Source organism: Talpa europaea (genome assembly GCF_964194135.1).
Source record: "Talpa europaea genome assembly, chromosome: 4".
Lineage (NCBI taxonomy): Eukaryota > Metazoa > Chordata > Mammalia > Eulipotyphla > Talpidae > Talpa > Talpa europaea.
This window is the reverse complement of record NC_140070.1, coordinates 58,073,923-58,145,817: the sequence shown is the minus strand read 5'-3', so window position 1 is coordinate 58,145,817 and position 71,895 is coordinate 58,073,923. Positions and strand designations below refer to the sequence as shown.

The 71,895-nt window shown below is 44.4% G+C and overlaps 2 protein-coding genes across 3 annotated transcripts; one reads left to right on the top strand and one right to left on the bottom strand.

Annotated features, from left to right (window-relative positions):
* Positions 1 to 21,319: 21,319 nt before the first annotated feature.
* Positions 21,320 to 24,858, bottom strand: ZIC1 (Zic family member 1; the record flags this gene model as incomplete). The annotated part of the gene is made up of 3 exons (XM_084231892.1): positions 23,799 to 24,858; positions 22,200 to 22,363; positions 21,320 to 21,517 (listed from the first exon to the last, which is right to left on the bottom strand). The coding sequence occupies exons 1-3, from the start codon at positions 24,778 to 24,780 to the stop codon at positions 21,320 to 21,322; spliced, it is 1,344 nt and encodes a 447-aa protein (XP_084088018.1). The 5' UTR covers positions 24,781 to 24,858.
* A 5,990-nt stretch (positions 24,859 to 30,848) lies between these two features.
* Positions 30,849 to 43,647, top strand: ZIC4 (Zic family member 4; the record flags this gene model as incomplete). Of its 2 annotated transcripts, XM_084231179.1 has the most annotated exons (4): positions 30,849 to 30,984; positions 32,147 to 32,231; positions 38,113 to 38,730; positions 43,334 to 43,647. In XM_084231179.1, 3 exons carry the CDS (start codon positions 32,162 to 32,164, stop codon positions 43,645 to 43,647), a joined length of 1,002 nt encoding a protein of 333 aa, XP_084087305.1. The 2 variants fall into 2 exon arrangements, with proteins under 2 accessions (XP_084087305.1, XP_084087306.1); XM_084231180.1 differs by lacking the exons at positions 30,849 to 30,984; positions 38,113 to 38,730 and having other exon boundaries at positions 32,162 to 32,231.
* Positions 43,648 to 71,895: the final 28,248 nt, after the last annotated feature.

The following is a 71,895-nucleotide window of genomic DNA, read 5'->3' as shown; positions in this document are numbered from 1 at the left end:
ACCTGTCCGGTGTTATTTGTTTGCTTGTTTTTGATTTCTGGATTCCTACAAAATTACAGGTATTGAGCAGTTTAAAATCACAGCATTAGTATAGAAAGAAAAGAAAACATAGGTCCAGGGAAAAACTCAAATCCAAAGGCATAGTCTAAGCTTTAGTCAATTTTTAAGTTTCACTTTTTAAAATTCAGGCTAATGACCAGCCCACTAAGACATTCTGAGACATTAGACCTGAAGTGAAGCCCAGGAATATGGGTTTTTACAAAGATCTCTCAGATGATTCTTGTACGAGTCCTCTGAAAAATACTGTCCCAGAGAGAGTTTACCTCACTGAAAAGGTTGAACTAGGGCAGGTGAGTCAGTTCAATGCATGACTTTTAAAGATTTGCATGTTTAGATGTGGTTTGGTATAGAGGTCTGTTATAGCAGACATAACAGTGAGGTAAGAAAAGCGATTGTTTCTGAGTGTTTTCAGAAAAATTGCTGCCACCAGAGTTATATGGGCCAGTATTAGGCCCAGGGAAGAAAGAATTATAATATTTCCAATATCCTAGTCTCATGGTGTGTTCTAAGACTAGTGTTTACCCTGTCAAGATTTGGTCCTCAGGTAGGAAAATCTGGCATAGTTAAAACATGAAAGATAGCCAAAACAGAATTCTAATCTGGGCAGGAAAGGCTGAGAGGAAGATTTTTTACCACTTTGAAGGGCTTATTTTTTCTCAACCTTAATAATCCAAATCTGATAAGGAAATAGGGAAGAACAACATAAGCTAAAAATAGAAACCTACTATGAAAACCCAAGTCAGGGCCTCCCTGGTGGTGCAAGGGGTTAAGCACCGGACTAGGAAGCAACCCGCAGCCTCTGCAGCACGAATTCCATCCCCAGCCTGCCAGGGAGAAACGCACATGGCACAGCAGACCTCTCCTGTCTCGCCCCCTGCTCTCCTCAGCAGTATATTTCAGTCAGTCTGCCTGTTCTGTTCACCATTCTGTCTCTGGTGAATCCTCTCACCTCCCCGCATCTCTGGCCTGTACCCCAGCTCTTGTGTGCATAAATAAATAAACCTTCAAAAAAAGAAAAAAAAAAGAAAACTCAAGTCAAAAATATCATGATTCAATCCATAATTCCATGAAGAATTACAGCTGAGAATGTTAATGTGATTTCTACCTTCAGTAGGACTGTCCCAGAAATAAAATCTGAAGGAATTATGTCTTAAGTGTTTTGGAAGAAGAAACAATGAGGCAACCAAGATTGTAGAATTTCAAGAATCCACATTTTTCCTAGGAAAGTGGACAGTTCAGCATAATGCTACAGAAATAGTCTCATTTTCAAATCATAACTCTCATCATGTTTTCATATACCAAAGGTTTCATCATAATCAATGCACAAAGCAACTGCAAATGGAATGTAATTACACATGGAATGGAGATATTTTTGGAGATGTCAGAATAATTACATGGCAAACAATTAAAAAACAACAAGTTTAAATTATTAAGCAACATTTTTACCTGATAGGTGTTAGGGATTGATTTCTAATATAAAAGGATATCTGAAAAAGGGCCTCCCCTGGTGGCGCAGCAGTTGAGCGCTGGACTGCGAGGCTGCCCACAGCCTCTGCAGTGCCACTTGGTTCCCCAGCCGCCGGCGAGGGTCCCCCCCCAAAAAAAAAAAAAAGGATATCTGAAAAAGATATTCATGTTTATTTAAATTACAGGGAAAATTTTTCACGTGAAAACCAAAACTGGAGCGATTCATTGGTTTTTCCAAGGACATACTTAGGTTTTCCAGACAAAAGAAATTAATTTCTATTTTTCTTTAATTTTTTTAAATCTTTTTTTTTTAAATGCTCATTGTTTTTTTGTTTTGTTTTGTTTTTTTAAAGATTATTTATTTATACAAGCACTGGGTACAGTCAGAAGCGCCGGAGGGTGGGAGAATTCACCAGAGCCAGAGCGGGGAGCAGAGCAGGCAGAAGGACCCAAGTACACTGCAGAGGGGAGAAGCAGCGGGCGGCAGGAGAGGTCTGCGCCATGTGGGACCCTCCTCCGGTGGCTGGGAGCAGCCGGGGATGAAACGGGCGCTGCAGAGCCTGCGGGCAGCTTCGCAGCCCAGCGCTCAACCTCTGCACCACCGGGGAGGCCCTTTTTTTTTTTAATTTTTAAAGTGCAAACACACTCATCCTACTTTTTGACTTTTCAGTGGATAGACAAGTAGGCAGATACAAGCTTTCATGGACTTTTTCCTGACTTTGACTTTTTTTTTACGATCTGATAAAGAAAAAAAATTTATACAGAAGAAGAGAGAATATTATGACCCCTTCAAGTTCCCATAACTGAGCATTGAAATTATTGGTGCTTCTTATACACCCACATGCAAAGTTATATGGAGCAAATTCCAGACATCATATTTCATCCACAAATAGTTGTCTGGCAAAGATTTCTAAAAGATCAGTACTTTCTTTTTTCAAAATTGCCACAACACATGGATTCATGTAATTTAATGAAACAAGAAAACATTACATTTAAATCATAGTGAATTCACTTATAAGAACAGTTAATTTATGACAAACATGTCATGTATATACATTCAAGAAAGGAAATTAGAAAAACTGGGCAGCCCTGTGAAAAAGAATGAAACTACACCACCATCTTACATCATACACAAAAATAACTCAAAATGCATAAAAGGAGCCTCCCTGGTGGCGCAAGGGGTTAAGACGCAACCTATGAAGCTGTCTGCAGCCTCTGAAGCACAGCACGAGTTCGATCCCCAGCCAGGGAGCTACCCACATGGTGCAGCAGACTCTCCTGACTCACCTGCTGCTCCCCTCAGCAGTGTTCTTCGGTCAATCTGCCTGTTCTGTTCCCCATTCTGTCTCTGGTGAATCCTCTCACACCCCCATACCTCTGACCTGTACCCCAGTTCTTGTATGTGTAAATAAATAAATCTCTTTTAAAAATGCATAAAAGACTGATATAAAACATGAAACCATAAAATACATAGAAGAAAATTTTGGCAAAACCCTCCATGACATAAGCTTCAGGATATTATTGTGGATTCTTCTCCAGTGGCAAGAGAAACAAAAGAAAATACAAACAATTGATATAACCCAATTAAAAAAAAATGCGCAGAAGAGCTGAATAGGCTCTTTCCCGAAGAAGATATATATATGGTCAACAGGCACATGAAAAAATGGTCATCATCACTTATCCTCATGGATAATGCAGATCAAAACCACTATAAAGAAATAAAAAGGGTTGGTGAAGATGGGGAGGAAAATGAATCCCTGGGCATTGGTAGGAATATATGTACACTGGTCTAAACTCTAAGGAAAAAGTATAGAGGGAGGTTTCAAAAAATATTAAAATTAAATCTATCATATGATCCAGCAATTTCACTCCTATGTGTGTACAGAAAGAATCAAAAACAAAAAAACATTAATTCGAAGGAACATTGATTGAATTGTGTATGCAGTACTATTTACAACAACCAAGTTATGAAGGGCCTCCCCAATGGTGCAGAGCTTGAGCGCTGGGTTGCCGGGCTGCCCGCAGCCTCTGCAGTGCCGGTTTGATCCCTGGCCGCTGGGCAAGGGTCCCACATGGTATGCAGACCTCTCCTGCCACCCGCCAGTCCCCTCAGCAGTGTACTTCGTTGGTCTGCCTGTTTTGCTCTCCACTCTGGCTCTGGTGAATTCTCTCACCCTCCTGTACTTCTGACTGTATCCAGTGCTTGTATAAATAAATTAATTAATTTTAAAAAAAGTTTTGGAAACAATCTAAGTGTCCATCAGCAGATCAGTGTATTAAGTAGATGTGGCATCTATCCACAATGGAATAATATTCAGCTATTTATTAAAAAAGAAAAAAAGATAAACTCTTACCATTTGCAACAACATGGATGGAAATGAAGAAGATGAAACTAAGCAAAATAAGAAAGAGAAAGACAAATACTGAATTGTTTCACTTATATATGGAATATAGAGAAACAAAACAGAGTCAGATAAAACCAAAACAATAACAAACTCTGGAAATTTGACTATATAGTTAAGGATAACAAAGGTACTGTTGGTACCTTTGTTGTGAGTGAGTTTGGTGTATTTTTTTTAAAGATTTATTTATTTATTTATTTATACAAGCAATGGATACAGTCAGAAGCACAGGAGGGTGAGAGAATTCACCAGAGCCAGAGCAGAGAGCAGAACAGGCAGAGTAACAAAGTACACTGCTGAGGGGAGCAGCGGGCTTCAGGAGAGGTCTGCGCCATGTGGGACCCTGGCCCAGGGACCAGGGATCGAACCGGTGCTGCAGAGGCTGCGGGCAGCTTCGCAGCCCAGCACTCAACCACTGGGCCACCAGGGTGGGGCCTAAGTTTGGTGTATTGACATACATCTGAAGGGTGTAATACCATACTTCCAAATTATATATGGTGTTATAAACCAATACTACCTCAATAAAAAAATAAAATATAGCAAATATAGTGAATAAATTCACATTTATTAATTTATTGCTAAATAGGGTATTGCCTTGGATGGTATGAAGGTGAAATACACTGAATTTTATTTATTTTTTTACAATTATCATTTTTTTATATTTATTTATTTATGCATACAAGAACTGGGGTACAGACCAGAAGTGCGGGGGTGTGAGAGGATTCACCAGAGACAGAGTGGGGAACAGAACAGGCAGGCAGGTTGACTGAAATACACTGCTGAAGGGAGCAGCAAGCGAGACAGGAGAGGTCTGCTGTGCCATGTGGGTAGCTCCCTGGCTGCCCGGGGATCAAATTCGTGCTGCAGGGGCTGCGGACAGCTTCATAGAGCTGTGCTCAAGCCATCCGTTGTGCCAGCAGGGAGACCCTCCACTGAATTTTAGTGATAGTCTTTCAAAAACAATGGTTTTTCCATACTAGTAAAAGTTCATTTGATTTTTTTTTCATAAAAGAAATGCCTAGTCATCACTTTTTCCAAACTCAGAAACTTTTGAGTGTATTATTCTGATTTAATTATGACCACTGACCCTGGGAATTGTGACATTTCCCCTTGAAGCTTCATAGTCATTGATTATAATAATAATCAACTGAATTATGTTTTTCCCTCTTGGGAATCTTAGTGCTCCTTGATTCCAGTGGCTAATCAAGACTCTAGTACTGTTAAATGGACACAACATTGTTAAATGAATAGAAAACAGGTCCTCCCTGGTGACACAAGGGGTTAAGACGTAACCTATGGGGCCTCCCTGGTGGCGCAGCAGTTGAGTGCTGGGTTGCGAAGCTGCCCGCAGCCTCTGCAGCGCCGGTTCAATCCCCGGCTGCTTCCCCGACACCGGAGGAGGGTCCCACATGGCGCGCAGACCTCTCCTGCCGCCTGCTGCTCCCCTCAGCAGTGCACTTTGGTCCTTCTGCCTGTTCTGCTCCCCGCTCTGGCTCTGGTGAATTATCTCGTCCTCCCACACTTCTGACTGTACCCAGTGTTTGTATAAATAAATAAAAATAAATCTTAAAAAAAAAAAAAAAAGACGTAACCTATGAAGCGATCCGAAGCCACTGCAGCACGAGTTGGATCCCCAGCCAGGGAGCAAACCACATACAGCAGCAGACCTCTCCTGACTTTCCTGCTGCTCCCCTCAGCAGTGTATTTCAGTCAGTCTGCCTGTTCTGTTCCCCACTCTGTCTCTGGTGAATCCTTTCACCCCCACACCTCTGGTCTGTACCCCAGTTCTTGTATGTATAAATAAATAAATCTTTAAAAAAAGAGAGAATAGAAAACAGCAACCCAAAAGCTGGAATCGGGTAGTATTTTAGAAAAACACACAAGTTACCTTGTAACAAACAGTGACTGTATATTATTTAAACATATTTTATATAGTAAATTGTATGATATCTAGGATGTGCTTCAAAATAACTTGGGAGAGAATAGTGAATGGGAGTACAGAAAAATCTAAGCTGACTATGAGTTGACAAATGTTGAAGTTGGGTAATGGAGTTTTAGTATATTATTCTCTCTAGTTATGTCTATGTTTGGAATTCTTCATAATGAAAATTTTTCATTAGAAGGATAGGAATCACATGAAAATGAAAAAAGAGTCCTCAGATATATGTTTTAATCTCTTCCTGTCTGAATCCACTCATGCAAACAGTAAGCAAACACTAATCAGACTTGTCTGGGTTGCACCACTTTCTAGTTGACATAAGAGTAGCAAAAGACTGAAAGAAAATGCAAGAATCTGAATAATCTATAAACTGACCAGTTATTTCTATTTCTTTGATTGGGTACAGGTTTGTCCTACTTAGAGCTTCTAAAGAACCTGAATATAACCCATCTTGGAGATCATGAATTATTTCCTGGTTTTGTGGGAAGACTATCAAATGTTATAAGGAGGACATAAATTTTCTTGGAAAATAGTACCAGGAAAAAAGTCAGCCTCAGAAAAAGGGAAAATGTCATTTAATATTTCAGAACAGATAGAAAATTCATGAAAAATTGGTTGATAAGTTGATACTTTTATAGTAAATATTTTTAAACTGCACAAAAATTAAAAGTGAATAATAGAATAATCAATAAAATGCTTATTTATTAGTAGCAAAGGAATCTGTATTTAGTTTTTAAAAATAATAGAAGAGAAATCCTGTATAAGTCTGAGAAGTCTAGCTATTCAGGTGACTTATCAGTGTCCTCTTTTCAAATATATGCCTAGAATTCTCAAAAGTATGTATCTGCTCAGTCTGACCCAATCTAACCATAAAAGTCGACATCCTGGTTGCCGAAAAACTCTCACCAGGACTGGCATTCACAGATCCTCAGCCCATCCATCTGAGCCCAGTCAGGCTAACTATAGATGGGCACTCAAATGACAAAGGTCCAGAGAGGATTCAGGCAGCAAGCTCACAAGGCCACTACCACCACCCTGAGAAAGGGCTTTTCAAATTTTCATATTGCCTTCATTTTCAAAGCAAAATGATAGGAGAAGAAAAGAGAGTAGTGAGAGGAAGGGAAAGAATGAAAGAAAACATGGCGAGGAAAGGAAAAGTTTATGACACAATAATTTTTGCTGATTTCCTAAATCAGCAAGTAACATCTGATATCTTCTAGTAAATCAGAAAGTTAAATAGTACTCAATCAAATTTTGTTTATACCTGTCATGAAAAACAGCATATTTAGTTATCTACCTTATTTAACTCTGTGTGTCTTTACTATTATATTTCTGGTGGGAAGAAAGCATGTGGAATTTATTTTTGAAATGCCACAGTTCCCATAACAATGCCCATACATGTCCTTAATGTTTGTTGCATTAATTAATTAATTAATCAATTAATTAATAGGTCTAGTCAAGTGCAGTATGCTGATAGGTAAGTAACAAACAGCAGCTGCAGAACCTGAATAATATACCTAATATATTTAGCCCTTCACAGTGATCCAGTGACGAGAGTGTGCAGGATAATTGGTGTTTCTTCTTATTTTTGTTACTTTACATAGTGGGATTTCAGAAAATTTACACACATAGCAAACATATTTTGCATCTATATATGTATGACCAGAACTTAATTTTCACATGCCCCAAGTGTGTATTCATAAACAACTGAATTTAAGTACTCTCTCCCTCTAAATGCTCTTTTCTCCTGTTTACAAAAGCGTTCTTTATAATTCACATGAAATAATAATACTAGAAATGTATTTTTATATATTTTACAAACTAACAAAGAGAAAAAGATAGGTTTCTTGTATCCTTCCTTGTTTAATAGAGTGCACATTTCCGAAATAGGACTCAGAAAAGAAAACCTTAGCAATGAGGATTTACAAAAGGAATTGCTATAAATTGCAAGTATATCCAAATCATTTAAGTAGATTGCCTTCATTTAATTTTTGACAAATGAAACTCTAACTTTATAAGGTTTTTTTTTTTATTCATAAGCAAGAGTAAGCTAAATCACTATTCTGAGAACTATATAAAAATTTAGTGAACATCTTTTCTAGGGCACTGAATTTCATAAGTGAAACAGTCAATGATATCAACTGATTTCACCAGGTCAACAAGTGAACTCATGATTTAGGCATCACTAAAAATCACATAACCCTATAGAATATCTCCTAAATTGTGCAAATCACTTATTTAAAGATATAAACATTACATATAATGACCTAAACATTGCTACTTCAAGTATTGCTTTAAATGTGTAAATATTTTTTGATTCAAAAACTATAATATTAGCTGACCTTTTAAATCTGATGAATATCTTAGGTTTTTCTCAGTAAGAATATTGTAAGAATACTGTATATGTAATCCGGAATATCTCTTAGACCTATAAAGTTTAACCTGCTATGCCAAAAATACCAGAGTCTCTGGAAAGTTAAAAAAAAGTAGTATATTAAAGAACTGGTACATAAATAAAAACACAGCACTGAAATTGCCCATGCTGATTAATTTTCCTCAGCTTCAAAATTTTTATTCATTTAAGAACACATTTTTAGAATTTTAAATAGTCTAGTTATTACAAGCCATACAAATATTTTATAATTGTTAAAGAAAAAGCAACATGGACCCTGGACTTTTGTTTTTATTTACACTAAATGAGGTTCCTTTCCTTTTGTGTGTGTAGGCAGGTATCTCTAATACATTTAGTGCTCAACTCCTAGAATTTTTTATTGGTGCATGTTTATTGTGAAATTTTTGTACATTTAATTATATGACCTTTTAAGTTTTTTGAAATTTTCCTTCATTGAGATTTTAATACTACATACATACCTATACTTTGTATAAGAATGGGTTCAATTTTTATGCATATTTAGCAAAATAATTATTGTACACTTATCAATAATAGTAAATGCAAATATTGACCATATAATTATTGGTTTAAAATAAGTTATTAATTTCAGAATAAAATGGTCATCATCATGATGTCAAATCAAATACTGCCCATAGCACTCTAGAAATTTTAGAAAAGAAAATTAGAATTCACTGTTGTTTTTGTTTGTGAAACTCTAAACAAATTACCTGCCTTTCAGAGTACTTTTCAGGATATCTCTAAATCCTGTAGCTATTACTAGGGAGACTTTTTATTTTAACCCTGCAACTACTGACAAACACATTTCATATTCATATGTATGGGGAGATAGCATACTATCTCTATGTAGTGATACAAGTGTTTTATTTTTATATACAGGGCCTTCAAAATAGAAAATTTCAGTAGTAAATTTCGAGGAAATTATGTAAGACAAATAAGATAATATTCAAAATCTATAATTGTGGATTATTGCTTCCACTTATGTAAAACTGCCATAATTTGGTGGGGTTTTCATTTAATTATAATTTCATTTTCTTCTTTTTCCAGAAAATCACTTCACCGTCACCTGTGGGGTTTGTCATATATGGCATGATTTTCTTTTCCTTCTGCAAGGAAGAGCCCAAAAGAGAATTCACTTCACAATGACCCTGCTGTGCCCTGTGTTTACTGGGCAGTGATCCTCAGAGAAAGGATTGTGAAAATGTAATAGAGCTGGAATCATGAACTGGTGTGATTTTTGAAAAGTTACTGCTTCTTGAAAATGTTATTTTATGCCAGCTATGTATAAGCATAATTCATTTTAAAACAAAAGCTAAAAGGCTGCTTTTGATGCTACAAGTAAAAGGTTTCATTCCTGATACCAAATTGCACTTTTCATATTACCTTGGTTCTATTCCTGTATTTGGGTGTTCCCCTCTCCTTTTTAGTCAGCAACAAAGATAATGACATCAGATCTGCGGTTTAGGATCTCACCAAATGGAAAGGTTGATATGATTCAGTTTTATGGAGTAAATGCCCACAACCCCCACGCACTTCCTCCCTTGATGAAAATTACTAAGCTCCTCAAGTTTGAATCTACAGGGACTTTATAGCGATGTTCCTGCAAAAACAAGTATTGGGGCTTCCACTACGATGTCCCCAAAACAGGTAAACAGTGGGCCCAGGGGCAAACCTGGAGAGAGGAGGGTATGGAGTTAGTAATTATGAGAAAATGAATTCCTGTTTCTCATCCCATTTCTTTTCCTTTCCCACTCGTGTGTGTATGTATATAAGTTTACACACATATACACATGTATGTATGTATTTATTTGTGTGTTTGTGTGTGTGTGTGTGTGAATCAGGCACTAAATGTTGCAAAGAAAACTCAAGGTATTCAGGCTTATATAAATTATACATAAGCTCCCGCCTGAATAGCTTGAGATTTCTTTGCAACATTTCGTGACTTAAAATTAATGATGTCCGAGCTGGGCGCCTCATGGCAGGGGATGGGGTTCCAGTCACCCGGATCCCCTGACGTCAGCGGCAGTGCTGCCAGCGTTGTCTCCCCTCACACACACACACCATCAGCCCGGGGCGGCCAAGACTAAAGATGTGGGGGCTAAGGGGAGGAGAACCTGCACCCCGCTGGATGAAACTTCACAAGGGGCGATAAGCACTTCCTCCGCGCCAGCGAGAAAGTCCTGTCGCAGTTAGAACCGCAGTTTCGCGGCTGCAAGTGACTTGAAGACACCCCGGATATGCGACCACGTCCCAAAGCGGGTTTAGGCCCTTGAGTCTAAAGAAGGGTGGAGGTTCTAGAGAAGGCGACCAACGAAACTCAGGGCAAATCTGTGAACATCGAGGGCTTCCTTTCTTCTGCCAAGTCAATTATCTCATTTCAGCTGACTCACTCAAAAAAAAAAAGTGGATATTTTTAAAAACTAGACACAACCTTTCTACCCCAAATGGACAGAAGTTGGGAATTGTTGATCCCTGGGAGTTTGTCTTCCATTCACCCTTAGCACCACTACTACGATCGCAACGGAGTAGGGGGTGCTAGAGCCCGTCTATCTGGAAAAATGAGCTCGACCTCTCAGTTAACTGGCCAATACCTTTCCTCTCTTTTTTCTTTCCACACCTTTTCCCCCTGTCCCCAGTTCTCCTTTGGCAAGTCCTGTAACCCTCAAGATTTTGAAGAGGATGGTTCTTCCAAAGGGAGCTTGGGTCTTTTGTCATTCCAAAAGTGTTCAACACCCGCAATTGCCCTTGTTCTATGGGATGGGGATGCAAGTTTGGTGAGCTGGTGTCCTGTGGATGCTACAAAGTCTACAGAACTCTGTCTGGAACAAATCCTGTTGCTCTCGTGGGCCCAATTTGTATTTCCTCAACTTAAGCTCTTAGAGAATTTCTTTTCCCTAGAATCTTATTTTCAAACTGTCATATATCCATTATAATAGGTGGTTTCCCATTTAATTTTCCTTTTTTTTTAAATCTACACTCAGAGAACAGAGGGGAGTGGAGGCAGGGACTCTCTGAGCAAAGAGCTGAAGCTGAAAACTGCTTCGAGTATGTTTTCCCGCTGAAACAAATTCCGGTTGCAGAAACCGATCCTGCCCATCCCCAAGAAAACCTGGAGACAGAAGCAAACACTCAGATGCAGAAAATGGCCACTGCTTCTGCTATCTTTCTCTCCAGGACAGCAGCAGAAGGACGACAACCCCGAGAGGGCTGCGGGCACCTAGATAGACCAGGATTTTGCTTCGACCGACCTCTCCCTTAGACTTTAAGAATAACTGAGAGGAGCAGATTTCCCTCTCCAGCCGAGAACAGTTAAAGGATTCTATGATTGGAGAAAAGAGAAAAAAAGTGTTTTCTGGGTTGTGTGTGTGTGTTGTTGTTGTTGTGGTTTTTAATTTAGAGCTTCACTGTCAACTTAAACAAAATGACACCTCTCCTCCGTCAGTCAATAAATACTGCGGGAGCCACCGCGTTTTCCAGTGGCCTCCCTGTCTGCCTCCTCAGCGAAGTCCCCAACTTCAGTCTCCTCAGGAAGGTCTGCCGGCCTTGGAGGTGTAGGTTAACCACCGCACACCAGGCCAGGATGGTTGCAGCAAGTCTGCCTTCCTTTGCAGCAAGTCTGCCGCAAAGTGTGAGGATGTGTCGAACCTAATTAAATCCGGAAGCGTCAACTTTTAAGCGACTAAAATCTGTGACTCTTGCCTCTGCCTGGTGGATATATATTGTCAAACGATAGTTTCCCCAGCAGTAAAATAGAATATCTAATCTATCTATCTATCTATCTATCTATCTATCTATCTATCTATCTATCTATGTCTGAGAGAGAGAGATTGAATTTCAATTTAAAAAGAAAAAAAAATTGCCCTTACTGTGCCACTGTCTTCTCAGTATTGGCTGGTGTTAGGATTTAACATAACAGAATTCATTAAAACAAGACGATTAATCTTATTTATCAGCTATTGCCTCAAATTAGCTACTAGAAGGATTTCAAGAATTATTTAAAGGTTTTTTGGTTTTATTTTGTTCGCTTTTTAAGGGACTAGGAAGTGCCCTTCGCTACCCTTTTTAGGCAGCAATCGGCTCTCCTGACACTTGGTTAAGCCTCGGGACTTAAAAAGATCATTTCCTCCTACACTAATTTGAGCGAAATCTGGATTCAGAGTGTAGGTTTACACGCCCAGCTCGAATGTCTAATGTATCAAATCCTCGTTAACGAACGGCCTGCTCTGTGGCCGTGTCAGCCAAAGGTCAGCCCGGTGCAACAGGGCAGCGCGGTTCAAAAGCACTCTTCCAGAGCCTTGCTTCCCCCCTCCCCCCAAAATCCATCTTTCACATTTCAATAATAGAGCACAAGGAGTTCCAAAGAGAAACGCCAAGGTTGTTTTTCTTTCTTTCCTTCTTTCTTCACGTTAGTGACACAAAAAACGACGTGTCCTAAGGCAACTGCTGAAAAATTAAGTTTATTTTTTTCTTGTGCGGGGGGGGGGGGGTGGAGTTAGTGGCAAGGTAACTGTCGAAATATCCTCAATGAGCACATATATTTGAGAAGTTGTGACTCTTGGGAAAAAAAATGTACTTCAAATACTAGTTGTAGTAATAGAAGCAGTAGTAGTAACAATAATAATTTTACGGCATTCAAATGGAAACCGAGTGAAACTTAGTTGGAGACCTTAGGGATTATAAACTGCTTAGGGAAAGGCGCAATTATCATCCCCGCTACCTCCACCACCACCACACACACACACACACACACACACACACACTTTAGTGACCAGCAGAATGCTTATTCTTAAAAGACATTTTGGTGTCCACAGGGACAAAGAGGATCAGGAGAGTGAGGTTCAATTATTTTCCCTCCTTGCCTCCCTGAGAAACCCGCAACATTTCTGACTACTTTGTGGTCCTGGGCATTTATGCACCCCAGCCACAGAGACTGGATTCGCGCGGGGCAGCCCCCAATCAGCCCAACTTCTCCTCGCGCGCCTAGAGCCACGCTCGCGCGCGCGCAGTCGCAAGCCGAGTCCGCAGGGAAGGTGGCCGGGCGGGGTAGGGGAAGAACGCCACTTACCAGGTTTGGGGGTCTAGATTTCGGGCAAGGTTGGCAGAAGAGAGAGGCCGGGAGCAGAAAGAGAAAGTCTTACCGGAGCCGGGCAATTGGGGCAGGGGGCTAAGGCGAGAGTGGGGGGTAGGAATGCGCTGCTTGGTTTGGGGTCCCTCTTCCCCTGGCCCCCGCCCGTCCCCCACGCAGCAGCCTCCGTAGACTAAACTCGGCCTAGTCTTCACAAGGCCCCTGAGACCGCTGAGCCGCCACCAAGCCAGAGCCTTAGGAGCTCCGGGGGCTCTGGCGCCGTCCCCAGGGGCACGGGGGTAGTGGGGGCGAGGGGAAAGGGCGTCTCCACTCTCTGGCCCTGGAGTGGGCAACTGCGTCGCCGGCAAAGAAGCTAGCAGCCAAACTGAGCAACATGGCAAGTCCTCCGCGCCGGTCTGCTGGCTCGCGGAAACCGGCCGGCTCGCACCCCCCGCCCCTCCTTTCCCTCAATCCCTCGCCAAATGAAAAGGGTTCTTTGGGTCTTGGCCTTTGGAGGGAAGACCGCATGAACCCACGCTGGGTTTGAGCTTTTCTCTCAAAGCTAGCGCCTTCATCATTACCATGGAGTCGGTGGAGTCTAGATCATGCCCACCCCACCCCCAACATATTCAAACAAAAGAACCCAAATCATGAAGGGGGGTTCTTGGGGGGTGGTCCTTGTGGAGGGGTTTCGGTGGATCGAGGGATTCTGTGTCCCAGACTAGATGCCCGGTGCTCTGGCTTCCCAGAGCCTGGGACGTGGGAGCCCTCTAGTTTTGTCACTTTTCACCCAGTTCTGGGAAGTGGGGGTGAAGGACTTTTGCCAGGCCTCCTTGGACCCAGGGCAGGGAGGCTGTTCTCGCGCCATCCTCAAATGACTGAGCTCGGAGACTCAGAGGCTGGTAAAGTAAAGGCCTTCTGTTAGCAGGGTTCGTTTCCAAAACCCCTCTGCCACACCCTCAGTGGAAAGCTGAAGGCTTGGCAAGTGATGGCTGTCAGGTGAAATGATGCTATGACCCCCAGATCGTGGAACTCTCAGGGGTGAAACTAGTCCTGGGTTAGACAATTATGTGAACCGGGGAGTGACTGGAGGGATCTGTTATAAGCGATGGGGAAGGGGAGAAGGGTGGACGCCATGAAATGTTTAGTTGAAAGCAAAATCCAGAAAGGGATTGGAACTTGTCAGCAGCTATTTCAAATACCACGGGACCTAGAATTTTGACTTAAACACCCAAAGACACAACTCTATAGACATCAATCGAGCGACCCAGGGAAATCTGCTACACACTCCTCTCTCTTGCTTACAGGTGTTGGTCCCTCAACGAGGCAGGTTATGCACTAGCTCTGGAAATGCCAGTAGTAGCATTTTGTCTAAAAAGTGTCATGCAACGTGCAGAACCCCAAAAATGTCATCAGGAGAGGATAGCAATGGACCAGTGCCTGAACTCCGTATTCTCCCACCAAATCTTCACTTCCCAGGCCTTTCCGCCAAAGCAGACCCTCCCTCCACCATTCACGGTTACACCACGTCTAGAGCGTTTGACTTTAAATGGACGACACCAGCTTGTGGACTTTCCAGCTGACGAGGTTACTTGGAAAGAGTTAGAAAACAGGTTCAAACAAGTGGCTGCAGGTCAGTAAAAGAAAATGTAGAAGATAGAAAAGAGGAAAGGAAAGCAGGAGGGAGAAGAGGAAGAGGAGGGGGGCAAAGATATTCGAGCCAGGTTCTGGGCAAAGACAGGCTGGGCGCTGGGGAAAACCTGGGTGCTCCTCCATCACCACCCCGTCACCCACGCTCCTGGTTAGGGCTCTGTAGTGTAGAGGCCACGTGGACGGTGAGTGCAAATCTTCAAGGAGAGAAAAGATAAAAGTACAACCAGGCTGCCTACAGGAAGACAAGGACTCCTCGCTGGACGAAGCTCGTGGTCCACGGGGACTCGGGGACCTTGGAAGGAAAGACCCTAGGGAAGGGGGAAACCCTGCCGGGGCCCTCCACTCGCAGTCCGGGTGGCTGTGGCCGCTGTTTGCTAGTGTCTACGCTGGCTGGCTGGCTGAGGGAACGTATTCAAACCAGCACGGTTTAAAAACAAACACGTGTAGCTTCCTCGCCCCACTATTTTGTCAGCAGGACCGGAGGCTTTCAGAGATTTGAGACTCTGAGCTGCTCCCTCGGCAGCCCGAGTGGGCGGGGGTAGGGAGGGTGTCATGCATATTCAGCCGTGCTCGGAACCGCGGCCCAGACCCGCGCATGCGCACTTCCCCCCTACGCCTAGCTCAGGTCCGCGGCTGCAACACTGAAAGCGCCCAGCCGGACCACTACTGGGTGGCGCTGGGACCTTTCAAATGCTGATCACGGGGGGCCTACTGTAGAGGTGCTGTGGGGTAGCCTGACTGTTCTCCACTGCACAAGTGCCCCCCAAGCCTGTGTTTATATATTTTCAAGAAAGTCACCAGGACAAAACACTCCCTTGACACACACCACCTCCCACCCCTAGCCTTTCTCGCCGTTTTTCCTTATTTCACAACTTTCAGTTTTCTTTGCCAGAGGCTAGGGTTTTCCCGGATAGAGAGAAAAAATAAATGAATCAGAATGTGAGTTTCTCTCACCCTGCTTATGATCTCATGTTTTATGTAGATTAATGGGAATTGTTACACGAAAGACAGATGCAATTTTTTTTTTTTTTAAGTTTGCTAAGGACGGTCTCCTTTTAACTCTGGGATTTTAATTTTTTTTTTAAAGATGTGATTCCCATGTTTATATATCCACTTAATACTTAGTGCTTGTGTGTGTTGTAAATTAAAATATCAGTGTGTAAGTTTCACAACCCGTGATTTCTCCTGCATACACTTATAGATGCCACTGAATCATCAGAGGCATTTGACAAACAGTTGTCTTTGGCATACTCACTGCCAAGCAATATCATTTTCAGACTAGATAGATAAATCTTTTTTCTTCTTGAAAAAAACCACCACCAATATGACATTGATTGGAAACTTCATATTGTTTATCTCCTCCCAATTTAAAGGGGAAATAAACATTAGGAAATAATGCCAGAATTCAACTTTCATGGTTAAAGAAGAAGAAGAAGAAGAAGAAGAAGAAGAAGAAGAAGAAGAAGAAGAAGAAGAAGAAGAAGCAGCTCCTGGTATGGCCTGATCCTATTTCCTCTATTCAAAGAGAAATTCTAAAGTGAACCAGCCTTGCATAGAATAATGGAGAGCATGGCCCCTATTTTGCGCACATGGTACATAATATTTGCAATAAACCTGGGGTAAAAGCCAAATGTTACATATTAACATTAATATTTTCTTAAATGTTGCCTTATATTAGTGATTATCACTGAAAAAATACATATAACTGCATATTTACCCCCTAAAGTCTAACTTTCTATACCTAACCAGTATAAAAGGGTACATATTACTGAAGATAGAAAAGAGAGAGCACCATGGGTAATATGAACTTTTAGTGACTTAACTGACATAGATGGGATAACTCCTACTATTACCACCCTGTTTTCAAGAATTCTGGAGAGTGACATCTTTATGAAAACACTTGTTTCCTTTACATCAACACAAAGTTCTAAGAACTGCACTAGATGTTAGAAGGAGGCAAGAACTGTGTACCTAGAGAGGGGAAAATAAATGTCTAATCAATATATTGAGACAGCAAAAAAAAAGGAAAGGAAAGAAAGGAAAAGAAAGGTAAGTTAGGAATGTCTAAGATCTGATCTCTTCACATTTAGTTCACAAATAATCAGAGGCACATACTCAGCCTTCATTTTGAGTTTTCCAGCCCACATATAGCCACAACTCATTATAAACTGATTCTGCTCCTTAGAGACAAGGGCCTTCTTCAAGTTGCTTCCTAAAAGCAGTGTACTCAGGCACCAATTCCAGGCACCAGTTCCACCAGCACTGATTCACAAAGGGTCAGAACACTGATTACAGGTTCACCTCAAAAAAGAGATATTCTGGAAGGTTTTGGAGCCGGATAAGGTATTTGGGAAGTGAGGTCCCATTGCCAGCCCTTTAAAAGTTCTGAGAAAACTTCACAATCAAAAAATAAAAACATCTAAATGCCAGAGCCATCAGCAAAGAAGGTTAGTGCTATTTTCATTGTCAGCTAAGCAAAAAAAAAAAAAAAAAAAAAAAAAAAAATGATAAGCTTATGGGGCAATTGAAAGGTTACATCTTTCTTTTGGAGGTGCTTTGCTTCTTAAAGGTTAACTTGAATGCTTGACTTTAAAAAATCAAAATCATCAGCTGCAAATGCTTAAAGCAGTTGGGGGTAGCTTTTGAAGAAGAAAACAAAGGATCTGAAATGTTTGAAAATTACTTAACCCCCATATAAATGGTGCTTGTATATTTATATGCTTACTCTATAAATGTACACACACATACCACAACTCATTTCTCTTCATTTCTCAAATATGATTGCTGTACTCAGACATATTTTGTTGACACAATATAACTTTTTAATAACTTGTTAGCTATTCTAATCATTTGAATACAATACTGTAGAAATATGAACCAGGACCTTTCTGCCTAAATCAAAATCTACAGCTACACAGAGAAACCAGTCATTTGCAGCATCTTCAGCTCCTGCTAAATAGGGTCTAACAATATATCTCGCTGTTCACATTCATGTATTTCAAAACCTAATAGCCCATGAAGAAAAGTATGAAGAATATGTATCAAGAAACAAACATTAAAGGTACCAGCAAAATAATAGACTACATTTAAGTTTGAAGTATTATTTTAGGTGACCCACAACATTTATGACTTTTCCTTTGTGGTGGGTGTTGCAAAAGGACGGATAAGGAGACTGGCATAAATGTTGGTTTCTATTATAAAAATTCCTTTCTTGGAAGTGAGATTATTCACAAATAGCAATAATACTATTCAAATGTTTTTTTAATTACTTTCAAAGTCCAAGTAAAATATTTTAAATTTGAGTAAATATTTAATTCTAAAAGCCATTTTTAAAATATCCTACTTAAAAGTAATACTTAAATATTATGTGATATTACAGTTAAAACTGCACCAGATATATAACAAATAAGGAGACAATTATATTGCCAAATTTGAAGTAAACTCATTTTAGGAGTGGTCAAAGAAAAATATATTCATTTACTATCTTCTTTAACACACTAAGAAATTTACAAAAGTATCATTGTTATTCATTTTATGATATTATTATCATTATACTCATATCAAGTTCCTAGACAATCTGATATCTAATGGAAAAATGAAGGATTATTAGTTAAGGTATTTATCTTTCCTAGAGAGAGGACTTATTTTTATCCTTCTTTCAATTTTACTCATTATTGGGGTTAATGTCTGGAGTCACATCAATTTCAAATCTCCAAAGCCAATAGAGATCAACTTTTGGAGTCACAAATTTTTGAAGCAATTTCAACTTTCTTAAATCTTGACAAAACTTGCAAGGTGGCGCTCTTCTTGTGAAAGGTGGTATTTACCCTGACCACAATTAACATTTTTAAAAATTAAATAACCACCATCAACAACTTTGTCTAATGCACTACTGAAAGTACAGAAAATCCCTCTTCAGTAAATAATACTTTGTTGACTAAAAGTGACAAATATAAATAGAAAGTGATGAAAAGACAAGTCACCAAAGGATTTTTAAAGAGAATTTAACGTTTTTTGAATTGACTAATTTTGCCAGTTGATCAATTGTACATTTTGAAAAATTAATGTTACTTTAAAACAGATATGAGAACCTTAAGGGGTTCTCAAACTTTTAATGTATTTTTTTTTTCTCTTGTTTTCCTTCTCAGGGACAATGTGGCCTATGAATCCCTAAAGATCCATATTATAAAAGTAGATCTTTTATAAAATACTGGGTTTCTCTTTGCCCACAGAGAGGTCAGTTTCTGATTCCTGCTCTGGCACATCCACACCCTTGCAGCTACAGCTAAGGCCTGATTTGTGATCTTTGGCTATGTTGTCTGCTTAATGGGGCGATCATGCAAGCTACAACCAGAGACAAAGAAGCTTGCGTTCCTACCAGCGCAGCTAACTTCGAGGGTGCAGCATAGCTTGCAAATCTATCAAACTAAACTGCAAGAAAGACAATCTGATTTAGAGAAAAGGCGTTCTGCTACAGTCATTAAGCACAAGTAATTTAGATTTTTTGTATTGTCTCCTCATTTACAAATTTACTGTATCAACGCCAGCCAATGGAACGAATTTCTTAAGTAAATGAGAAATAAATAAAAGAGAAAGATAATCAAATTACATAAAATAATTCTCTTCTATAGATTATTTTTGAGAGAACTAATAGCAGTGGTAAAATTATAGGAATAATAGCATATCATAGGAAGTAATTAATTTAAATTAGCATCATGTTTGAAGAAATATAAGTAAAACGCTTTATGGACATTTACTTTTGTACAAAGGAGGAAGGCCTGGAAAAGCATGCATCGACATTCTGAAAATTAGTTATAGCCATAAATGGTTTAATTGAAGACAGCAATTTAAAATATGATATTGTAAATCTGTAAGTCGGTTTCAGCCCGGGGAATTTAATTTGGGGGACAGCAGAACCCTTGCTGCAAGTTCATTTGCAAAGCTGCAGAGCAAGCCCCTGAGCTTCTGACAATCCGCCCACATTAATATTGATGTCGCCTATGCAATCTATTTCTGTTATTTTTATGGTTGTTATTCTATGTCTGCAAAGGTCATTTAAATTATACTGCGGCCGAAAATTTGTTTCATAAATTTTTATATAAATACTAATTACACCCTCTCGGAGAGCCAGCAGGGTAGCGTTCATTTATCACGTTTATACGACCTGCGATGACAGAAAGAGAAGGCGAGGGAGACTGGTGAGCTTTTCCCGAGACCCACTAGGCTGGCAGAAGAGGCAGCAGGTTGCTGGGGGGTGAAGAAGAAATTCCTACTACAATCACTGAGATTTAAGAATCTTTAATAAGATACGAAAAGTTACCAAACAGTTCTGGAAACTAAAGTGTACATACGAGTTCTAGCCATAAATATTGAATAGCTGTAACATGGATAAACCAACCGGCCCTTTACATGCGGGTAAATATGGAAACTAGGAATTATATACATTATGTGGTTGTATCTTTTGCCAAAAGCAACGGACAGGTATAGTTTATATCTTTTTTAATATCACTTTACATAAACAAATGAAACAGTTTGACACGCAGATCCAGGCTCCTACTATACGTATTCTTGACAGGACGTGAAACAACATTTTACTGCACTAAAGTACTTAGACTTTGGGACGAATGTTTGCACTTTATACAAAAAAAAAAGCACATTTATACCAATAATATTTTGTTAGGTCGACGTGGAGACTGTAATCGTACAAAGTGATTCACATTTTGGTACACATTTACTAGAACATTCTTGCCATTCAGTACAAACAGTTGGCTTTTGGCCGTCCACCCTTCCCCCTCCCCCTCCCCCGCCCCTTCCCCTCCCCTAATGCAAAGACCACAACGCCAAGATCCCACCCGCCCGCTCCAACCGAGATACAACTATTTACAGAATCCAACAGTACAGTTTTAAGCTAATAATTCTGTATTTACAAAAATGCAAAGCCAAAAAAAGAAAAATGCCAAAGCCCAGAGAGCCTGTTCCGAGTCCGAATAGAAACTGGCCCTGGGGGTTGGCGGCATTTGGTCAAGAAGCCGCCTTTTCCTCAACCCCCTCCCGCCCTTTGGCTACCAAGCCTTTGCAAAAAAAAAGAAAAAGAAAAAAAAGGGGGTGGGGGTGGGGGAAGAAAATTAAAATGAACAAAATTAAGAGATTTGGTGCTTCCTCTCTCTTACTGGGTCCTGGGTCTATTGGCAGCTTTTTAAAAAATAGTATCGTGGGGAGGGGGCTGTTTGGATTCACAGGGATCTTTCAGTAATACTCTGTGTACGTGTGTGTTTGTGTTCAGTCTCTTAAATAGGGTTTTGTTCGGTGTTTTGTTTCTGCTTTTAAACGTACCATTCGTTAAAATTGGAAGAGAGCGCGCTGTGGCCGGCTGTGTGGTGGACTGCGGAGGACGAGGGCGACAGGGAGCTGGTGGTAGGGTTGTCTGTGGAGGGAGACACGATGGTGGGCGGAGTGGAGGACTCGTAGCCAGAGCTGGCTGCCGGCGAAGGCTGCGAGCCCTGCGAGGAGGATTCGTGGACCTGCGGGAATAAAGTCGCGTTTTTACGGAGATAAAGAGCCTGCGGGGCTACAGCTTAGGGTCCTGAAGGCCGCGCGCCGCCTTCCCGGGAGACCTGGATACCCTTGAACTCCAAGGAGGTTCGACGAGTGGGATTTGGACTTGATTGTCCCATCTTGGCCCTGCAGAAGCAGTGCGTCAGGAAGGGACAGCGCCCCCGGGACTCACAAAAGAAAAAGAGAGCTGGGGAAAAGGGACGCTGGATTTGAGGCCAGAGTCAGAGATGGTCCCTCCAGCAGCCGCTGAACTTTGCTCGCTCGGGTTTAGGAAAGCAAGTGCTCAGGCAAGGGAGCAAGACCCCAAGTCTTCTGCCCAAGGCTTCTAGCCACAATGGCGGCAGCTTCTGCAGCGTCAAACAGCTAGCACAGCTCTAGCGTCCTATCTGAGCCAAATTCAGTCGCAGTTACTTCTCGAATGCTCACTTCTTTTTTACTTTTCTTATTATCAGTAAATTTAGAACCTTCTCGGGTGCCCCATCACCTTTTCCAACCCCTACCGTCCCTGAGCAACCCCACTCAGCGGGGTGGAACCACTGCCTTTCCGCCTCGGCCGGCTCCTACCACCGCCGGGCTGCCACCAGTCGCCCGGCCCAAAAGCAGAACGGGCTTCTAGCTCTAAGGCGGCCGCGTGAGCTCGGCGATTACCTTCATATGTTTCCGCAGAGAACTGGGGTGCGTGTAGGACTTGTCACACATCTTGCAAAGATAGGGCTTGTCGCTCGTGTGCACGTGCATGTGCTTCTTTCGGTCGCTGCTGTTGGCAAAGCGTCGGTCGCAGCCCTCGAACTCGCACTTGAAGGGCTTCTCCCCTGGTGCGAAAGGCGAGAAAGAGAGAAATCTGATTAGAACAAATTCCGCGGCTGTTTTTTTGTAAATTTAGACACATGGGAGGAAAACGTTAAAAGTCAGTGACCCGGGGCTAGCACTTTGCAAGTTCAAAAACCCAGATCTTCCATAAGGTCATACATCTGCAGTTGAATTATATATGAATATGAACTACTTAAACTCTAATGCAATGAGATTCAAATTTTATTATTGTTGTTAGTAGCAGGACTAGTAATATTACTCTCATTAACGGTAGTTTTTTTTTAGAACCCAGAGCAACAGCAGCAGGTCTAGCTGCTGGTTTCACAGCCCGAGGCTATACAGACGACTTTGAGCCGCTTCTACCCAGCTCTAGGTCTCTAAATTTCACATTCGAAGCTGATTCTTGTGCTGGTTTGCTCTTCTCCCTCCCCCTACCTCCTCCCCGGCGCTCTGCACCCTACCATCGCCTCCCACTTCCCACCCCACCCCCTACACGCACTAGCATTTTATAAAGTAAGCTGGGTCAAAAACTCTGCGCACTAAGTTCTGCCGGGACTCTGGCGTTGAGCACCAAGTTTCAATAGCGGTTCTCAGAAAACACCCGGACAAACCAGAATAAGGAAGCAGAACCGACACTCGACTTGGTTGGCGAGAGGGACCTAGAATTGTCTGGCCGACCCCATAGCACAACCCTGAGCTTGCCTAGAATTTTTCTTTTAATTATTTTCCAAGCGGTGTCTTTATTTTCAAAGACCAACGGAGGGCACCTGGTGGTTTGAAGCCGCTTTGGAGAATGTAAATGCAGAAAGATTTTGCCTTCTGCCGAATCCCGACTACTCAAGCCTACTCACGGATCACTCTAAAACTGGCCTCTTTAAACACACACAAGCCTTCAAAATCCTCCTCCGGCCTAAATTACTTTCTTTCCCGCCACCATCCCCTCTTTCTGGTTTTGTTTTTATTTCTATCTATGCCTCTTCATCTGATTTCTTCCAATTTTCTCACTTCCTTTCTTGGGCAAAGTCCCCACTAAGATGCGTAGAAAGGGATGTTGGCTGGAAACAAACCAAACGTTTAGATTTGTCTGGAGCTGGAGCGGCTGCAGTCTCGGAAGCCGCCCGGACCCGGCACCTCTCTCCGCCTTCGCTCGCATTAAGGGTTCTGCAAGGTCGGCTTTGCCTTCCTGCTACCCTGTTCTTTCTTCCTTCTCATTTAAAAATCGATATCCCTGGTCCCTTCTCGCCCAACCCACTCTATACTTTCTCAAAATTTCAAGCCTCCAACTAAAAACAGCGCACACTTTCTGCGCCTGCCCGCTGGACCCTGACGCCCAGATTCAACCCAGGCCCAGTTTATGCGCCCCGGTGACTGACTTGAATTTTGGGTCCCAGGCCTGCGATGGGGGAGGGGGTTCGTCTAGGACAGCGGTCCCCGTACCTGTGTGCGTCCTTTTGTGGATCTTTAAGTTCTCAGAGCGCGCGAAGACCTTGCCACAGCCAGGGAAGGGGCAGGGAAAGGGCTTCTCGCCGGTGTGCACGCGGATGTGGTTGACCAGTTTGTATTTGGCTTTGAAGGGCTTGCCCTCGCGCGGGCACTCCTCCCAAAAGCAGATGTGGTTGCTCTGCTCGGGTCCACCGACGTGCTCCACTGTGACGTGCGTGACCAGCTCGTGCATGGTGCTGAAAGTTTTGTTACAAGACTTTTTGGGGTTGGCCAGCTGTTCTGGCTCGATCCACTTGCAGATGAGCTCCTGCTTGATGGGTTGGCGCATGTAACGGAAGAAGGCTCCGGCGCCGTGATGTGCGGCCATGTTCACGTTCATGGGCCCATAGCCGTGCAGCTGCGGCGCGGCATAGTGCTCCGAACGCGGGCTGGTGACCTGGCCGTACTGCTCCGGTCGTGGGTACATGTCCCCGGAGAAGCCAAGCCTCATCTGCCCGTTGACCACGTTGGGCGACGCGTGGCCCGCTGCCTGCTCGTGAAGGCCAGGGAAGAGGAGGTGGCCCGCTGCGTCCGTGTGGCCGTGTGGGCCCCCGAAACCCCCGGCCGAAGCTGCGAACAGGCTGTGCTGTGCGCTGGCTGCAGCCGCCGCGTCCCCAAAGCCGCGGTTGCGGAACAGAAAGTCCCGCGTGGAGTTGAAGGCTGCGCTGGAATAGGAGCCGACGTGGCCGGGGTGATGGTGATGGCCCAGGGCCGCGGCAGCGGCGTAGCCGGGTGCCTGTGACGTGAAGGCGGTCTGGCCGGCGGAGGCCAGCTCGTGCGAGCTGGGGTTGAGCTTGAAGGCGCCCATGCCGTCGGCGAAAGGGTTGATGCCCAGGCCCACGTCGCGCTCGGCCACGTCGCCAGCCGAGTGGTGGCGGGACGCGCCAAAGGTGGTCACGCCGATCGCGGGGTACTGGGGGCCGGCGTCCAGGAGCATCGTGGCTGCTCCGGGCGAGCCCCGGCCTCCCCCGCCCCCCCCACCCTCGCCCGCGGAGGAGGGAAAATCGAGAGGAGGAGGAGGAGGAAGAGGAGGAGGAACGGGAGGAGGAAGAGGAGGAAGAAGAGGAGGGAGGGGGAGTTGACCCACCTCGCGAAGTCCGAGCCCGCGGGCAGTGGCGCAGCGCGCCGGGGCGCCCGCCTGGCCGAGCGCGGGAACGCCGGACGGCTGCGGGCGGAAAGCGAGGCGGTCTCCGGAGCCAGCCAAGCAAACTCCGCCGGCCCCGCTCGCACTTGTTTGTCGCTTAGTCTCTGCCGAGAAGACCCAGCGTCAAGGCTGCCCAATGAGAGGCAGGGAGCATCTCAGCCCCCCAAAAAAACTTCCTCCCGGATTTGTAGCATAGAGGAATGCGAGCGCCTGAGCCGCTACAGCTCGGCCCTCTCTCTCCGCTTCACTTCTCCGCTAGCCTCTTGCCCTTTCTCTCTCTCTCTCTCTCTCTCTCTCTCTCTCTCTCTCTCTCTCTCTCTCTCCTTTCTCTCAGGCTTGCCTCCTCGCTCCTTCACTCTGCTTTTTCCCCCCTCTGCTTTTTGCAAAAAAAAAAAAAAAAAAAAAAGGGGGGGGAGAAAAAAACGAAAGAAAGAAAATGCCAAAGAAAAGGCGCAAATCATGCACAATATTGTCTTTTGCGGTTTATCTTCCTGGGGAGAAACTTTCACCTCCTCAGCCGGGCGGTGAGCGCGAGACTGATAGCAGCAATCATTCCTGCAGATAAATGAATTGAAAAGACGACACCGTGCCCCCCTTGATGAATGGGAGCAGGGGGAGCCGTCACGTGCTGCTGACGCCAGCGCCCATTGGTGCGCCAGGGCTCCCCCCGCCCGCGGCCGCCGCGCCAACGGAGGGCGCGCGGAGGCGCCTCGCGCTGCTCATTGGCCCGCCCGCCTCATCAATCCCAGGTATTGTAAAGCGCCTGACATCCCCTTTTGACAAACAGGGCTGCCAGGAGTAGCAACTTTTTTTAGCCAAATTTTTCCCCTCTTCTGACGGATTTTTTTTGTTGTTGCTGTTGTTGCTACAATTCCTTTTCCTTCTCGAACTCATATACATTCTCTTTCTCCTTATCCTTTTCCATATGCCTCTCCCTCCCGCTCTCTGTATCCATCTCCCGCTCTATCACCAGCCTTATCTCTCTTCTGGTCCTTCCTCCAACCTGCTCTTAGCTGAGTGATTAGCGACTTCGGACAGCTCGTCTGGGAGACCACAAGGAGGGGATGGGGCTAGTAAACACAGCTAAGGCACTTCCAGAATGTCCCGATTCAGCAACTTTCTTTTCTTTCTTCCCCCTCTCTCCCCCTTCAAGGGCCGAAAAGGAGGCTTTTGTTATTTGCTCCTTTTGAAGTTTGCTTCACTGTTGCCTCATCCCCCTCCTGTTTATAATTTAAGATCTCGGGAGCACGCGGGCAATCCACTCGCTCTTTACATGAAATGTGGTTTCTCGGGATAACTGGATGCCTCGATTTGCGCACTTTCTTTTTTTTCCTTTCATCGGGCTTCTTGCGCCCTCTCCCCCCTTCATCCAAACAAACAGTCGCATACGAGCTCTTAACTTTCTAGGTTATTGAGGTTTGTTTTTAGGTGGCAAATTGGAAACAATTGTCGATTTTTTTTTATTTTTCTCTCCCCTGTGTTATTCTTCTAATTTCTCCCTTTCCCCTACACTCTCTCGTCTGCTCCCGCTAACCCCCTCCCTCTGCACTCCTGTTCCCAACCCCAGACCCTTTTTTCATTCAGGTAAAACTGTAAATTTCCCAGTGCGCCATTGTTTTCAGGACTGCTCAAAGCTCCCAAGAAATTCCCGAATACCTTTTTGGTATTTAAATCCCCAATAGATAGGACCAATGTAAATTTTGTGACATTCAAACCTTTTCTAGTTCACAAATCAGTCACCCTTGTCACAGTTATTGAAATTCCGCAACTCGCCACACCAGGACGGTGGAAAAAGCGGGCGCGGTCTTTGTTGCCGACCAGGCTTTTGATCGCCAGAGAAAATTTACTTACCTTCAGATGAGTGAACAGAAAAAGAAATAACACTCCCTTTGATTTAGTTAGGAAAATGCAGACATTTGGATTCAGTGCAAACATACAACACTCGCTTGTTTTCGCGATGCGGCCCTCGATTAACCTGTCTTTGCCCAGCGCAAAGTCTATTCAACAACTGTGCGTAGTTGCTTTTTGTCCCGTCCACAAAGAGCCATTGACTGTATATTAAAATGATTGTTGAAAGGTAGAAGAGTATGGAACTTAAAAGCAGGAAAAAAATCTCTGTGACTCAATCAATTAAGGCAAGCAACATTTATGCATTTCAAAAAATGCAGGCGGATGCGGGGGGCTGGGACATGAGAGTTGCATTTCTTCGCATCTCTGCTTAAAACCTTGTCTGGGCTGAGGGTTCAGCTGAAGCGTCTGCATATTCATTAGGTCTAATTATTTTCTAGTAAGGAAAACACAAAAAGCCAAGAGTCGGAATCCTTCAATTTGCCCTTTGTTTCTAACTTCATTTGGCTTCTTTGCAGCTGAATCAGAGCCCTAAACTCTTTCTCAGACAAAGAAACCTCAACTCATCCTTTCACAGGCGACCGGGTTAGAAAACTCACCAATGCCCGAATGAGAAAAAAAAATGAAAATGAATATTTTTGTCCAATCGCTAGTACTGGTTGCTCCGGCTGGAGGAAGGCAGGGTCCACGACTGCCGCTCCTTGCCTTTCTGGCTTTCTGATCTTTTCATCAACTAGGTTCTGCTTAGGGTTGGTGAGCTGAGCTGTCTTTCCCTGGGTTCTTCCCAACTCAAAACTCGACTTGTGTGTCTGGGATGGTTTCCTGGTGTCTAAAGGGACCTGGCCAAGCATTGTGCTTGCTGTGCTGGGGAATAGAAATTCAAGAAAGGGGAAAAAAAATGTTCTCTTCCCAGCAACAAGTCTGAGTTCAGCAGCTCAACATTCCTGCCAACTTGAAGTGGAATGGGAATGAGAAATGGAAGGAAAATGTTGGGACTTGAGGGCCAGTTTTTTTTTTTTTAATATTATACATTTTGTTCAAAAAACATGTAGCAGAGCCATTCTTTCTTTTCTGCTACATTCAAAAGGAAATTGAATCCTGTTTCCAGTGCTGTTGTAAAAACCTCTGCAAGGAGTTTCTCTAGAGGCTGCACTGTTCTCACTAGGGAGAACAAATATTGAACCCACCTCTCCTGCTCTAAAAAAAAAAAAAAAAAAAAAACAAGGGAGGGGACCTGAGGGGGAAGGGTAGTCGTTGGGAGGGGGAGAGGGAAAATATTTCTTCAAAAAAGAAAGTCACTCTTCTCCTCTCCAGTCCGTGGAAAATCCAAGAGAAACAAGAGGGTATTTTTAGGAAACCCTTCCAAATACGCAGGGCAAGAGTGAATGTGAGAAAAAAAAAAAAAGTTGTGGGTTGTAGAAGTTATCAAGTGGGATTTGCGGCGCTCTCTGCAGGAAACTCAAGCGGCTCCAGTTCAAAGCCACATGCACCAACGTGACATATAAGCCATTAAAATATCATCCTGACGGCTCATTTCTGCTTCATCATACATTCCCTAACTGCTTTCCGAAAGCTGGAGAAGGAGAAATGAAGGATGACCGCCTCGCTGGAACCACAAAAGAGAGGCTTGAAGGGGTTTGTGGTCCCCCCTCAGCCACCCCAAAGTGATGTGCAGAAATGAGGCGATCCCGGCAACAGGTGGAGTGGGGTAAGTGCGTGAGTCCAGGGGACAGACAGATGGGACCTGTACCCCCAGTAACCGGGTAGTAAGCGTCTTTATGGTGCCATTGGCACCCAAACCACACTAGGCGAAGAGACCCAGCTGGGCTTTCTCCTTTATCCCCTTCCTCATTAGCACCCCCCACCACACACACCCTTCGGTATAGGCCCCACCCCACTGACAGGGGAGGAGGCGGCTGCGGTAGAGGTGAGTTCATTCCTTCTTCCCAGGAGGGGGGAGGGACCAGGGGGACGAACGGGTCTCCCACTGGCAAGGAGGCGAAGAGCAGCTTGTTGCCCGCCAGCCTTCATTCCCCTCCCTGTAAATTGTCTGGGTGCCCCATCGCTGCAGAAGAAAGGGTATGGTGGCTCATAGTTTCCCTCGAGTGGAGTAAGCCGGGGGGTCGGCACAAGGAGGGGGGCCCTGCAGGCAGTTTCTCTGCCCTGCCCCCAGGAGGATGGCTGGGAGGGTCTCGGCTTCCCCTCCCCCGGGTCAAAAGATCCAAGTTAGTCCGGCTGGCAGCAAGATGATGGAACTTCTCCACCCCAAACTGACAGCGGATGCCGGCTAGGTCAGCAGCGGGGCAGGATCCTCGCCTTCAAGCATCTTGGTCCTGCCTCAGGACACAGACGGCTGGATCTGCTCTCTGCGCTCGCCGCCCGCCAAAGGTCTAGGACTTGGATTCTTTCTCCCGCAAGCAAACGAGGGCTTTGACTAGCTCTCTGGGGAGCAGGCCGCAGCCGCCTTGGATTCTAGGCACTATCCTAGATACCGAGGGGCCCTGAAAATTAGGGGCAAGGGAGGCGCGAACAGAGTTGATTTGGGAAAGAAAGCTAGGACTGCTCAAAAGCTTGACCGGTGCGTTGGGTTCCATAGGGGGCCGGCTAGGAGCCAGCGAGGTATTAGGACTCCAGAAAGGGAGTTAGAGGGCTGCTCCTTGGCCAGAGCTGTCCGCAGAAAAATTTCTCTGGTTTCGTAGGGTGTAATTTCTCCACGCCTTGCTCTTCTTTGGCCTCAAAGCTACCCTCAAGGAACACCACTTTCTCTTCCTCTAGCTGCCCGCAGGTGTGTGTATGTGGGGACTTTCAAAGGGACATTAAAATGTGTAGAAAGGTCCTTCAGCCCATCCACTAATATGGATTCTAGGCTGAGCACACAGAAATCCCCCACCCTTCAGTTCAGAGCTGGGGGAACCGGTGAGCTCTGCCCTCTAGGGAACTGGAGAATTAGAAGAGGCCCTTGCACAATCCAATCTCAAAGCTCAACATCCTGGCGCTAGAGGAATTGATGGAGGTGAAGCAGAGGGTTTTCAGGAACAGCTGGCTACTCCAGGCCCCAGCAAAGACAGGGACTATTTTGGCTTTAACCTGGGCATTCCCAGGCAACCTTCAGAGTATCAACTCTGTGCTTGCCCTTCGGAGCTGTGGATGAGTGGTGGGTAGCAGCCTTTTGCAGGAGTGTTTTGCTAGTTATTCAGTATGGAGCTGCAGATAAGAGCACAGAGACAGAAGATGCTGGCTTGGGAAGCAGGCTGCTGGTGACCTTTGACCTGAAACAGGCCTTCCCCAGTTAGAGTGACTCCACAACATGCTGCCTTTGTGTTCCCCTCAAAGAAAAATGGAGTCTTTTGCATATACCCACTAGTACATCTTCCTGGACTCTCTTCTAGCACAATCAATTACTGGACTTGCTGACACCCTTTCCTCTTCTTAAGGTGCAGGGAAGAAGGCAGATTCCAATAAATATCTAAGTTGTGGTACCGACTGGATATTTAGTGGCCAATGCAGGTGTGAGGAAACAAGCTAGGAGTAACCAAGCTGAGCATTTTCAAAATTTTAATATGGATGGGCTGCTGAGGATATCAGCTCCAGGGATGCAGGGAATGCTAACAATTCTCTCATCCATCCTTCACCCAGATGACTGACTCGGTAAGTGGTGTCAGAGTTTGAAGCAAAAAAGAAGATACGTACCCTGGCTCCCTGCACGAAACTGGCTGGAGCTGCTACAGAAAGTGGCTTAATGTCCCAGTTGCTTTCAGGGATTGATTCTGCAATGTTTGTATGACTGCGGGTTTGTAATGCACAAAAGACTCCTAGAACCTGGGGATAAAAGTGACCCAGGCTTCTTAAAGGGACGACTCGGGCAGTGTTGTGGGTGGACAGAGTTCTCTAGGGAAACACATTAATTTTCCTCTGAAGCGTAAAAAGTAAATTCTATTAGTTCCAACCAACCAGGACTTTTCCTTTTGCCAGACATCCTGCCATGAGGAAATTTTAGAACCAGGATGCCCAGCATGCTTTCCTTCTGTAGGAATGCTAAGTTGGGCCTCCTTTCTTTCCTGATTTGTGTGGGAAGGAACTTATTACCTTTGAGGATGGATGCCTTTTGGTTAGAAAGAATTCAAAGTAAATAAAACTCTCTGGTAAAAGGTGAGTCTACCCCACACCCCTTAGGCTTAGACCTAATAAAGAAAGGAAGGGTAAAAAGACCCAAGTTAGTTCAAATGTGGGTTGGGGATTGAGGAAGAGAGAAGGAAATCTCTTAGCATAGAGAACTGGCAAACCTTTGAGATAGCAGAGCCCCACTTGGATTTGGCCTGTGGTTCAACAAGTTAAACAACTACTTGTTCTGGAGTGTCAAGATAGGCAGATATCCTCATTGACAGAAGGCTGGCTGTGTTTGTTCAGCCTGAGACCTTTTCAATGAATGTTTGTCTTTCTAGGCCAAATTGAGAGTTGAGCTGGGGGGATTGCCTCTGTTTGGCTTGTTCCATTGCCTTTAGCCTCTCCTGACAGATCAGAGGTCTCCAGCATAGGTTTCAGGTTTTAAGATGGCCAGAGTCTGGTAGTTCTACCCAGGATATAAATCTGTAAAGGAATGCATGTTTCAGAGGTATTGTTTTAACAATACATTTTTTATTTAAGAAATAAGGATAGCCAGTACTAGATAATAGAAATGCCATACTTTCCCACTTAACCTGGTGAATTTTATGTTAACGTTGAAAAATCAGACAGTGCTCATTTCCACATGGGCTTGGGGGTGGATGATGTGAGGATAAGGCATTTCACATTACCATTGCCAGAATAAAATCTACAAATCTACTAAAAAAAAAAAATCTCTCCTCTCAGTTTCAATGCTTACACCTCAATTTTTAGCATGCTAACCTCCCAGAGGACACCAAGGCCTCCCATTATTACATCTCACTACACTCAGTAAACTTAAAGAAAATTATGGGGGCTTCTATGTAATAAATTCAAATTTATGAAGTTAAGGATGTTTGAATCCTGCCTCATTGAAAGGGCACCTAATTTCTATTTGCAAAGCAGATTAACAATGTTTTTCAGATAACAATATAGTTGGGGAAACATGAGTTTAAATATTTTTATCACCAGGGATATATTGTTTTGCTATAAATGTGGATACTTTTCAGCAGAGCCCTTATATTTTATTTCCAAATTTGGAAATGATTAAGGAAACAAAGAGGCTTCATATCAATACCTACTTTAACTCATACATTCAAGTCACAGGATCTTACATAAATAAAAATATGTATGAAAATGTTTAACTAGTGTCTGTCATTTTTCTTTCCAGTCTCAAAGTCAGAAAATGAGATACAAAACTTCCTTGGTAATGAGGAAACGATTACGACTTTACCGAAACACCCTCAAAGAGCCAAGTAAGTTAAAAATCTTTTGATTATTGACTTGCTGATGTTAATTTTTAAGTAGGTTTTATTTTGTCTTGTGGTTATGTGAGATTGTGGGTTTGGGGTGTTTCTTGAGTTTGAATGAAACTTAGAACAACACCTCAGTGTTTGATGCATCTATATACAAATCAGACACACAACACCCCACCAGCAACCGGTTAATCCCCCTCAATGACTACTCATCTGGACATTCTAGAATTAATATTTGACGACTTTCTCATTGAAACAACCACCCCTGACCTTCTGCAGTTCCACTGTCACATTATTCTATGACATATTCATCTTGAATTCATTTCCAGACGATTTGATTGGAATGAGGTTTGACATGTATTGGCTTCCATAAAAGCAGCAGACTTTGATCTTGGTGATGGGGTTTACATGATATGCATCATCTTTACTAGGGACACCAGCCTTCTGCAATGTGGCGGCAATGACATTCCCACAATGTGGTGTCTGAACAGGGAGTAACTGACAGCTGCTCTGTTAGGAATACCTTCATTGTGAAGAATTTAATTTAATATTCCATTTAGAATAAGCATATGATTTAGAGTTGGGTGTTTCCCCTTCCAGGCATCTAGTTTCCTCATTTCAACTACACTACCAGCTGACAGTTGCCTCCAAGGTGTTCATTTTTTGGTAGAAAAAGCAGCTTTCTTAACAAAAGTTAAATGGACAACTCAAGAAATGGTTCTTTTCTATTATTTGGTGGTTATTTGATGGCGGGATTCTCAAGAGAGATGTGGTTATTACGTAAATTCCATTGTTTTGATTCCTCAATGCTGTTCTGGAAGATCCTTTAGCCATATTTCTTAATATTTTGTCAAAAGTTATTTTGCAAAAATGTTGCTTGGATGTTAAATTCTATCCAAATACAGTTATATTTTCTTTCATACTCAATTCTATTAATGATGATTAAAACCCAAACTTCCATAAAAGAGAGAAGCAATATCCTCCTTTATCTTCAAAATTCTGATGTATTTCATTTGTACAATTTGGGCATATGGTGTGATCTTGGGGCTTAAGTTAATTTTCTTATGACTAGAGATAACCTCTCACCGCAGGGATTCTGAAATCTGTCTGTGAATAGCTTATGAAGAAAATTTCCCCTTGATTCGGGTGGTAACCTGAACAGAACCAGGGAGGAAAGGACCTAACAAGTGACTGTAGATCTAAATGACTGCAGGTCTAGCTACAGAATATTTGGGCAATAAGGCTTGTACTTGACCAGCCTCTGTGCAGTGGCCCTCAGAGGCCACTGTGATCCTGCCCTGAGCATAACCTTCAACAGATAATCATCCGTTAGCAGGGTTTTAAAAATCAGAATGGAAAAATAGCCCAGATACTCATCTGAAATTCCCCCATTTCTTCACCAAGGGAGAGGTCAGACTCCCTTCTACCCCCTTTTATAGTCAGTGGTGTGAAGAGCTCTGGCAGATGGTAGGGCCACGGAATGTCATATTTCTATGCAGGAGGATTGGCAAACCACTTTATTTTATGCTGTTGTTTGTCCCACTATGGTGGACAGAGATGCTCAGGGCATGATCTGGAAAACTTGAGTGATGTTTGGGATCTGTTGGTAGAATGTTAAATCTTCTCCAGATAGGTCCCCATGAAAACTTCCAGGTTTTTTTTGACATTTGCTATGGATCTTTAGGCTATGGAATATGTCTTTTCTCAGTAAATCAAATAAGAAAGTGGACTCAGAAATGCTATAACCTCTAGTGTGGTCAGAACAGAATGTTACAGCCATTTATTTGGTATTCGGGAGATAAATGCAGTGAGATAACTTTCTAAAAGGAAAACTTCTGATCACCACAGAGGGATATCACTCTTTAGCCTGTCCGATCAATAGTCACTAAAACCCAGACTCCCTGCTACTTGGACACTGGAAGACTCAAAGGGACTGTTTTGAAGATTAAACTATTTCTCTCTGACATTTGTGCCCCACTTGTCATATGTAGTTAGTTTAATACTGCTTTGGGGATTATTTTAGAGATATGTTTTGAAGACCCTTATATAATTGCCTAGATTTACTGTTAATAAATATTAGCAGATAAAATGGAATTTTTCCTATTTCTTTTCCTTGGGAAAATGCCCCGCTCAGGTGAATGCCTGGTTCCACTGCTGTGTTGAGTCAACTAAGGTGAATCATATAACTTCAAGGAACTTGCAAGGATGAGACAACCATAGTGACCTACAGGTCAATTGACTCCTGGCTACTTAAGAAGCATCTATCCAGGATGCGTCCACATATTTTCAGCACATCAAGAGAAGTCTGTGTCTGGGAAGGCGCTCCTTGGGGCCAGGCTACTGCCTGAGAATTTGTATCTGCCCTTTTGTTGTTGGCACAAAAAGCCACACACATGTTCAAAAGGTAGTGTTGGTGGAGAATGTTTCTAGTATACTAAGAGTTTATGTGTGAAAAATCCTCTGATTCTCTTCCTTGAAATCTGGAGGCATTGCTTAGAATTCAGGAGATCCATAAGCATGGGAGGGGAAATATTGCAAATTTATTTTTACACCTTCTAATGGAAAGTTATCATTTTCTTCTATGGTGAGTGTGGACAACAAACATAGGATTATTAGAGGTACCAATCTCACCAGACTTACAAAGTGGCTGGAAACCTAAAACAACTTAAATACTCCTGTTATTGAAAGCTTTTGATCTGTGGGGGTCACAGTGCATAATTAAGGAATCCATTTTTGTGCAAATATTTTTTTTTCTCAAAGCAAAAGTGAATGGTGGGTTTGACAAACATCCTGACCGGTTGGCTGTACACTGCTTAGATTCAGAAGGTAAGAAAACATTTTAGTTGCAAAATGCTGCTAAAGTGTTCTTACATTTTGGCCTTAATGTAACAGGAAGAGTTGACTAAGTTCTGTGTTGAAGGATGGTTAAGAGTAACAGCCTGGGAGGAACATACTCATTCGGTTTGAATTGGTTTGGGTTTTGTTCTTTTCCAAGCCCCTCATGGTTTTAGACCACACTCACCTAGAGAACTGAATCATGCAGCAGATGCCAGAGAGATGGGACAATTTGAAACTACTCACTAAGCCATGGAAGCACCTCCTAGACACCCAGTCTGGCCAGTTCTCCCAAGAAAGGAACATAGTCCTGGAGACCAAGGAGGAGAGGTCTCAGCATGCCGAGAGAGAATTCCCAGAAAGTGTGAGTGGAGTGTGAGGCTGAGACAGGAAAAGAGGCAAATCCTCAAAGTCAAGTCTCAACACTGCTTCATGGAAGCCCTTGGTTTCTAGAGCAGAAGCAGTTTGACTGTCGAATGCTCTCCTTCAACTTTTTTTTTATGCTAATGCAGAATCTATTGGTTGCATTGCTTAAGCTCTTCCGGCCTGAGAAGTAGAAAGACCTGAATTTGTCAAAGCCCAGAGAAATTGTTGTGGATGTTAATCCCTAGCTTAAATGCGGCCTCTACTATGAAACAATGCACTAAATAAAGAAATTCCCAAAGAATCTGCCAAGCATTATAAATAAGTTAACTATATATTTTTTTAATTTAAAGAAACTATTATTTTCTGACCAAAATTATACAAGAAAAATCTTCAGTTCTAGGAACCAAGCTAATTAACTCTAAGTCGTGTTCTTCCTAATCTACCCAAACTCCTCTTCTCTGCCAAGGCGTTCGGGTTCTTGTACTTAATCCTTAAAACTTCTCTAAAAAATCCAACCATTTCTCTGCTTTTGGGGCGCTTTATATTACTGCCAGGGAGGTCCAAGTGTTTAGGTGGGTATTTTCCGCTACAAAGAACAAGATAAGGGTGTCGGCCAACAACCCTTTAAATCTCCGGGTGGGGTGCAGCCGGCCCTAACCGGTCAGCACAAACAAAGGTTACTTTCTATGATTATTCCACCTAAATCCAGACCAGAACGGAAGGTTCTCCATCCCCACCCCAAGACAGTGGAATCTGCAGCCCCGGGAGAGCGTTCCTCCGAGAGCAGACCTTGTAGTCCATGCCCCTCTAACTGCTTGGGCCGGAAAACGTGGCGTTCACTTTCTACAGACCCTTGAAGGCAAGCCAGGAGAGAGGCAGAGACTTCAGCCGCCGCAACAAGTGGCCGGAACTAAAAAGTGGAAGTGGTCCTCACGTCCCCTTTCCCGGAGGCTAAATCAGACTGCAGGGTACAGTGCACAAGGTCGCAAATTGACAGAGAGAGACCTGGCTGAAGACGAGCTCCCCTTTGCTAAGTCTCCCTCGCCTTTGTTTCCTTTAACAACCAGTCCGCGGGGCCGGTGTGATTTATGCCCCAGAGGATTCTCACACCCTCTCAGGAGGGCGTTGTGGGTTCGAGGCCAGTCTCTCCCAGGTCATCTCTGCTTCTGGCTCACTTTTAGCTCTGGTCAAGGCTGGACTGAAGGTTCGCTTATCTCCGAGCGCGCCAGGCACCAGGGAGGAGGGGCCGGAAAGACTAACTGCGTAGAATAGTAAGGGGAGAAGAGGGAGGGGGAGGGGATAAGCAAGGCTCCAAATAGGAAGGCGAAGTGGAGAAAGGAGAGGAGAGAAGGGGGGTGGGGGGTGGCAAATGACAACAGACATGAGAAATTTCAAAGAAAGCGAGAAAATACAATTTTTAACCAGTGAGTTCTGGACTCCCTGTATTCCGGCCCTTCCTCCTACTCCCGGATCCCGGGACAAACAGCCAAAGTAGGCCACTACCCCGCCCGCCCGGAGCTGCCCTTCAGTTCGGGGAGGGCTGGGTACGCGGGTCTACCCCAAGGACGTTAAGTGCAGCTCCACATCCCCTTCCCAAAGTCGTGGTGAAAGGAGGCATCACCCAGCCCAGCTCACTTCCAAAAGCAGCAAAGTAGAGCAGCTTCGGGGAAGATGGGGGATGGGGCCCAAGGGGAGAGAAAAGAATTCGTGCCCCGGTCAGAGCGCATGAGCATTAGAGGCGAGAGGTACTGAGGGGGAGGGGGCGATGGGAAGGGAAAGAGCTGGCTGGTGCGTGTGTGTTTGTGTGTGTCGGGGTGTAAGTGTGCGCGCGCGCGCGGGGGCGCGCAGATCCGCGTGCGGCGGGACCTGTCGTCGCTGACGTGGGGACGGGCGGCGAGCCAATAAGCGACCCAGGCAATTGTTCCTCTCCGCGGGCCCGGGTCTCCGCCCGGAATCTCTATTCACTTCCTCGCGCGCCCCGCTGCTCCCTCTGCAGCGCACGGGATTTCAAGTGGACACTAAAGACCGGGAGAGGGAGGGGGGAAAAGTCACAACCCAAAACTTGAAGGGGGAGGGAAACTTTGCAGAAGTTTGTGTGTGTGGTTGCACTTTCCCTTCCCTGCTGTCTGGTGACAGTGGCTTGGGCGGTTAGATCTGGCAGCAATCGGGAGCCGAGGCGGAGATGCAGCGGACCGCCCTCTCCCAGCTGAGCTGGGCGCTGAAATTAGTATACATGACCGGGCGCTTCAGCACCACCACCTCTCACAACATCACCTCCATCACCTCCACTTCCCAGCTGGGCGCCGCAACCCTCAGCGCCCCGGGAAGTCGGTCGCTGAAGCGCGCTCGGGTGCTTAGGTCGGACCCTCTGGAACAGAGCCCTGGGGACCCCAGCAGCCCACAGACTCAATACTGAGCACACCACTACCCTTTCCACCTGCCCCGCAGCCACCTTCCGTCTCCGACTCATGGCGCGGCAGGGGCCTCTACCAAACAGTGGCCCAGACCAGCGGCGACGGAGGCGCTTGGCGTTTGCTGTCGCGGCGCTCTGGTTCTCGCTTTCAGCGCTGACCGTAGAGGCCGAGGAGTGGCGGGGCTGACTGGGCCTGCCCGGGGTGGCCGGGTGAAACGAGCAGCTCGCACGACTCATTCTCAAGCGCGCTATTTGTCTCCATAACAGGTAGCAGCTCCGGACACCATGGCCCCCAGCTCGCTGCCGCCTCCAATGCCGCGGTCTTCCCGCGCCTTCCAGAGCAGCTTTCCAAGGCCTATCCCAGCGGTACTTTGAGCGGACTCCTGCGTCTGGGGCTCCCCGGAGACATGTTTGCGCGGCCTGAACCCATAGCGCAGGGACCGGTGGCCCGCACCGAAGCTCTGGCAGCTGCCGCGGCCCTACACGGCTACGGGGGCATGAACCTGACCGTGAACCTTGCCTCGCCCCACGGTCCCGGAGCCTTCTTCCGTTACATGCGTCAGCCCATCAAACAGGAGCTCATCTGCAAGTGGCTAGCCACCAACAGTCCCGCGCCCCAGCGCCTCTGCTCCAAAACTTTTAGCACCATGCACGAGCTGGTTACACACGTCACCGTGGAACACGTCGGCGGCCCGGAGCAGGCCAACCACATATGCTTCTGGGAGGAGTGTCCGCGACAGGGCAAGCCCTTTAAAGCCAAATACAAACTTGTAAATCACATCCGTGTGCACACGGGGGAGAAGCCCTTCCCTTGTCCTTTCCCGGGGTGTGGGAAGGTCTTTGCTAGATCAGAAAATCTCAAAATACACAAAAGAACTCACACAGGTCAGTATTATGCACCGTCCGTCTCATTTGGATCCTCTGGGGAATTAGGCCTCCCGTCTTGGGTACTGGATTTCCTCAAGTTTCAATTGGTGGGGAGGGTATTTTGGTATTTCCACGAACCAGGTTCATAAAATATTAATTATGCCCTTTATTCTTAAAATCACATAAGTTTCCCGAGGGGCTGTGTGCAGGATTTGGGATTTCTGCTTGGGGGGGAGGGGGTTGCTTGAGTCTCTGTACATGACATTGTGTGCTCCTTCTTTGAGTTTGATTTTAAGGTATTTAAAAAGTCACTGTTACCCAAAGTAGTAAAACATAGGAACAATTGTCTTTTACTGGTCCCTTTGGGATCATATGGCAAGCACTCTTTCCACTAGGCAGCCTGATCATCTGACTGCCACCTGAACAGAGGGATAAGGCCCTTGGCACCTTCTTTAGGATTTAGGGTCTCATTTGGCCCTATGTTGGAGCCCTGGACACCCTACATTTGGGTTGTTTGACCACCCTTCCTTTGCTTTAGGAAATACCCAACGAGACTCAGCCACCATGCCATTTCCTGAGTTGTTAAGTGAAATGGGGACATATGTCAACCACTTCTGTTAGTTCTAGTTAACAGAAAGAAAAGGAGCCAGCAAGAGCCTGCAAAGTTGAACTCCTCTGGCCAGAAGCATCTCTAATTAATGCAATTGCAAGGAGAAAGTTTTCACACTTCCCAGAACAGCCTGTTAAGTTATATTAATTAGCTTAGCAGTCGAAGTTCATACTCTCTTTAGGGTTTTCTCAATATGCCCCCTCCTGAAGTAAAAGAAGTCAACATCTCCCTTCCCCGACTTTGGGCATGGGAGAAGGGGAGCAGTAGGGACACCAGAAAATTAAATAAATTCCAGCTTGGTGCCACACTTCTACTCCCTGGTGCTCTGCCTTACTCACCTCTATTCTTGGTGGAAACATCAGCAATTAAGAGTCAAAGAACTCCCCCAGGCTGGCACTGTCGGGAAAAGAAATTTGTTAAATCCCACCTTCTCCATCACCCCTTTCCAAGTCCTGCAATCTTGGAGAAGGACCTGGACCAAGACACTATCACACTTTTAGTTCAGCTATGTCAAGGTCCAGTTTTAGTCCAACACTCTATTTTCAGAGCAAATATGGAAATGTGTGGTTCCCCCCAGTTGTTTTCCAGGATTCCCTCACCATCTCGCCAGCATCTGTCTTTCCCTTACTGCTTCTCCAAGTTAACCCCGGGAAAGGGAGAGAGAAGCCCTGACACGCCACCCTTAATTCTGCTACTCAGTGAGCTGGTTGCAGCACCTCGAAGGTAGCCGCTCAGTCCCCAGTCAGAGAAGAAACTCATTTTTAGTGGCAGGGTGTTTTAAAGCAAACAAACTTATACTGCTCTTTGCCTGGCCACTGTTTGAAGTCCGTGAAGCAGAAAATGGTTAAATTCTTAGAGCAATCGACCTACAGCAGAGAAGCAAGTTCAGTGAGCCAGGGGCTGGCTCAGGTTTGAGTCTATTCAGCTCAGAATTCTAAGTGCATCGTTTTTACTCGTGGTTCTGATTCATTATCAATGGAGTTAAGGAAAAACAAATCTAAGATGCCTTGCCTGCCTCTGCATTTCCCTCAAACCACCCCCCCCATGAAAAAAAGGGGGAAAACCCAACAAAGTGTTTCTCAAAGGGCAGTAGATTTCACTACAAATTATTCATGAAGACAGTTCTCGATTCAACAGGAAAATAATTGCCTTTTCAAATATTAATGGCATTTCATTTCCTCGAGTCGCAGAAGCAGCGAATAGGAGCTGATTTCTCAGAAGTTGAACTTCTCCCAGACCCGAATCCCGGGGATAACTTCGGAGGCAGCTGTCCTAAGCCCCTAAATCCACGCCGAAAGGTTTCACTTTGTGGAGGCCATAGCAGTCCCGGAACAATGGTGCCGCTGCGAGCTCGTCGCGGGTTAGCTGCTGAGCTCCCCCGGGACCCCACCGCCGGCGCCCTTCCTGAAACCTCTATTCCCCAGGCAGCTGGAGGTGGGGGGCGGGGAGAGGCGGCCTGGGTGAGAGACAGAGAGACAGAGAGACAGAGACCTGAGCTCTGTAAACCTCAGTTGGATGAACAGAGACCGCACCTGGGCGGAGGCGCTTGGACAACCTGGCCCAGCCACAAGTGCCAGAAAATGGTGCTAGCCGAAATGCCCCGCCGCTTGGGAACTTTGTCAGGCCAGGCTGGCGCGGGGCGGGGAAGGAAGCCTCGATCGGGTTCTAAACCTCTTGGAAAGGACTCCGGGCCTTTCAGCACTCAACCCCAGGCCCAAGGCCGCTCCGGGCGGCGGGCGGCCGGCCTGCGGGGCCCTAGCCCAACCCTGATTCTTAACATTCACCCACCCACATCGGGCGCAGCGCCCAGACCTGGTTGGAGGGGGAAGGCGGGAGGCTGGGGGGTTGGGCGGGGGACAGGGATTGGGGTACAGAGTTAGGCCAGGAGACCAGGACGCCTCCAGCAGCAGGGACAGGTCCGAGGATGCTGGGGCAAAGCCTCACCTGGTCTCCCAGGGGCCTCTGAACTTCCAAGCTGCCGGCATCACTAACGGTGCCCTGCGTTATGTATGTATGTATGTATGTATGTATGTATGTATGTATGTATGTATGTATATATGTTTTCGCCTCTATTCCTCCTCTGGGGCGAAATCACTGTTTTACTTGAATGAGGTGCTCTCAAGGTGGGATAAGTATGTTTGAGGAAATATGTATGTAGGGGGAATCAAGCTCAAATTCCATTCCTCCAGTTTTTTTTCAGCATATAGTTTCCCTTTGCAGTACCTAAATCGCATGATTCTAGTAAATGAATTTACAAAGAAAGGTAGAAAGGAAGGAAGGGAGAGAGGAAAGAAGAGAGGGAGGGAAAGAAGGAAAAAAGTTTTAGTTTTGCAGATGCTAACAGGGATGGGGGAAGAAAATGAGGGGCTAGATAGGGACACTCATTTATTCTGTATCTTTCTCCTCTTGTTGTTGCTATAAGATGATACCAGTGTCCCCCAAAATGGCATATGCCAGCACTGTCCAGTCTTCCACTGTACTTACTAGTGCTACTCCTACAGGAGAGGGATTCAGTGGTGGGGTGGTGCTGTCCCGCTGAGCACCCGATGGTTGTGCGCAAACCTCTGGCTCAACCATAGCCTAAGCACAGCTCGGGCAAAGGGCCTTTGTTCAAACCTGCCCCCCTGCTCTCCTCTTTCCTGGAAGCCGCGGGAGAAGCGACCACAAAGGCGACAGTCGTCCAGCCGTGCTTCTCTTTGCTTCCTTCCCTCAACCCAGGGCGCTCCGTGGCATCCGTTTGTTGGAAATGCCTAGACATGTGCTCCCCTCCTTCCCGCAGCATCGACGGCTCTTGCAGGAACCTGCGCTTCCAGGATTTTCGGGTCCTTTCCCCCACATAAACCAGCGAAGCCTCTGGACGAAGAGCTCAAAACTAGGGCTGCCTCCTCGGCCAATGTTTGCACCCTAACGTGCTCTCGCGCCTTCCCGCGGCTCCACGGCGCATCGCACCGTCTGTCCCAGCCCCGCGCGGGTCTATCCCGACGCCCGCTCGCCCGCCGGTCCGCCCAGCCGAGTCTGACGGGACCACTTCAGCCGCGCTCGTTCGGAAACCGCGGCGCTCAAACGGTGTGATTGCGAGAAAGGCCTCGGATCCCACTTGGCTCCGGCAGACCTGGCCTCTCGAATCGAGCCTGCGAGACTGATCGCGGGAAGTGGGTGGTCTGAGCGGGTGAGGGTTGGGGGGCGCAGTTCACCTCTCGCCAAGTGTCGGGACGGGGAGAGCCGCTGCCAGGGGCAGCTTCTCCGCAAGGCCGCTGGAGCGACGGGATAAAATATTGCGGGCGCGCGTATTCTGGAGGGATCCGGGACGTTTTAGGCAAGATTTAAAGAAGACTGCTAAATGTTTGCCCTCGGGGAGCAGAAGGAAGGGGAGGAGGCTCCATTTCCCGTAAAAATCACCTCTGAAATGAATTATTGCTCAGACTCCCTTTCCCTGCAGCACGAATCCACATTAGGCACATACTATGTGCACTGACTACGCATCTTAAATTATTCTATCGTCCTGACGTTTGCACAAAAACTACTTTAGGAAACAATTTGCTCCAGGTTGGGGTGTGTGTTGGGTGGAATGCTGGACCCAGGGCAAAGACTTGGCTGGATCAGCAATTTTAAATCGAGCAGATGAGAGCTCCTTAATCAACTCTTTTCCGGACAGAGGGGCTTCTAGCTGCCAGTGAAGAGAACCTGGAGAAAGACAATCGGAGTGGATTAGGATTTTCCAGGATGGAAACTCGACTAAAATGGAGTCATTGTCGCTCCTCCTCCATACCCTCCCCTCAGACCCAGGCGGGAGAGGGGGAGGGGTCGAGGCGAGCTGGAGGGAACTCTGGGGGGTGTGCTCTGAGGCGGGGAAGGGGATGCCGAGTCTGAGGTTTTGTGTGTGTATATGTGTGTGATTTTTTTTAAACGCCCCCCCCCCCCAGAAAATGGAAGAGAAATGGGGGAAGGGTGGTGAGGCAGATCTGGGGCCGTCGCCCACGAGTACTAACGTCTCTGCATTGCCTCCACCAGGGGAAAAACCCTTCAGGTGCGAGTTCGAGGGCTGCGAGCGGCGTTTCGCCAACAGCAGTGACCGCAAGAAGCATTCACACGTGCACACGAGCGACAAGCCATACACGTGTAAAGTGCGCGGCTGCGACAAGTGCTACACGCACCCCAGCTCCCTGCGGAAGCACATGAAGGTGCACGGGCGCTCCCCGCCGCCGCCTAGCTCTGGCCCTGACTCGGCCACGCTGCCTACCCTCGTGTCGTCCTCGTCTGACGTCCGCCGCGAGCCCCTGGTGGCCTCCTCGGCGGTGGTGGCTGCGCGTGGCGACCTGAGCTAATGGTACGTGTGTTAGGGCGAGGGTTCCATCTCACTTGCCCCCACCGCCCCTGAAGTCCCGCACCACCACCTGGTCCTGATGCTGCCACTGCCACTGCTGTTTCCTGAATAGGCTGCCTCCATGGTTGCCGCTTCTGCATTCACTGCTTGCATAGGCCTGCTCAGTGAGGCTTGAGGAGAGCCTGAGGAAGGAAGGAGAGGAGGGATGGAAGGAAAGAAGCAAGAAAGGAAGGGCCAGTCATCACTGGAGCTCATTGAATATGTTGATTTAAGGTCCATTATTTTAAAATATAACTATGGTATACTTATGTATTCTCTTATCACACCTAGTACCACCCCACTAATCCACACAGACCCCCTCATGACTGGATTGCATGAAACCAGTATTGGGATAAAGAAAGAAGAGAAAGAGACAGGTCGAAGGGGGGAAATACATATCAGGGGAGTTTATATGCAATCTTGGCAACTGCAGGTGGCAAAAGTAGGGCCGTGAAGTCCTTAGGTGTTTCACAGAATGGGAAATGTTTTCTCAGTAGGCCCGGTACTGAGGTTTCTACCCACTCCCTTCACAGCTTCCAATGGGAACCTCGTGAGAAGTTCCCACCAAGAAAGGTGGCAGAGCGTTCCAAAACCATTTTCTTCTTTCTATTCCCATTCCTTTTTTTTTTTTAACCTCCTCCCCCAACTATACTTTGAAACAAAAATACTCAGACCCAGATCTCAAAAATTGTAAGCACTCCTACAAAGGAAATGGGCCTGCTGGTTTCAACAACTTCCCTTGGAGATCACATGCCTCTCCTCACAGATTCACCCAATCACAGAGATGTGTGTTTGCTGGTTAATATGCTCTATATACATTATATTATTGGAGTAGAGGCTGAGTCTAGAAAACAGCAAATAAACACAAAAGAGTGCTGGAGGGGCTTTAAGTTTCATTACCGTGAAACCTCTCTGGACAAATCACCCTCTTCACTATATTTTGACCCTTGTCCTGGCACTGTTTGTAGAATCCTTTGGATGCTTTGCCACTCCAGGTGCAGAATGGGCCAATAGTGTCACTGAGTTGAGGTAGCCACAACGAAGGGAAAGTGAAAGAAGCCTAAGTAATAGAGGCTGGGTGAATTGAGTCAATCCTGTGCTAGTCTTTGTAAAAATCACACAACTTTTCTTTTTTAAGGGACAAGAGATGAACTGAAATAACAAATGTAAAGAGTCTATATTGACTATGTTTGATATGCTGTGTATCAAATCCCCAGAAAAAGAACCAGATGTTGGGGACAGGGAAGAGGAAAGCCCTTGCAAATGTTGCTAAGTGAGGGGTGAGGGTATATCAGTGCCTGTTTCCCAGTCTTTCACCCTTTATCAAGAGGATGGGCCTGCCCTGAAATTCTCGCTAAGATTTGGAAAAATAAAAAGAAATGGATATAAAGGCTTTGGCGGACCCATCCCCTAGGGATTTGGAGATAGTAAGGATGTGGTATTCCCACCTAAAGGGAGTCCCCTAAAAAGTTCAATTTTAAAAGCTGAACCTGGCAAACATGTCCTTTCTCTGCCACTCTGCTGTGTTTTCTTCTCTTTCCTCTTCAGACATCATTAGACAATTCTCACGTGTGCCCTGCAGTCCTACACTTCTGTAAGATAAGTAATGTCCTAACTGAAGTGGGACTGTTTTCATTAACCCTAATACAAACCAGAATCTCCCAAATACATCCTTAGTGAATCCCTTCTTGTGGAAAGGGAACTACACTCTCCTCTTCCCCACCTCCCTCTAAAACAGGGACCAGAGGCAGCCTGGTGGTTTTTTTTTTTTTTTTGGGGTGGGGGGTTCTTCAGCAAACAATTCCTTCCCATAGGAAAGCATCCGCCCCACAGCCAAAGTGCAGAGGGCATCTGGGGAACTTGCTTCTTCTGACAATGTTTAAACCTACCTCCCCCCCCCCCATAGGACTCCTTTCTTTCTCTTCTATTTCTAGACCCCGTTTTTGTCTCCTACTCCCCCCTCCAAAATAATGAAATGAAATAAAAATGTTTGGTCGGCCATTAATCGCCTTTAATTTTTCATTTGCTTGTTACAGATGTCCACCGCGTTGCTCGCAAGGTAATCTCGCCTGGCGCAGCTGAGCGCCCGCATCTCTCGCCTGCGACATCAAAGGGCCCGCGCACAATGCAATGTTTCTTCGCCACGGTGCATCTTCATGGTAAGTTAGGATTTCTATGGCAATGGGCAAGTTGCACTGAAATCCTGAAAGGCCAAGCCTGGAGCCCGTCCAGGCTTTTCATTAAGGACATAATATTTACGTCTAACAGGCCTTTTTTCTTGTGTATACAAGTATATATTTTTGTTTGACGCGGACTAAATCATTTTCATTTAATTTCCGGTAAACAAAACCCACGCGAATGGGCACTTGTTCCCGATCATAATAAAAATGGATAATAATGTGAGAGAAGAAAAGGGCCGCTTGAATCGCCGCTCAGCTCCCTTTGTTTCTGCTTTCTGCGGTGATCAGAGGGCGCATTTGGGTTTGATGGCAAGTTTCTAAAGGCGAGGAAATGGTTTGTAAGAGGGGAAAGAAAAGGAGAAAGGTCTAATCAAGCTCGGGTTGTTCAAAGAGTCGAGTTTTGGGGTTGAAAGTGTGAGTTTGACGGTGCATCAGCATGCCGTGTTAGGCTCGCCATGGAAATGTGCTCGGGGAGCGGCCGCTTCAAAGGCGGCACACTTCACTACAGACACTCTATTAAGATACATTTGCGTTGATCTTTGCTTTCACGCCATTTAATACTGTCACTGCGATCTCCAGTATATACTTCCTCCTCAGGACCTGACTCCCCATTTTAGGGGTTCACCCACACTCTGATGTAGGAGAGAGGTGCTTTGGTGCCACAGACGCTTTCAAGAAAGGGAGGAGCTGGACTCCAGTGATTCTTGACTGCGCCCCAAAAGAGGCTCCAGGGTGAGGAGTAAATAACTTGAGGGCAATCTTAGAAACTTAACAAATGAGCATGCCCATCTCTGTTTCCTATGAAGCATTTCTGAATCTTGAGTAGTGTGGAGGTCTGAATTTGGGAATTGGGAGGCAAAGGGAGACATCAGGATGAGTCTGGGGAGTTCAGACTGTGACTTTGGGACATTAGCACTTTGGCCCCTAGCACAGTACATCCTGCCTATGCATCCCAGAAGCCTTCTCAGGCCCACAAACTTGTTTCTCACAAGGTGGAGTGTATGGTACCCCTCAGGCCTGGAATGCCCTGGGTGGGATCTCAAGAGCCCAAGGCCAAGGGGATAGGAAAGATGGCAGGAAAGTTAGAAGTCCATGTTCCCTTAATTGTCTTGTTGTTTATTTTATCTAAGTACCCCAGTGAATAGGGGAAAAATAAACATGGTGGAAAAAAATCAAACAGTTGAGTCTTCTTTAGTGCCAGTCCTTGTGGTTGAATAAAAAGGATGGTCCGCTTTCTATTGAGCTGAGAAATCTTTGAAGTGGGAGTTATTATCTGAGACATTCCTGCTTGTCGTCCTAACAACGCTGATGAAACGTAAAAGGTTCTTTGTCAGCGATTTGTTCTCCTCTCTGTCAAACGCCCTCTGCCCGATGAGTCTCAAACCGTTTCTAACGAGATAAAAATCAAACTTCTTTTTAAAAAATACGTGCACACTATACTATCTGATAACTCTAGGGCTAAGTCCTGCTAAGGGAAAAATCAAAAGCAATGCAGAGAAAGGTCCAGAGCCTATGGAGCTATGCAGATGTTGAGGGGCCCTTTGCACAGGCTCTGGGACATGGGAGAAAGAATGCAGAGAAGATACAGGAAGAAAAGAGCATACTCCAAGCCCACACTTGTGTTTGTCTCTGGCTCTGGCATGCACTCCATCAGTCCAAGTCAGGTCACCTACATGAGCCTCCTTTGGGGACCCCTCAAGTTCCCAATATTCTTGCCTCCTGGGAACCTAAGGCTGCAGCCAAGTGATTGTTAATATTTCCTGCTCCTTCAAAGCCAATCTCTGCTAAAAATAGGTTCATTGTCAGTTTCTTCCCACCAGCAGTAATCAGCAAACCCTTTCTGCCATAATAGAGTGACTTGAAGGAGAAAAACATTTAATGCCTTCCTGTTTTCTTTGGAGTCTTGGCAATTGGAATTCAGAAAGTCCAGACTACAAGATAATGATCCCAAAATGCATGCAAACACTCCCGTCCCATTCACATGTGCAGTTCTTCATTTTATATTGTGCCCAGGAAAGATACTTTCACTTTGTCCAGCTTTCCCCTAACCTTCTGATGTAGTTTTAAAGGTGTTTGAAATAAACAAGGATGTTCCTGTCTTCCCTCCCCATGTGTACTGACTAAATGATTTGTACAAAAGTTTCCCCAAGCTGTAACCCATGCTGATATTATAGTTGCTGCAAATGTTGTCTCCTATATTGATTTTTATTTGTTTACTGGAGACCCCCATATGTTTGTTTATATCACTAATTTATGGGAAAATGTAATGATTGCAATGAATGTGAATTATACAGAGAGGCAAATGTTTTGTAATAATTCACACGTACAAAAAAAGCCTGAATGAAACCTTAGACTATCTATACTGTTTGTGATTTATCATTGGTCCCCTAGCAACCTTAAATTATGAACTAACTTGAAAGAAAAGTTATGTATTTGACTGAAAGTGATTGTTGAATGAAAACGTAGTTGAAAGCCATGGCTTAATTTCATTGTATATATATATGTAAAAATGAATTAAAATCTGAACTGTGATTCATTTTCCCCTTAAAGGCCTTTGTGTACATGGGGTCCATTTTGCTATCTTCTTTGGAAATAAATGATGTGGTGTTTCCCTTCCTCTTTTGAATCTGAGTGTCCTCTTATTGCTTTATCATCCTGGGAGAGACCTGGGCCCTCCCACAGACTCCAGTCCTCTTTCCACTTCTTTTTACAGTTTCATAGAAAAGCCTCCAAGATTGGTTGTTGAGGGCAGCAAAACAGAGGGTCTTATCAAAGTGTCATTATGGAGGAGTCCTCCCTCACCCCCAATTTCACTCCAGGGATGCTGGTGCTCACCAACTGGTTTCTATTATGGGAGGGAGAAATTTAAAAGATATTCTTAATGTCTTATAAGAAAAGTTGATTTTCAGTGATTCTGGGCACCCCGAATCCATTCACATCTCTGACTCCCTAGAGGAACATCTAGTAGTTGAGAGGAATAAAAACAGAGGAAAAGAGAGGAAGTATTGACTCCAAGCCCCATCTAAGCCCTGATAGGTTATATTCAACACAGTTGCCTTCAGAATTCTTGATAGCTGGATACTACTCCCTCTGCTCAGACCTCACAGCTCCCTTGGAGAACTGTGAAGAGTCAAGTCCTAAGATGTGTGACTACAGCCTACTTGACTCTTTCTTGCCTCCTGACCAAGGGATCTTCAGTGGTTTTAGCATCTGATGTGGAAGTCCTCTTAACTGACCTTGCCACTGAAGCGTTTATTTCAGATGCATGGGTGTCACCAGAGCTTTCCTCCCAACTCTATTTCCTTCTCTCTAGACACCTGTGTATCCCCTCCTCCCTGATCCTACTGGGCAGGCACCACAGGGCTAGTCCCTTTTCTGCTAGCATGTTGTTGGTCTGGGGCACCAGGGTGGAGGCAGAGTCTAGGACCAGACTGCATAGGAGGACGATGACCCCTGGGGTGGGAATGCTGGGTCTTACAGAATATTTTGAAGAACCAGCTTCTAGGGCAAGGGTTGTAGTCCTGAAGAGAAACTTACAGGGAGGAACTTAGGGAAAAGACTCCAAGGGGACACCAAAGTGTGAAAAGAATGATCACAGGGAAAGGCCTCTGGAACTGCCATGACAAGTCCGAGTTTATGGGAGCTGCAAGTGTGGAGGTCCAGAGAGAATGGTACTGAAATTAGAGCCCCCTCTCTTAGATGAGCCTCACCACCCTCCCCCTTCTGCCTTAGGGGATAGAGATCTCTCCAGTGCTCCTATCTCCCCATCCAGTCCCTTTGAGAGAGAGAGCACTCATTAAAGCCATTTCACAGGCCAGATCATTTTGGTGAGGAGCAAGTGGGAATTTGGAAGGGGTCAAGGACTCCCCTCCAGGCTGCTTTCTGGCTGCAGGCTCTCTAGCCTGCTGAGTCTCAGCTCCAACAGCCTGCCACAGGATCACATAGCTATGTCCATCGTCCATCACTGTGCTCAAGAAGAGACCCCAGTCCTTCCCCTGCACCTCCCCTTCATACCCTGGTCAGAGTTGTGCCTCAAGGGCACCACAGAGGTAGAATAGCGGAATAGAGAGAGAAGAGAGTGTGAGGAGGGGCAGCTTTCCCTGGCATCCCTTGCTGGTATAGGAGTTGGAAAGACCGGCTAATAACCCTCCAACTTGGGGCTGCAGAAGTAGATGAATAGGGGGAAAGAAAAGAGGAAACACCCTGGCACACCTCAGAGCCCTTGCTGCTGTGACTGTCAGGCTTTTTTCCAACCATTATTTTGGCAGAAAGTTAAATTTGTCAGTCCCAAAGTTTCACCCTAGAGATAACCTGATTTGCCTTCTGGGGAAGTTACCCATCTCCCATCATTTAGTGGTAGCTCCTAGCTCACTTCATCTTGCTATGTATTTCCACCGGGCCTTTTCTCTTTGCTCCTGTGCACTAGGGAATGGGAGCATCATGTGAAACTATGGGGTTGGTGGGAAGACTTTGACTAGGAGCCGGTCTCTCAGGTTTGTCCTCCCTGACTATAGCACTATGCACTTGGATAAGGGAAGAAACCCTGTGTATCACATTCCTGCTGTGGTAAAATAGATTTAAAAAAAATCTCCATCACAAGTTTGTTTTGAGAATTAAGTAACATAACCCTTGAATCACTTAGAATTTACATGTTGTTGGTGTTGTAGATGTTATTATTATCACTTACATGACTCTGTCTTTTAGATACTTCCCCTATCTCCTCACTGGTTCTGATCTCCAGACTTTCCTAGAAAAGGCAGCCTCAAGTTCCATACAGGGTATGCCTCTCCAGGCCACCTGGGGGCTAGATGAGGGTCCTGAAACCACGTGAGTTTCTGTTCCCTGGGAGTTCCAAAGCCTAGTGCAGGGAGGGACTGAGGCAGAGATGCAATTTATTTTGTAAAGGTAAAAAACAAAAATGTAGGAAATCAACTTTATTTTGGTGCAGAACAAAACTGGAGAAACCTGAACAGCCCTATGAGTTGTCAAGACAATAACACTGCACTGAACTCCTCAGGCAGTACGTCTAGTTGTGGATATATTTTCATCATAGGTCTCTGCGATTATTTTTTTAAAGATTTATTTATTTATGCAAACAAGTGCTGGGGTACAGGCCAGAGATGTGGGGGTGAGAGGATTCACCAGAGACAGAGTGGGGAGCAGAACAGGCAGACCCAGTGAAATACACTGCTGAGGGGAGCAGCGGGTGAGACAGGAGAGGTCTGCTGCATCATGTGGGTTGCTCCCTGGCAGGCCAGGGATTGAACTCGTGCTGCAGAGGCTTTGGATTGCTTCATATGGTGCTTACCCCCTTGCACCACTATGGAGGCCCCTGGTCTCTGCAACTATTGAGAATCCCAAGCAAGGTTTTAACCACCTGGGTGTAAAGGGCAGGAATATGGAAGTGGGAAACTGGATTGTGAGACCCAAGACAGATTACTTGGGCAAAAACCACATAAAAACAAATTTTTCATAGGAAAGCATCAAAATATTTTTCATAATCATAGTTTTATGTTACCAGATTCTCATGGATAATAACATCTTGGTCACCAGGTAACCTGGATTCCATAATATGTTCTACTTGTCACCAGCTTCCTATGTGGGCATGAGAATAGTGTTGCCTTTTTACCCAATTATTATACATGTAAACATGCCTGAGATGATATAGGAATGTTATCAAGTTCAGATCCCAAACTCATTCAAGAAAAAGTGAATCTCAGTACACAATTAGGAGAGGTACTTGGGTTAACCTTGAAATCTTCTAGTGACTTTGAAAATATCTAAAACAACTGCAAATAAAAATGGAAAAAGAAAAAAAAAACTTTCAGAATGTAAATTAATCAAATATAAAAATGACCACAGAGGTGGTATTTGATATTTTCCTTGCATTTTTTACTCCTTTAGATCCAGTATAAACTCTTTACGTGCCAACATACAGACTGGGGCCCGCCCGATCAAGTCAAAACAAGTCAAGCAGGGCTGTGTATCATTCTGAATTTCTAAATGAATAGGCAGCCTTGCAAAATGTCTGCATTTTGGAAATGCAGGAAACAAACCAAAATTGAGTAAGTTTTGATAATTCTGTCCATACTGTACAGCGGTAGAATAAATGACAAAAAGAAAACCACCTCACCCACAGTACTATCAGACTACTTACACAGAGTATCAGAAGGATGACCCAGTTTTCTCTTGTTTGTGACTGACAGCTGGCTCATAAAAGGTCATACAAGCCAGATGAGGATGGTGTTCTTTGCCAGAACTGGGAGAAACTACAGATAGCTCAAAGTCCCTGGCCTGTGCTATAGCAAGGTCTGGCTCAGTGCTTGATAGAGGCCTCTAGCTTTTGTTTTCATCAATGTATTCATTAAGCATTAAAAAAATACACCTGACATCTTCATGAAAATTGTTTAACCTGAAATGCACATATTTCTAAGTCATGAAAAGCTTTGCTTATTTATTTCTTCTGAAAGAAATGAGGGGAATTGTCTGATGTATGATACACACAGCAGTTCTTAGTCACACTGCAGTCACCTTCACCTGAGGAAACATGCCAAAAAATTTACTCTGTATTTTCTGCCACTACATTTAGTAAACAGGAAATCTATAGTCAAATTCTTTCTATGGAAAAAAAAAAAAACACTAACTTTCTTTTTTTAAAACAAAACTAAAGGAAAACAGAGCTTCCTTTAAGTGTGAAATATCATTTCATTGTAAAAAAGTAAAAAAGAAGTGGTAATCCAACTTCCGGATACTGTTCTGAATTATTTCACCAGACCCTTTTAAAAGGGGATTAGCAGGGCTTTGGGAGCAAAATCCTTCTGTTTTATTCAATCTCTGATTTTATGTTATAATTACTGGTTGTAAAGGCTCTGGAATTAGTATGCAGGCGCCGTCAGGACATGATGCAGGTGCTATTCTAATGGTTCAGCTTTTTTTAATTAAGAAAAGAGGTAAGAAAATTGAATCATAAAAACACTTTTGTGAGAGCTGAGAACATTGCAGCGAATGCATGAATAAAGCTTTTATACCTTCCCCTGACAGGTCAGCTACCAAGGCGCTGACTTACGACCTTTTCAAGGCCAGACAATAGTTAACAGCTTTCTCACCTTGTCCCTGCCAAACCTTTTCTTCTAGGACAGATCTTGTGGAAATCGCCTTAAGTGGCTTGACTTCCACAAAAGATATTGTATTTATAGTAGATACATATCCACACTGAAATGTCTGTTCATTGGTCCCAACCATAGATATCTTGTTCTCAGGATCCCTTCTTAGGGGTGGGGGAGGGCAGCGACTGGGGTGCTCAGATAGTGTATGGGGGAGTGGAATCTGCCCTTTAACACTTACACAGGGGGGAGCAGGACCAAGGCCATGGTAGCTCTCTCTCTCTCTCTCTCTCTTTTTAAAGATTTATTTATTTATACAAGCACTGGGTACAGTCAGAAGCACAGGAGGGTGAGAGAATTCACTAGAGCCAGAGTGGGGAACAGAACAGGCAGACTGATGACATACACTGCTGAGGGGAGCAGCGGGCGGCAGGAGAGGTCTGCACACCATGTGGGACCCTCGCCAGCGGCCTGGAATTGCAGCAGCTTCCCTGCCCAGCACTCAACCACTGCACCACCAGGGGAGGCCCAGCTCTACCTCTCTTTCTCCAAAAATGAGGCAGGGAAAGCACAGAGAAATTGAAGGGTAGTTCAGAACTATGAAACTTTTTTTTTTTTCCTGGAGGAAGAGATTTAGCTTAAATATGGTCTTCTTGGAGGCAGCCCAAGTAATTGCATGCACCATAGTCCTTTTTTTTTTTTTGAAAGATGTTTTTATTTATGCATTCAAGACCTGGGGTGCAGGCCAGAGGTGTGGGGGGGTGAGAGGATTCACCAGAGAGAGAGTGGGGAGCAGAAAAGACAGACTGATGGAAGTACACTGCTGAGGGGAGCAGCGGGTGAGTCAGGAGAGGTCTGCTATGCCATGTGGGTTGCTCCCTGGCTGTCCAGGGGATCAAACTTGTGCTGCAGAGGCTGTGGACTGCTTCATAGTTTGCATCTTAACCACTTGCGCCACCAGGGAGGCCCCATCACAGTCCTTTATAAGCCCTTTCAGCTTTCCATTCACCCCCAAATTATCATCACCAGGGATAAAATTGTTCTTGCCCATGACACTCAAGGCAAGTGTCCTCAGCTCTTCCATCAAAATAATGCTGGAGCCTTGAGGAACTCAATCAGTGATCCTGCCCAATGTTCTTAGAGCCCCTGTGATTCTCTAATTTCGGGCTTTGACAATGCTGGGAACACCAGATCTGGGTCTCAAGAAGTCCCCATTCAGTCTTCCTCAGGTACTCGTAAAACTTCAACCCATCATCTTTTCTTCCCCAACCTGAACAAGGTGTGTGGTTGGAGACCTAGTCCAAGACCAGAAACTAAAGCCTTGCTCTTCTTGAAGAGGCTGGGGGGTGCCTGGGTGTACAGAGAACAAAACAAGTATTAGGATATCAGCCGCCCTCAAAATGATCATGCGTTCAATGATTTTGTTTTCACGGCTGAGGGGGCTTTTTTCCAATGTAAATCAAGCGCTTTAGTTATTAAGGCCGAACACTAATCTCCAACAACCTTGACATAATGTGGCCAGGCGCTCTGGCCCACTTCGCACCTGCAGTCTGAATAGGGCGCCTTGTCAATGGGGGACACGCTTGTTGCCCCGGCTTGCAAAGGAGGGGAGTGAATAAGTCAAGCTTTGTGAATGCCCATGCGCGCTCTCCCTCCCGCCTTTGATCACGGAAAATGTCTTCTAATTTGTTCCTTTTTCATTGTAACAACGTTTTCAAGGCTCTTTCTATTTTTCCAAACCACATTTTTATAAAGAACATAAATCGACCCCTGAAAACAAAAGGGGCACGCCCCAGCCAACTGGCGCCATTAAGCTTCAGTGTTTCCTGGCTCTGGAAAAGTTTGTTGCTTCTTGAAGCTGCCCTCGCTGCAAACACTGAAGTGGAGGCCCCAAACGTCTGGAGCTCCAGATCCCGGCTTCTGGGAGGAGGCTGGTATTCGGCTCTTTGAGGGGAATAGAAAGGAGACTCCATTTTGGGATATGAGAGAGAGACCAGCTTAAGGTACAGGATCAGAAGGACCAAAGAGATAAGAATCTTTCAGTCAGGACCCAAAGGGGGATCTGGCCTATGGGGTGTTATCCTACCTCCTGGCCTCTCCTGAAATCAGCAGGTAGTCCCCAGACTCAGTGGAAGTGGACATGGGCAATCTACCTTTTCTTACACAGGGCAGATTCAGGGTGCTTACTCCACTGTTACCACAGGATTTCACCACAGCTTTTCTCTCCCTTCCTGACCCAACTGCCAAAGTCTGCAGTGCTCCCAGGGAATTGGGGGAGGAGATCTGGAGAAGTTTCCTGTCCACTGACAACCACCACCCTCCCTCCTCCCCCACCTCCCAGACTTTTGTGAAAAACCAGAGCACAGAGCATTTTAGGTACACTCCCGCCACATAAAATTCATAAAATAAAACCAAATTAGTGCCACTTTATCCAGGTCTTGAAGCAACCACTTTCTCAAATGTGGCTTTTATTCAAGAGGGCAATTCACGGAAAGTCTCTCTCCAGGAACACACAGACATTGAAGACATTGATGTCTCATTTGGTGGGATATTAATTATCGAGTTGTAATCAGTAAGCAACCTCTGCTCCTCCTCTCCATCCCTCACTCTCAACATTGATGGCTTGAATTTTCAAAATTTTGGGGGTATCTCTTGCCAACACTTTTATTCTCAAGTTTTAACTTTCTTCTCTTCTCCTAAAAGATCAAATAATTTTTCTAGGGTTGAAAAAAGCCAAGAATTTTTCTTTTCCATTAGTTACTACTTTAGTGTAGACTGCGGGTAAGAAAACTAACATATCCCACTAATACAGTTTAAAACACTTTGATGTCTTGCCAAGAAACATACTTCCTTCAAGAGAGAAGTCAACATTTGTTTTTCACATTAAATGGCGTTTAGTTGCCAGTGGAAAAAAAATAATTCTAAGGACCACTTTTTAATTCGATGGATAACAACCGCAGGGGTCTAAAAGAAAATAACGACGATAGCTATAGACACACATAACTAAATTACCAAAACGTTAGTATATCTCCCGGCTTCATTAATATGTAACAGACTCCCCAGTTAATCTCCAAAAGCTAGTGTTCCCCCTGTAAAATAGCACTCTGGGACGAATTGTACATGAGATCAATCACTGCTAATGCAGGAAGGTTTACTGCAGGAAAGAAAAAAAAAAAAGCTATTTACACCTTCAAATAGAAGCTTTTCAGATTTAAGAGTAAGAGCCATACATCACCAAGAATAAATGATTATGAATTGGTAAACGCGCCCTCCAGCGATTAGCTATGCGATGCTATTTATCATTTCTTGGGTGATGATGGTGGTGGTTTTTTCTTCCTCATCTTTGCCTTTTTTTGCAGCAATCTAAATGTTTCGAAAGACAAGTTTGACCAGCAGAGGAAAAGGCAAAAAAGGCTGCGGGAAAGTTTGTTTTTGCATATACTATAAGTCATTAAAACATGGTCCTGCAGATATAAACGGGGTCGTGTACAGAGAGCTTAATAGAATACAATGCAACCCTTTCATTGTTTCATTTGTTAGGATATTGTTTGCCCATTGAAGTTTACACCTCAGCAGGTATTTTTTTTTTCTGTCTTCTTCTTTATTGATCCCCTTTCTCATTATATATTCCCCCCTTCATCTACTCCACAAATTCAGGCGGATTTCAGGAGCATATTTTATTCTGTTCTATTCTATCCTATTTGTTTGTTTGAAACTTTTCTTTGTACGTGCTCGGGTACTGCGTTTCTGCGCTGGCCAGAGTGTGCGTGGTAGTGTGCCTGTGCAGGACTAACTAACGCGCACAGGCCAGTACAGTTGCAGGCGTTCTGGGAAGCGGTGCTCCTGCCGAGGCACGGGGTCAGGGACTCCTGGGGACCCTGCTTGCTGTTTGCAACACAAAAGCATATGCAGCCCCTAAACATTCCAGAAGAGACAATGGCTGAAGCGGAGGACTGACAACACGCTGGTTAAAACTAACCCACAGCCCACCTCCTAGGTCCAGCTCTGGAGGCAAGGGGGCGGCGCTGAGACAGGGTTAGGGTTGGGGCGATAAGGCGTAGGCCACAGTCTTTGCTGGGCTAAGGCTCCTCGATAGGGGCAGTTCGAGAGTTAAAGTGCTAATCGGCTCAAAAACTCGGTGGGTGTCTAAAATCCACGCTGCCGGAAGGATGGGGTATGGGTTACTTGGTCAGTCCGGAAGCCAAAACCCGCAGAGGTGCGGTGGGTCAGCCAGCAGTGCGCACCTGAGGCATCTCTGGCGGGGAGTGGCGCTATTTTCGCTTGAAAGTGTCAGGAGCCTTAGTTTTGGGATCAGTTTTGACTGCTAAATTTCCATCAGGGAGGGAATAAAGTAGTAGTTTGTAGGCAGGGACTTTGACAGTCGGGATGAGTAGATCCAGGATTCACCTGCCCACCGCTCTGGAGGAAATAGATTACGTTTGGCGATGACACATCTTTGGTAGTTCCAAAGAACTCTGTGGACAAGCTTCAAGGACCCAGGGTCCCTGAATACACGTGAGGGTGTCCCGTGTTTGAACTGAGGGGGAGGGAGCTTTGGGCCAGTTATTGTGGACTGACAGTATCCCCATCTAAAGGAGAAGACACGGGTGCAATTACTACATGCTCCTGACGCCTCTCAGTTGGGATTTGGGTTGTGTCAAGGGCCTTTATTCTAAGGTTGCAGAGATTTCAAATGGCTGGAAGGGGAGTTGAATTTGTAAGTCTGTTATAGCAGGTAACACTCCCTAAGAGATCTTTCAAGCAAACATACAACAGACATTGCAAATGGTCTCAAGGTTGTGGAATGAACTGAGGGCATGCCCCCCTGCCACCCAAAGGACCCATTTCAGGCTTGTTTTATGATTGACTTTTAAAGCTAAAGCATTTATAATGCATTGTAACTATAAATACAGAAGGAAGGGTCTCTCCTTCCTTCCTCCCCCCCCAAAAAAAATTTGAGAATAGGTGGAGGCTGAATCTAAAATCTAATCATTTACTTACAGTTTTAAAAACATTGTGAAATTACAAAACCAACATCTATCTGGGAAGTGGGATAAGAAATGAACCAGCCCCCCCCACATACATTCTCATTTTAATTTCATGATCTATTATGTAAACTTTTTTCCTATCACTCCCCCCCCCCGAATTTTCTCCTATTTTGATAAGCCATGACAGACTGTATAGAAAATATGTTTAAAGGATTGGTTCAGACATACTGACCTTCAGGGAACAGACTTTTCTTTTCAAAGATGGCTCAATTCTGTACTTTAGAAAAGGCAAATGGAGAGAAGGAATGTGCTCAGAAGTTTGAAGAAGAAAAACATACATTGCTCTTGTTTATCCTCTTGTATACAAGAAGACTTTAATACTTTGTACCTAATATGGACTCCAGAAAAGAAAAAAAAAACGGTATAAATGCTGTGAAATAATCATATTGTCATCATGAAGATTTAATTTGGGAACTCTAGCAATGAGTATTTATTTACTCTCTATTATTCTTCAAGGTTTTGTTCTTAATTTTAGATTTTAATGCCATTATTTTCTCCAATACAACACATTTTTTAAAAGAAAGTATTCCCTTTATGATGTTTTCAATAGTGAAAGTCTCTAAAGATCTATAATATTATTATTTATCTGAATTTTGTAGCTCTGAGGGCTGTATACACTATGTAATTGCTTTAACATGTTTCATAAATTACATTCAGAAATGTGTCATAGTAAATTACCTTTGTAATAAAATGTAAAAAATGCAAATGGCTGTTGTCTTTATTACGTTTTAAACCATTGGTTTATCTGCACTATTTCACTTGTCACTTGCACAATATGTTGGCTAAAGGGGCGGCACAGTTTGATAACAGAGAGCTGGGTCCTGTGTGTAATCTTGCAGGCACGTACAGTTTGGGTCATTTCCTCATCTCCCGCAGAAAAGACATTATCCCGCTCATATTTACATACTTTTCAATATTTGTCAAACAATCATAAATTATAAATTAATGAAATGTTCGACAGTCTTCAGAGATTAGACTAATGAAGACATTTACCTTTTTGGTGATTTTGAGTCTCATCTTTGTAAGTTTAATGACATTTCGATGCTCACGCTTTATTAGGCTTTATTAGATTTGTCCTTCACTCCCGCTGTCATTCAGATGTCTCTGCAGAAACATCACCTGCTTCAGGTACAAGAACAAATCGACTTCAACTAGGAAACCTTCAGAACAGGAACTCTGCAATCTTAGCTTTAAGAATTAATGTTGACTTGGGTTTAAACAACCACTGGAAATTTTTACCCTTCTTAAATTTTTAAGGGAGACTGGTATTGTGTTTATTTCACTAGCATGGATAGTCAAGACAGAAGTGTGACCAAGACATACTGTAATTTCAAAGTGATTTATAGCAGCACTACCCAAAACAACAGAGTAGTTATAATACTTTTTAAACCTTTGGAATTTCATGAAATTTCCTTTGGTTTATAATTAAGTTCGCAGTTTGTAAAACATCCTTTCAGTCCAAAAGCAAAGGAATCATTTAGAATTTGTCCTAAACAAGGGGACTGGTAACACCTCACCTATTTCTGATTCTAAACAAGTGAAGAATTCTCCTTTCCAAATGCCACCATGCATTAGGTATTGCATTGACTATGGATTTTCAAGTACGTGCTGGTTCATCCTAAGAAATGAAAGCGATAGCATAAGCTTCGTGCTTCTGTGAAGTTGACACCTTTCCTTGGAAAATATTGGCTCCCCATGCTCTCATTATGATTGATGACCACTGGCCTTTTAAATAGAATTATGGGTGATGAATTTAGTTCGATCCAGAGAGGTCAGATGATAGGCTTTGACTTAAGATTCAAATAGTAAATTACACAGAACAAATGCATATCATTGCTATCCACTCTCAGCCATGGTGGAAGTAAGCCGGGGTGCTTTGGTGCCATCTTACTCTAAACAAAGGGCAAGGAGTCCAGAAGTGGAAATGTTAATGTCTCCGTCATCAGGTTGGGTAATTTTATTAGCCCTCCTGCAAATTTCATTAACCCATGTTAGTACACACTACCCTGTCAGGCCACCAGTCAGCTTGCTTTCCTGTAGCCTTGCCCATGAAGGGTAAGCATCCTTCAGGACAAAACATCTAGTTGGTAGAAGTGGGAAAGCAGTGCTGGAAAGACTGGGGAACTCACAGTTTCCCTGAATTTCTTTAAGAAAGGAGGGGTGTGTGTGTGTGTGTGTGTGTGTGTGTGTGTGTGTGTGTGTGTGTAAGAAATAGAGAAAGTTGTTGAGGTTGTTACCCCTCCACAACCCTTTTTTACCGGTCCATTATGTTCTGTTCACCCGACTCAGTTTGGAACCTTGAGTAAAAGGCTGGTGTTAATATTCACATTGAATAGAGAGCAGGAGGAGGACACCAATTCCCTCTTCAGAACATGGACTTAGAGTTTAACCTATCCCCCTTATAAAATATACATTAGGAATAAAAAGGAAGCCAATTAAAGGCCACAATCAGAACCTATAATATTGGAAGCGACTTCAAAATATTTCCAAACACTACTTTTTTAATGCACAATGGAGAGTTATTAAGCAGCTTCTTGGTGAACGAGCATGGCTTCCGCAATCATCAAAAATTGATATGTACTGCTAGTAAAGTAATTATGTGCCATCCTGAGGATAAGGGAACAGGCAATTGTTAATCCACTTGCACACCCGTTGACTTGCAGCATCAAGCTGCAAACAGCTTAATTAAGTCATACACATGGACTCTAACCATATTGCTCCATTGCATTATGCACACTATATCTCAATTTATTGAGACAATTAATGCTAGAGCCCCACCTCAGGCAGGAAAGCCATCCACCCTATGCCATGTTCCTTTTCAGTGACACTTGCCCAACTCAGAAAACTAAGAACAAGTGAGAGGGAGTGGGGAGGGGGAGAGAAAGAAAGAGAGGGGAGGGGGGGAGGGAAAAAGGGAGGGGGGAGAGAGAGGAGAGGGAAGGGGGGGTGGGATTTGTTCAGAGATAACTGGTCCAATGGAGTTGTCCTAATGAAGGATTGAAAAAGCTGAGGGGAAGAAAGTGCTTTGGACATACCATAATTCATCACGTCTTAGTTGGTCACATATTTTGTACAGAGTTCCCACTAATTTAATTATAACTGTAAAGTGCAAAGCAAAACCCATTCATTAATTAATCATAAGAAATCTTCAGTTCTGAAGGTCAGGGATCTATTAGGAAAGTTACTTAGATCCAGGGTGTGTGGAAAGATCCACCACATACCCTCACTCAGAACACTCACAACATACATCTGTTAGCGACAGGCCTTTTTCTTTTCTTTTCTTTTCTTTTTGAGGTAAAACTACAGAAATCTTTAGTTTAAACTAAATCGATTTCTCCCCCATATAAAATGACCAAGGCACAACTTCGGTCCAGAAATTCCTCCCTCTCCCATCTCCATTCTTTAGATTGTAAATATTTCAGGTGACTTCAGGTTAGAGCTACTGTAACCCGCAGGGGAAGGGATTAGAGAGCAAGGCAACAGCCGGGATCAGAGGACGAGGGGGCGGGGTTGGAGGAACCGACTGTGCCCTGAGCTCGCAGAACTTGACCTCAGCTTCCCGCGAAGGTTCCTCCTAGAGCCCCCGTGGGCGTCGAACTTTTCGTATCCCTATCTCTTGAGGACGCGGGGGACCCCCTCCACACACACACACACACTCGCGTAATTTCGGCTCCCGGCTGTGCTCTATTTTGGGTCTCAGGAGCAAGATACCCTTGAAGTCGTTGGGGGGTCAAGGTAGGTAAAACATGTCAGTTAATCTGGTCCTCCGTGGCTCCACACACCCCGTGAGCGCCAGGAATCAAACTTTCCTTAGTTAAAACTTAATTACAAATTAGTGAGGCACTCCAAGCCGTGGTCAAAAGACTTCTCATATGTGTACCCTAAATGCTGGTTGATGTGAACCAACACCTTGAGAATTTTTAGAGCATTTGTCCCACAAGATGCGGGTATTGATTTTGACCAAGTACCTTAGAGGTACGTCCCAACGTCCGGAGTCGCGGCGGTGCGTACCTCCTCCAGGGTTTTGGAGCAGTTGGTAACTGAGATTCCTACTCCCGGACACCCCTGCGGGGACCCACTAACTTGCAAATCAGCTGGGACAGTGGGAGATAAGCGAATAAATTTTCTACCGGCATCCTCTGCGTGGGGGGGCGGTGTGGCTGGGGCGTAGGGAGAATTATACCAGAGCGGGAACCTCAGGGCTGAGCTGCTTGCCTGGCCTGCGGCTCTCTGCCCCGCCTCTTTCTGCGGTTCCCTTTACCGGGTTCTTTTCCTTTGCTTCTAAAATGTAGGAAAGCGAATGTCTCAGCTTTTCCAAAAAGTCTTCACCAAGCCAGGTTTGACGTCTGCTTCCCGTGTCAGTGCACTTTGAAGGGATAAAGATTGGGGATACTGCAGACCTTCCTGGACTTACCTGGGCTTCTGCAGCCCCACGCGGGGAAGGCGAGGGTGGGGAGAGACGGAGGAGGGGACACCTAAGCACCCACTGGGGCTGGAGTGAAGCATATGGAGAGAGGCTCTTGGTTTGCTGGTTCACTCCCTGGACTTTTTTTTTTTTTTTTTTGAGACGAGTTACAGTAATTCCAACCTTGAGCGCCCCAGAGCAGAAAAATTGAAGGCATGAGTCCGGAGAACGATTTGTTAGTAGTCTGTGTTTAGAGGTACCTTTGGAGCAAAACCTACATTGGCATTAAAATAAAGAAGCAAAAGCAATACAGGCAACACAACAGTAAACATTTTTTGTGCACTTCTATAGGTGCACAGTCCTAGTTTAACCAAATAACACCATTTGAAATACATTCTATTTTTGTGCCCATTGTAGAGAGGAGGAAACAGAGGGTTGTGGTGGCTCCTAAACAATACTGTTATGAAAGCCTTCAGTCAGAAAGTGGCAGAGCAGGCACGTGGGGCTTCCCACTCCCAAGGGCCCAACGTTCTCCCTCCTTTTTTCCTTTTTTTAAAGAGTAACTCTTTTTTTTTTAAGATTTATTTATTTATTTATTTATTTATTTATTTATTTATTTATTTATTTATTTATTTATACAAGCACTGGGTACAGTCAGAAGAGCTGGAGGGTGAGAGAATTCACCAGAGTCAGAGAGGAGAGCAGACCAGGCAGACTGACGAAGTACACTGCTGAGGGGAGCAGCGGGCGGCAGGAGAGGTCTGCAGGCCATGTGGGACCCTCCTCCGGTGGCCGGGGAGCAGCCGGGGGATCAAACTGGCGCTGCTGCGGGCAGCTTCGCAACCCAGCGCTCAACCGCTGCGCCACCAGGGAGGCCCTCCCTCCTTTTTTTTTTTTTTTTAAGATTTATTTTATTTATTAATGCATGCAAGAACTGGGACAGAGATGGGGGGTTTGAGAATCCTCTCAATCCTCACCAGAGACAGATTGGGGAGCAGAACAGGCTGATGTACTGAAATACACTGCTGAGAGAAGGCGGTGGGGGCCAGGAAAGGTCTGCTGCACCATGTGTGTCAGTCAGTTTCCTGGCCAGGATAGAATTTATGACTTAGTGCCTGGTGTTAGCTTGATAGTACTGAGTCTTTAACCCCTGTGCCACTAGGGAGGCCCACAATGTTCTCCCTCTGTGGGATGCTTCTCCCCTTTGGGACAGTTGAGACTGTGAAGATCCAGTTCAGATATTGCCTTATCATTCCCTTCTCCAGGTATGCAGAAGACATTACATCACCAGTGCTAATCCTTGTTTTCCTCAATCTCTGTCCTCTTTCTTACCCAGACTGCAAAATCCTGCCTGTGTTGAGGGGGTGTCTTCTGCGTTTAGACATAGACCATTGGGGTCCTAATCACCAGATCCTTCTGAAGCACACCCTTTCACCTCATCCAGATCCTCAGCCTGGAAAATTTCAGTCAGGAGACCATTTGGAGGCCTTCCTGGAGGTGGTGGCCCGACTCACCGACCCAATTAAATTCTGTTAGAGCTGGTACTGATGGATGATGGATCCTGAGTGGCTTGGGGCACTCCCTCTCATGCTTTTCAGAGGGAAAGACCCAGGCAGTAATGCCTGTCAAATGTTTTTAATCCCCTTTGCCTTCTAATTAGCTAACATTGGACTCCAAGAATATGGCTCAAATAGGATGCATATTAGTTTCACAACTCCCATTCCAAAATTGGGACACAGCCAGTCACTATGGCCATAACCCAGTCTGTGCTGCTCTGATCCCTAAATGCTAAAGGGTCCTTGCAACAAATTTACCCAAACACCAACACTCTGTAGATTGGAATTGGGATCAGAAGGGAAGGATCCGCAAGAGAACAAAGTTGAAGGGTGTGATAAGGTCTGCTGATTTTGGAGGATTGTGACGGGAAGTAAAGTTGGAGTAGGATGAATATATATGTCCTTATTTTCATAATCTTTAGCTGTCCCAAGAGGTCAAAGGCCCTGTCATTTGAACCAAGAACCTGATAACGTCTGGCAATATGAGGGCCTAGTGCATACCTCCTCCAATGTTAGCTTCATTCCAGGGTGTTGGAAAGCTTAACTCTATTATCAAAAGGAAATTGAAAAGTTACTTCTTCAAATTCCAAGACTGTCTCATCAGCAACTTCTGGGGTGGGGAGCTGAGTGGGAGAGTTAAAGGGAGGAAGAAAGAAGGGGGAAATCAATTGAAAAAAATTACACGCGGGATTAAATAAACTAAGAAGCTCAGAATTCTAGATCTGGGTTTTGAAAGTAAGAGGGTTCCTCTACCTTTGGCCATCTGGCTGTTTTAAGCTCTGCCCCATGCTGTATGATTTTAACTGAAAATCTCTTCCGTTGCAGCTCCGCTTTTATTGAATTCATCAAAAGCAAACTTTCCCTGAGCCCTTTTTTTTTTTTTTTTAAAGAAGGCTAAAATAATACGCCGACCACTGTGACATTCTCCGCGCCCAGGCCATTTTTCATAACGCCGTGGATTCGCTTTTGTGCCTCTGAGGCGACTAAACAGATGAATAACGAGCAAAGTCTCCCGAAAGTAAGCTACTAGCTTTTCTCAGCTCTAAAAACTTTACTGAAATGAGAGGTGCATGTAAAACCCCACACCAAAAGATGGGGGCCACACTTTTATTACTCTGAATAACAACGAAGTCTTTTAAAAAGCAACTAACTCCAACACCCGGACACACCCACACCCACCCACCCACCCACACTTTCACACACAAACCACACAAACTTTAAGCCTTGTGAAGCTGATCAGGTGGTGTTTAGGGAATTTTGGTAAAAAGAAGGAAGGAAGAAGTATTTGAAGCAGATTCTAACTGTTGAGATATAAGAATCGTAAACCCCAGTTTTATTTAATTTTATTTTTTTAAATTTAGTTTTGTTTCTTATTTTTAACCCCAGCTAATTTGAAAGTTGGCTTCTGCAGAGATGAAAGAAAAGCCTGCGCACTTAAAGAAGAATCAAAGTGTTAAAAGGACGCTCAAAATTTAGTATTGTGGCAGGTCGGGGTAAGTTACTTTTTTTTCCTTGTTTTCTCTTTGGTTTTGCAATGCAGTGAAAATGCACTTTGGGGAGAGTTTTCCTGTTGTTTTTAAGGAGGAGAAATTATTTCCAGGCTCCCTCCCATGATACCTGCCTCGTTCGACTTTGCTATGTTTTTGCGGGTGTTGTTAGTGGGGCCGCTTCTTCCTGAGCACTATCATCACAGTTTCAACTGCCTGCAAGAGCCCGAGCGCCGAGGTTTGGAGAGTCGCGTTCGGGTCGCAAAGGCAACAAGTCTTGGACTCTAGCTCCAGGCTAGTGCCGCGCGGCAGCTGAGCCAGTGCTTGCCTAACTGTCAGGAATGTATTTTGCACGTGTAAACTACTTGCTTGTGGACTTGCACAGCTGCGACCCGCGGGTTTATCAGGGGAAAAACTTCCTTTAAATGGACGATTTGGAAAAACTCAGCCATTGGTTCTCACCAGATGATTATTGATGCAAAGGAAACCCTACGGGTTGGAGCGCGTGCACGTTTTTTTAACCCTAAAAGTATTCCAATTCTGAATTGCTCAAGTTGACATCCACTCGAAATCTCCTGTATTTTTTTTTTTTTTCAGAGACTGGGAAAATAAGAATGATCAGTGGGAGATGGTGTAGACATATTCATGTGAGGTGCATATTTCACCGGAAAGCGATTCCCTGTGTTCTTTGAATTGTAGGAAAGTGTCCCCAAAGAAACTCGACAGGCAACTCTCCAGCACGCGCGCGCGCGCGCGCGCACACACACACACACGCGCACACACACACACACGCGCGCGCACACACACACATTTCTGCAGACTTGTTTACAGATGCGTAGTTCTGGGAGTGGGTTCTGATATTTGAATAATGTTGTTGGTCTGCTGTATATTTTACGGCGTGAATATCTAGGTTCCAGTGCCGAGGGATTGTTCATTTTAGCACACAACCTTTGAGCGACTGCCGTAAGCCAGATTTTATTTATTAGCAGTAGTTCTCGTCTACTCAGGAATGTGAAATAAATGTGTGCTGCGACGGAGATTGCGAAGAGCTGATCCAGATGTTGGCAAACAGGTCTGAGAGTTATTTTTGAGGAACTTGAGAGAAATTGACTAGGCAGCTGATCGCTGATCGGTGGCGATTTTGTTCTTCAGCAGACGCGGTTCCTGAGCCTGGGCAGCATATAAAATGCAACTTTTGCCCCATTGGTTCGCTAGGTGAATTAGCACATACTGGGACTGAACAGTCCTTGACCTTTGCCTTTATGTTTGCACAAATGTTTGCCTAAAACACAATCGGCCTTGACAAGGGAGCATGCTACCGTGTGACACTGCCTATTCACCAGATAGATGTTCCCTGCCACACACGACCCAGAGCAGTCTTTTAAATAGCTTAGGTATTTGTACAAACAGTATAAATTAATGTCCAATGATTGCTAGTTGCTGGTTAAATAGAAGACAATTTAGAGGTGGGATAAACATCTGTCTATTTTTTTGTTTGTGTGTTTCTTTTATCTTGAATAAGTTTCATATGATAACCAGCAAACAGAACTGATAGTGAAGGAAATTTTTTTTAGGGGAGCCAACAGATTCTTGCTTGATCAACCTGGTGCATGAATGTTGTTTCTTTAAAAAGTGACTTTTCCACAAAGATGGGGAGTAGGTAAAGGAAGAGAAGGGAAGAGTGGAGAAACCGTGAAGAATTAATGCTCAGGACAGTTGATAATGGGGGGGATTTGAGAAGTGAACCCAAAGATCCTGGAGGATTTATTGTTCCCAGAGTGACCTGAGAACCAAGAAGCTTTCAGTGCCCTTGGGAACCCCGAGGCACTTTGAGGAATCTTCCCAATTCCTGAGCTTTATGGTTCTGAATACTTCCTCCAGTGAAACTAAATACTTTAGCAGAAGAAAAACATCTTGTAAAAACCTTGTTTAAACCTTTATTTTACTCCCTACATTATAGTTCTGAAAGGATTTGGAAGACCAGGATATCTTTCCAGAATTTTGACAAAGGGGAAAAATGAACTTCTCACTGTGGTTTCAGAAATCTCCACATGCCTTTCATTACCAGCAAGAGAGTAAAACTCGCCAATTTACAGGGTAAAATTTCATCTCTGCAAAAATGCAGGGGCATTTTTGGGAGGGTATTAAGGAAAAACAGAAACATCTACAATATTCTTTTAGGGAACGTCATTCCTTTGGGAGAGGGCAGTGTTTTGTTTCTTCATTCCAAAGGGATACAGTTGACTATCATCATCAACTCAACCTACAACCTAGAAATGCAGATTTGAGTGTGTGAAAGTCTCATGGTATTTCTAAACATGGAATAGATCTCTTTCAGGATTCCTTTAGTTAGTGTACAGGTAGAGTCCAAGATGTGTCACCAGTTACCCCTGGAAAGCCTTTTCTCTTGTTCTCTGCTTAGAAATTACCTTCTCTCTGATGGACTTTGGATCAGAGCAGGAGTAGGTTTTTTTGACAAAAGCTATGTTCTGCATAGAATTTTGGCATAGCATAAAAGTAGAAGAAAAGTATAAACAATGAAAATCCTATCATGCAAAAGAAAAATAAATTTAAAAATAAGCACCTTGCAGAAAACTGTAACATGGAGAGATGCACACAAAGAGTAAACATAAGTGATAAAGAAGAAAATACCTCTATTTTTCAAAAATCCCCCCTTAAGAAGTTTTTTTTCCTTAACAGTAAGTTTATCCTTATTTTAAAATTAACAATATAGTAGGTATGAATCATTTCAAAAGACTTCTGCATGTCTGACAGAAGACAATGGGAATGGAAGCCTGTACTTTAAGCTTAGAAATGCAGGGAAGTAGATAGGCATAGAAATTATATTTGAGTTCTCAGAAAATATTTGCCCACTCCCTAAAATGTATTATCATCCTATTTTTAAAATTACTTTATCTAAAAATAAAAGTACTCTAGATACTCTCTATACTCACTTTGCACCTTCCCACTATCCCTTAATCTTTTAGGGAATTTAGAAGTCAAAGACAAAAATGCATATGTTGAGCTCTATTCTCTGAGATTTTCTGTAATAACATGAAAAAGTAAGGCAGCATTATGCGTCTAGCTATTTGTGACTGTGCTTGTGACAGATGAGGTTTATTCAGACTTACAGGTGGATTGAGGCCAGAAATCCATACCCACTATGAAGAATATAAGGAACTTAGGGTTAAGCTGTTGTTAAAATCAGGAATTAAATCTCCAATTTTTCTTAGTTTGAAATAGAAATATTTTAATAGACCACATCAAGTTAGAATAATATCTACATATCATAGAGGCCATATTTCACATATATTCTAGGTATTAGCAATTCAAGTATTTAGTTCATGTCTTGATGTAGCTATTTGACTATAATAAATCAATTTAAAAATGGGATGATATTATAACCAAAGTGAAAATATCCTTAGATATTTGATACTTTGAGATATTTACATTGTGAAATCTGTAGATTTTATGTAGCACTGTTAAAGTATATATATGTATGTGTGTATGTTTATATATATATACACACACATACATACATACATACATATAGTTATTTGCTGATAGAAATTAAGACATAGCACGATTGCCAAAGCTATTAATAATCAAGCAAAGACATAACTTTAGTGGAAAGGAAAGGGAAAAAAATCATTTCTGGAAATTAACATTTATAGTTTCTTTTTTTTCCCAAGAGCAAAAAAAAAGTATAAAATATCAAATTATAACTATATTTGAAAAATGAAAGTAGCAAACTTACTCTTATGATTTGAATGTTTAAGAAACATTTGCTAAATATTTATTTGCAGATGAAATAAATACTCATTAAAAATAAAATTACTGCTTTTAGATAACACAGAAACTTGAAAATCCTTTAGATGAATGTATAGATTACGTTAACTCCAATGCCAATAATTTTCTTACTGACTTGAAAATTGGCTTCAACCAGGGTCTGTAAAATTTGATGTTTTGCTATGTAGTGAAATTATAATGCAGAAGTAAAGTTAGGTTTCAGGTGCTGGAGAGAGCACTCTACCTCCCTTCCATTATATCATTTAAAAGGTAATTATTTCCCCTGGTTTATGTAGATGGTTTATATTATTTTCATAATCCCAAAATTATTTGCTATTAAATTATTTTCTATTCTGCATGTGAAATTTAGATATGGTTTGGATACATGTGAATTAAATTATTAATTACTGAACTAGAGTTGGAGTAGCCCAAATATCTTATTCTAGGCATTGTGTTTGTGCATGTGAGTGCCTGCTATGCTAGAGTTGGATTCAGAGACTAGGCATTCTCTAGTTGGCAATAAGTCCAGGTTTTCTTGCTACATAGAGAGTCCGTCTCACCTCCATTTTGATTCACAATCTCTGAGCAAATAAATTGTGCTCCAATTTCTAGGCCTTTTGTATCCAACATCAGACCCTAATTACCTACTGCTGACAAAGAACGCAGAGGCAAGGGCAATACTGGGCAGGGTTTGGAAAAGGCCAAGTCAAGCTTCTTCTAGGAAATAAGATTTAAGACCGGCATATGTACAAATTGTTCTTGTGGGTGGACTTGGAAAATCCCAGAATTAGAGAAGTCTGGGCCCCTATTTGAATCTTTTATTTGTAAAAGATGCGGACTCAGAGAAAAGAAGGGGAAAGGAGAAATGATGGCATTAGAAACAGATCCAGGGCTCCCCACACCCTGGAAAGTGCTCACACCTGAGAGGTGGGAACCACATTCTCACCTGACATTTCAGGAGTCTCTTAATTTGCCAATAGGGCTTAGCTGAGAACCTGTGTTAATCAGTTACTCACAAGAGCTGATATCCATGGGGAGTACGAGCATGGCAGGTACCATTTGTAGGGGTAAGGGCTCATTCTTTGATTCATTTCCAAGGAAGCTGGTGGGTAAGCAAGTAAGGCTTTCCAGGCTCCCAACTCACACTAACCCCTATTTTATTTGTACCCCGTGTCTTTATGCAGCTGCTTGGGAGAATAAGCCGGAAGCTCCCTTGCCCACGCCATCCTCCCCATTCACCTTCTCCCACCTCCTCTAAAGCTTCACACTTTCTCCCTCTTTCATACTCCCTCAACCATTTTCAAAACCATTTTTTCCTGTAACTCTTGTAGTTTCTTCTATCTCCTCCTATTCTATATTTCCTCCCATACTCTTTGACTCCCATACAAACCCATAAATCCCACAGAACTCCATTCTCCTTACTTCTCTTATACACTTTACCACACATACCCCTCAGCCTCACACCCTTTACAGTCCTCTGAACCCTTTCAAAGCCTCACCGACTCTCCTTACTCTCAGAATCACTGCTCCTTCCCATCCCCACTGCACGTTAGTCCCTATTCTTTCATACCACCTGACATCCCCCCACTTTTTACACCTACTACATTCACGTCTCCCATATGGCTCACACATCCCCACACTAGACTCCTACTGCCATGCATGCATACAAGTTACTCCTTCAAACTGCCTTGTGTCAGGTGGTAGGAGAAACCCTAGGCCTGTCACTTTGGAGAAACTGGCCTCTGGCCTCATTCTCTGGGACTCCTCCTGCCTCCATTGGTTCCTTCCATACCTGAGGAACATTATCTACTTGCTCCCATTATGGACTTCTTTTTGGAGGAGAATGCAAGGCTGCCTCCTGTTATCCATGATGACTGCAGACTGGAGAAGTTGTTCCCCCAATGCTCTGGGCTGGGCCAGGAGCACATGAGACCTCTGACCTTGGCTTCTCTGTTCTCAATATTAGCTTCAGAAAACTATTTTTTTAAAGATTTATTTACTTATGTATACAAGAACCGAGGTACAGGCTAGAGGTGTGTGTGTGTGGGGGGGGCGGTGAGAGGATTCACCAGAGACAGAGCAGGGAGCAGAACAGGCAGACTGACTGAAATACACTGTTGAGGGGGGGCAGCGGGTGAGTCAGGAGAGGTCTGCCATGCCATGTGGGTAGCTCACTAGCCAGGGATTGAACTCGTGCTGAGATAGTTTCTTAGGTTGCAGGTTGTGTCTTAACCCCTGCACCACCAGGGAGTGCCCAGAAAACTATTTCTTGACTCCCACTCCATATTTGTCAAGAGACTGTCAAGATGCAAAATGTTAACATTTCCTTTAGCAGGGTGGGTGTTAGGGTACTTTAAACTGCTACGTCTACAACATTACCAACTTCACAATCACCCATAGTCTGTTAAACAACAACAAATTAACACCACCAAAGAGTTCTGGACCTCACCCCTAGTTTCTGATCATTATAACTGAAGTGGGACCTAGGAATCTGCATTTATAAGAAGTTCTTTTTGTACCGCTGAGGCTGCTGCTCTGGTACCACACATTGAGGACATATAAACTGTGTCTCGGGCCTCCCCGGTGGCGCAGCGGTTGAGCGCTGGGTTGCGAAGCTGCCCGCGGCCTCTGCAGCGCCGGTT